At 38.1% G+C, this 72,089-nt stretch overlaps 2 protein-coding genes across 2 annotated transcripts; both read left to right on the top strand.

Annotated features, from left to right (window-relative positions):
- The first annotated feature begins 37,275 nt into the window (after positions 1–37,275).
- On the top strand, positions 37,276–38,100 carry LOC140006903 (uncharacterized). Its single transcript, XM_072049575.1, has one exon. It carries the CDS (start codon positions 37,276–37,278, stop codon positions 38,098–38,100), a length of 825 nt encoding a protein of 274 aa, XP_071905676.1.
- Positions 38,101–39,431: 1,331 nt separating this feature from the next.
- Positions 39,432–51,821, top strand: LOC140006902 (uncharacterized). The gene is made up of 6 exons (XM_072049574.1): positions 39,432–40,016; positions 48,931–49,527; positions 49,668–49,910; positions 50,186–50,611; positions 51,044–51,274; positions 51,456–51,821. Exons 1-6 carry the CDS (start codon positions 39,432–39,434, stop codon positions 51,819–51,821), a joined length of 2,448 nt encoding a protein of 815 aa, XP_071905675.1.
- The last annotated feature ends 20,268 nt before the right edge of the window (positions 51,822–72,089 follow it).

The following is a 72,089-nucleotide window of genomic DNA, read 5'->3' as shown; positions in this document are numbered from 1 at the left end:
AAGAAGGAGCATTGTTCTAAAGGCATCTCAAGATGAAGATGATTCTGCCTCCCTAGATGAAGAAGATGTGAAAGCTGATGATAGTGATCTAGCTCTCATCACAAAAAGTTTCAAGAGAATTCTTAACAAACGAAGGTTCAGAAAAAGGAGGAAACAGCAACTCATTCCCAAATGAGTTCAGCAATACAAGAAACAAAGGGAAGCAAGAGTTCAATAAAAAGCAAACTGATAAATGCTTTGAATGCGGCCAACCTGGACACTACGTGAGTGAGTGTCCAATGAAGAAAAGGAAAGGTGAAAGAAAATCAAGATTCAACAACTTTTAATTCACATGGAATGGGTGCAACTCCGATGGTGAAATTGAAGAGGAAGATGAATCTGCTCAATTGGCTTTCATGCCCATTGGAGATGATGAGGTAACAACTTGTAACTCTCAATTTGATAGTGATGATGAAACTGATGATGATCTTGAATCTTTCATTAAAAAATTGCATGATAGTTTGAAAGAATTTTATGTTAGAAACAAGGAATTGAAACACAAAATTAATTTTCTTCTTCAAGACAATACACGCCTTTTTCAAGAAAACAAGAACCTGAAAATTGAAAATGATTTCTTGAAAAAAATGAGATTGATTTACAAAATAAGCATGATAGAAAAATAAAGTCTTGTGAAATGTTCAAAGAGGAACAAGATGATCTGAAAAAAAGAATGGATAATTTAAATGAATTACTCTAATATAAGAAACAAAACTGCTTTCAAAAAAATGGAACAAAACCTCATTTTGGCACTTATGAGAAGAAGATAAATTCTGCTGCAAATGATTTTGTTGTTTATAAGAGAAAACAAGTAAGATTTATTAAACCTGTTCATATAAATAACTCTTTAATTATGTATAATTTTTGTTGTCAAAAAGATCACATGAAAAGTGATTACTATGTGAGAAAGAACATGAGAAAAGGCATGAAATGCATGTGAATAGTTAGACATGATGCTAACTCTCAAGAACCCAAAAATTAAAGGGTACCAAATATTAGTTCTTGAACTCTTGACTAGGTGAATCTCGTGAACATTACTAAGGAATCAAAGTGGGTGCTCAAGATACATGACCAATGATTCATCACATTTCATCAAGTTCAAGCCAAAGTCTAGCGGCAAAGTGATATTTAAACTAAAACAATTGGAGTAGGAGATATTGGTAAGATCGGTGAGATTCTTGTTCATAATGTTTTTTTACAATTTTCTTTTGATGTTTCTGATATTTTGAATTGAGTTTTCCTTGATATTTTTGAATATGACTGAATTTTTATGATGATAAAAAGGGGGGAGAAATGAATGATACTGATCTAATGATGATTTGTTTTGATAATTATTTTGATTGTTATTTCTCTGTTTGATACTTCTTTTGATATCAATTCACTGTGATATGTTGGTAAATGTTGGTATGTTGGTGATTGTTGAATTCTGATATTATTTCTCTGGAATACTGGATTCTCTATTATTGTTGCTGGATTATTATTGCTGATTTCTACTCTCATCTTATGATGACAAAAATGGGAGAAATGGATGCTATGTGAAAGGGGGAGTTTTCTGAGATTATAAGTTTGGCACTTAAAAACTTTTTTGATGCATTGAGTGAGGGGGAGCTTATGGCTCAATTATTTTCTCTTCCATCCATTGTTTTGTCATCATCAAAAAGAAGGAGATTGTTAATCTTAGTCCGTATCTTTTGATCTTTACAAAACATATGGATGATACTAATATCTCTTCAAGATATACTTTCAGTTATGAAGCAAATCAAATTCAAAGATCAAGTGCTATTAAAAGGGACAAAGATTGATGAAAGCTGTCAGACGCTTGTAAAGACAGGATCGGACGTCCGATAATTACTACGCAACTTTGGACGCATGAAGAACTCCACCACCGGACGTCCGAAGGAAATAAGACATTTTTCCTGGCTCACTGACCTCGATCGGACGCAAGCATCAGACGTTCGATAGGATCATTCGAATTCGACGAAACTTGTCAGACGCTCACAAAGACAATACCGGACGTCCGATAGAATTGAAGAACATTTTGCAAACTCACCGCCTGCTATCGGACGCATGCTTGGGTAGTACCGGACGTCCGATACTCCAACAGCTAGTTGACTGTTAAGCTACTTTCTATCCGTTGGAAGCATTAATAAAACACTTTCTTGGTCCCCTATAAATAGAGTATAGTCAGAATCTTCAAATAACTTTTGCACACTAAAGATACAAAAGATCTAGAAAAGTTTTAGTGAGAAAACATTCTCCAAGGAAGATTTGTAGTCTTAGTGGTATGAGATTCATTGTAAACTTTTCATTTGTGAGTGAATATTTCATGAGTGTAACTCTGTGAGGGTTGTCCTGAGGGATAGTAAAACTTCTTAACTTGACTGAGTGGAGTTCGGGGCAAGGAGGAGGTGAACCTTCCTTTGTACACAAGAGTGATTGTAATTTATCAATTTAAAGAAACTTGTTTGAATTAATCTACAAGCTCAAGAGGAGTTGGGTAGTTAATTGGTTTGCAATTCGTTCCTTTTTATTTACTTATTGTTACATTTGTGATCTTTAAATTGCTTATCTCTTCTACTTCTCTCAAGTGATTTTGTTCATTCATTAATTGATTCATCGTGTGATCACTTAAAAAAAGGGGTAAATTTCATGTTGAGCAAAAAGTGTCCATAACTTAATTAGGTTTTTAATCTACCTAATTCACCCCTCTTAGGTTGTCTTTGATCCTTACACATGCAATTAAAATATAATTAGAGGGAATACGAGCGTGCTAAGGATAGAGAGCCAAACTCATCCATACCCCTTGAATATGGGATATGGACGAGTTTGACTCTCTAGCCTTAGCACGCTCATATTCTCTCTATTAAAGGAAAAATTGAAGTCACGAACATTAGATTCCCGCAGCCGTTATGATGCATTCCTTTAGATCATGTATTCGTATATAATTATTTTTATTTTTCTTTTATTTTTACTTTTCTTTGAGTCTCATATTTTTGTACAATTCGTGGCTTCTTTGAAAGTTTACTTTTGGGCGTCGCAATTAATGCGATTCGCACCAATTGAAATTCGAAAAGACATATTGACCCTTTCGATAAACATTAGGTCTAGGATTGCATTCATGTAGTGACATCCAAATGTGATAAGTTTTTAGATTAAAAATAAGAAAATTTTTTACTAAATCACGCAACTAGCCTTGGTTAGGTTGAAAGGGTGTTTTGGATTTTATCCTTGCCTTCCCTTTCTTCAAATTTGACTCCCGAATACTTTTCTCTGATTTTCATAGATTTGGAGTCATTTAAAAAGGGTTTTCTTTACTTTTTCATTTAAAATTCATTTTAGGTGACTTGGTACACCTTAACTCGATACCAAGTGGCGATTCCGATTTTTATTCAAAACCCTTTTTAAACTATGATTTGGGCCAAAATCGTCGCACTTTTAAACCCATTATTAGGCCCATTTTATTTATTTATTCTTTACAAATTATTTAACTCACACATTTTCACTCAAAATTAAATCAAAAAAATCCCATTTTCTTAAAACTCGTTATTTTATTTTATTTTTAAAAAATGGGGCGCGACACCCATTGACTCCGTTGCGTGCTCCGGGCCCCAAAATCCCATTGGCTAGTTGGTCGAGTCGAGCCAATAAGGACTTGGTCGATGAGATCAATGAATTGTGGGTCTTGTATCTTGAACTTGAACTTGAGCTCTTGAACTTGAATCGGTATACTTGAGTATTACCTCTACTGTTTATCGTGTTTGGCATGCGAGCTAAGTAAGGGGATAAACGGTGGAAGGAGACTAGAGTGAAGTGAAGTTCTACTAGATATTGTTACTATATGTTATGGTTGACGGAGTGCAACGGATCCTAGACAATCTACTGTGGAACCTGCTCCTGAGGGCAGACTGTATCCTTATACGTGAAAGTGTGTGAGAACTCGAAAATTTCTTTAGAATTTCCTCCCATTTTTGAAAAATTAATTTATATTTCCTTCTATATTTCTTTACTTGGCTATTTAACTATTTAATAGCCCTAAATATCATGGTGATTTCATTAGTTCAGTCAAAAGTTTTACTTTTACTTGTACAGTTAGAGTAAATTAGGGTTTTGGTGCATTTTGGTAGTGTGATCGATTAGTGAGGTGTGTGCACTAAATTTGATGGATAAGAGTTAGTATTAGATAAGAGGAAGTGTGTGATTAGAAGTGCTAATACTAACTTAGTGAATCATAAGTTAAAACAAAAGTACAAGGGAATTAAGGAAAATAGGCTTGAACCGACGTGCATCGTTTGTTACCGATTGAGTACACCACTTGACCAATATTTTCTTACCTTAATCTCCTTGATTTTATTTTATCTAATCATCCCTAAATTACCCCTTAAGTCAGCCGAAATTGTTGACCGAAAAACAAGAGGAAAGAAAAAAAACAAGATGAAAAATGGTAGAGCGACAAATGTTGGCTATCAAGCCAACTTTGACCAAAGACCATTCTAGTCTTTATCTTGTAAATTCTCCTCAAAACCTATTCATTTTCTTCCTTCTTTGGCCGACCCTTAGAGAGAAAAAAGAGAGGAAAAAGCTTCACAAATCATCTTGATCTTGCCTTGATTTAGTAAGAAATCAATAAGAACCACAAATCTAATCCGAATAAAGGTGCAGCAAGGTGACACGGAAGCTTGAGGTGGAGTGATTTTGCATTGTCAACCTTAGTTTTGTATTTTTCCTTGAGGTTTGAAGGTATTAAGCTAAGAAACTCTCATTCCCTTTCTTATGTTGCATTTTATTGGATAGATGACTTGAATATGGAAGATATCATGAATTTGTGAAGTTGGTAGAATTTTCCATCTTAGGGTTTCAAAATTTCAGCTTGGGTATATTTGTTTATATATCAAGTATATGTTGAATTTGGTTAGTCTTTGCTATCTAGAATATGTATCAATTGTCTCCTATAATTTGTAAGCTTGATTTGAGGTTGTTATACTATGAGATTGTAGGTTTGAAAATGGCTGGAAATTAGGGACAATAAGGGGAATTGCTGCTGAAAATTTTTTCGCAGGAGACCTTGAGCAGTCTTGGGAAATCTGCTATATCTTGGTGTAGAAAAATCAAATTTGAGTTTTGTTTCTTGCATTGGAAACTAGACTCATAGCTCTTTTAACCAGGAAAACTTCAGAATTTTTCTCATTTCCTATGAATATCTGTGAGTTTCCAAAGTTGACCGAATTTTCATTCCTCTTTTGTCTTTCTACTAGATAAATCAGCCAATTGAGATTGCATTTTGACTGATTTGTGAATAGAATCTTACAAAAGTGTCTTTTGAGAAATTGTAATTCTTTGAATCTATTTTTCAACGGTATAAATTTTATAAATTTTGGACTTAAGAACCTTGAGATATGATTTTTCAAATTGCATCGCACAAAACTGGAAAAAATTCTATTTTCTTAAAACTGTCCTTACTTTCACTTCCAACTTCAAGTTGGAGTTGTTGAACCATTTTGAGTTTGATTTTCTTTTGGAATAATGTGACTTGGCATAGTGGATCTCATGGCACTTTATAAATATGATTTTAGGACGTGGAGGTGAGGTCGGAAGTGCACTTGAGGCGAACACTTGAACTTGTACCGTGGTGAGTGTTCCTTGCATGTTTGTGCAATAAGGGACTATGTGAATATCTGTGAGTGATTCTTTGAATGTTAAATGCTTTCCAATGACTGTTAAATGGATTTTCAATAGGCAAGTGTGTACTTTATCGCACTCGACCTAAGTGAATGTGAATTTTAAATGATCAAGTGATTGAACGTTACTTGTGCATGAATGTAATCCTTTGGCTGAACTGGGCCCTTGCCCTTCGTTGCCAGTTGACTTGAGCCAAAAGCGGACTCGATTGGGCGGCTGGTGATCCTGGGACAATGTTTGGTATACTCAAGTATTACCACGAAGTCTGGTAGAGAACTGACCAGTGAATTCAATGTAATGAAATCAATGAATGAGTGACAATGAATACTGAAGGAGTTTTCACTGTTAAATGTTTTGAAATGACGGAGGAATAAGGGAAATGGTTGGCGACGAAATGGCTGAATGAATGGCTCCAAGTGAGCACGTATCCTTCCAACGAATGATTGTTTATTTCTTGAATGACTGTTTATTATTGTGCAAAGTGTTCAAACTATTAAGTACCATACTTCTATGGTTTCTCTACCTGATTGCTTGTTTGGGAACCTCACTGGCCTTTTAGCTCATTCTTTTAGTTTTTGTTTTCCTTATAGGAATGGAAGTCTGGAGCAATTAAGTGTGACCTAGAGTGTATAACCCTCTTGTACTTGTACTCTTGGTTGATAGGATGTATTTTGACATTTGACATTGTATCAAATATTTGGCTTTTGGGTTGTAAATAAGTTTGCATTTTGGTTGAATTATAGAACTTAAATATTATTTTGGAGGCTTGAATGATTAATCTTGAGAGTTGATTGAGTGAGTCCTGGCGAGAGCTAGGCAGGTGGTCTGCCAAATCCTTGGGTATGCCCTAGGAGGAGGTGGGGTCGTCATAATGTGTTAATCGCTTATCTGACTTGTTTACCTGAAATGTGAATGGCTTGTCTTGTGAACGTCTAGTTGCTTAGAATTGAGCTTTCTTTGAGATTGTGATGTATGTAATTGCCAACTTGCTATTTTGTTTTACATGGTTTCTTGGAACGTCATTGGGTTTTTAGTTCATTCCTTTAGTTGTTTTCTTTAACAGGCGTTGGCAACGTGGAATCAGAGAAATAGATAGCTTGAGAGTTGACATCCTGCTTTAAGTAACTTGCCATCTTAGTTATACTTAGTGAATTGATAAACGACTGGGATTTGTGTTTTTATCTGTTTGGTTGTATATACAAGTATAGATATGGAATGTTGGTTAGTTTGTAATGTTTAACCATGGTATATGATGTTTACCTTGGAGTTAATGCTATTGGAGTTTGAGAATTGTAATTATTTTTCTGAGATTCGACGAGAGTTGGGTAGGTAGTCCGCCAAATCTTAGGGTATGCCCTAAGAGGAGGCACAATGATGAACAACGAAGGCATTCCAGTTTTAGTGAAATTTATTTTTTGTCATTCCAATGTTGTATGTCGTATTTTTGCTCGTGAGAACTATAGATGGTGTCTTCGATTCATGTAACCTCGAATTAGCAAACTATAGAATTTTCTACCAAACAAATAACTTATAATACTGATAAATATAGAACAAATAGGAGCCGAATATTGAAAACATTTAAGCATATATATATACATACATACCATGCTGTAGTTGAAGTTGGAAGAAAAAATTTGGTAGAAAGTATCTAATGCCATCAGATCATGCGAGAAAAATTGGTTGATTGAGGACGTGACTAAATGCAAATCTAGCTGGTTATTATCAAACCCTGCAATACAAAAATAGTACGTAAGAGCATGTATATTTTTGAAAGAGAAAGGTGAAACAGGGGACAAAATAAGTTTCCTTTGTGAAATGGATGATCTATGAGGGATCATTGGAAGGTGTAATATCCAACTTGCTCAACAAGCTTTTGATCAAACCCAAATGTAAATATGTCATATACAAAACTTCCTCTATTTCTTAAATTTATCATATCATTTTTATCAATATAGTTATCTGAGCAAAAAGTCTTCCATTCTTCTTCGAAACAATGATCCCTGATTTCTAAATTCCACTGAGCTAAGCCATGTTGAACAACAATAGTCTATCCATGCTGACAATGGTTGGAATCAAATATATCAGCAGGTATTTCCTAAAAATAAAGTGGATAGATTAGACGAAACTTAAAGTAAAAGAAAAATTGATCAATAGTTTAACAAGTTACCTATTTTTCAGCGTTTATGCAAAATAATACATAACACCATTGTTGTCCACTTGATACTCTATAGCTCTTGGTTGGTTCTATGAGCAAAATGTAAAGACTGAGAATATTGGATTAAGTAGAAGTGCAGCAATTATCTGATAATGCTATTAGGTAAAAGGAAAAAATTACCTACTTTTGTAAAAGCAAAGGAAGATATGCGCGTGACATTTTGTTACTATTGCTGAATTGATTCAATTGAATGTAAAGATGGCTCACCCATGGATTAAAGAACCATAGGATAAGCTTTAAGAAATCTCTTCTTTGAATAGTATACCATCTTCCTTGTGCTGTTTTCTGCAGCAGTGGCTGCATGAATTCTACCATGATCAAATGTGCAAAGATAAAATCGTATCTTGGTGTTTAGTTGAACTGATTCCCATTTTTGAAAGGATTTTTTTGGTCTATTCATTTTTGCCTTTAAACATTTATGAAAAAAGAGGCATGATATTAGATAAAATAACAAGCAGAAAAAGAGAAAAAGTGTTACTATAGATTGATGGCTAAAACTATTTCTACCATCGGTGACATCAGGTATGCGAACAAGCTCAGACACAGTAGCAATAGCTAGAGCAGTAGTAGCAACTATTAATACCAAATAAAAGACCAAAGGAAATACATGAGCATAAATAATCAACCACAAAATCACAAGATAACAGGAAAAAACAACACAGCTACCAAAGCTACAAACTACAATCAAAGGCAAAGAACCTAAGAGCAATTACGCCCATCCAAATAAGAACTATGAGACGAAAGGTAAGGCAAAACAATGACCATAGATGTTGCCCCAAAGAAAAATCTGAGAATCAATTTGCAAATAACAATTCTTCATAGATTCAAGAGACCAATATAAGAGATGAAACGTTAAAACAATGACATTAGATGATCAACAAAGAAAGCATGAAATTAATCACTTAAAAAATGAAAACGAGACACCAAAACCTCCTCAAGCATGAAAAAATTCTAGATGATGACCACCATAGCTCACATAAAACTCAATAAACAAAATGCTGAAACTAATGTTGTTAGATATCTAACCTTAATATAGCAAAGTACGTGTCGCGCCCCATTTTTTGAAAAATAAATAAATGGTTTAAAAAGTGAATTTTTTATTTGAAAAATGAATTTTGATTTACAAAGAAAATGAAGAAAAATATGGGTCTAAATGGGACATGAAAATGCGACGATTTGACCCAAAATATAGTTTAAAAAAGGGTTTTTGAAACAAAAATCGGAGTCGCCACTTGGTATTGAGTTAAAGTGTACCAAGTCACCTAAAAAAATGAATTTTTTAAAGAAAAATAGAAAAAACCCTTTTTAAACGACTCCAAGTCTACGTAAATCAAAGAAAAAGGTTCAGGAGTCACATTTGAAGAAAGGGAAGGCAAGGACGAGGTCCAAGGCACCCTCTCAACCTAGCCAAGGCTAGTTGCGCGATTTAGTCAAAGATTTTCTTATTTTAACCTAAAGATTTATCACATTTGGATGTACTATATGAATGCAAACCCTAGACCTAGGGGGCATCGGGGGGCAAAATTTCTCTTTAAAATTTGAATGGTGCCAATCACATTAATTGTGATGCCCAATAACGACTCTTTGGAGAGGTCACGAATAATGCTAAAAAATATGAGACTCTAAGAAAAGGAAAATGATAAAATAATTATAGAAATATACATGTCTTAAAGGAATGCATCATGTCGGGTACGGGGGACTAATGTTCGTGACTCAGTTTCCCCTTTTAATAGAGGGAATACGAGCGTGCTAAGGCTAGAAAAGCCAAGCTCGTCAGTATCCCATATTTAAGGGTTTATTCCCTAATCGAATCAAGCGAGATGCACTAATCTACCCCCTAATTTCCTAAATGAGATGCAAATCTAAATGTTATGTATACATAGGGGTAAGGGATATTTTATTAGGGGAAATATTATGTGAAAATGATAAAGATCCTAAAAAAAATGGAAAAATATGCAGGAAGTGTAATGTAATCATACAAGCATGATCTAGTGAGGGGGTCCCTAAGGGTCTAGCGTTGGACTAGCCCATGTTTATGGATTCTCACTAGCATTGGACAAGTGGGCAATCGGAACAAGAAGTCACAACTAGCATTGGACTAATGTGGATTCGAGAAAGGGGACCACAACTAGCGTTGGACTAGCGTGGTGACGTCACATGTTCATTACAGTCAAATAAATCATGTAAAGCATAACAAAGCAAATAAACACATATAGCACATAACACATAAGCATGATATCTAGATGCAAGACCCTAAGAAAACGGTAACACATAGCACGTAAGCATGCAAACCACACAAGCAAAAAGAAAGCAAATAAAACCTTAGCTATTACATTTGAGGGGGCCCTACTACAATTTAATGGGGGAAACAAAAATAAAATAAACCTAACTATTACAACTTGGCATTTAAATGCCTCCCAAATAATTACATTAGAAGAAAATGGAATTAAAGAAAAGCCAATGTAAATAACTAAATCAAATCGAGTAAAAATAAACAAAAATGAAAATAAAATAAACAAGCACGAAATAAAACATACAAAATTCACGAAAAAGCACATAGGAGCACGTTGGAAAAATAAAATCAAGGAGATAGAGGTTACCCCCCTTGAAGTTGGAGCTCTAATGAAATGAAATCACTTATTTACCCTCCAAAAACAAAGAAAGGGTCAATGCACCACTTTAATTAACAAACAATCATGAAAGACAAAGTAAATCATGAAATTGAATCAATCAAATCATGTAAACAAACCACATTCAAGAAGTCAAAAGAATAAAAACTTGCTTACGAATATTGACAAAGTTTTGGGGTCAAAATTAAAGGAAAATAAAGTTTAGGGACCCATTTGCAATCAAGTTAAGGACCCAATTGAAAGAAATTGAAAGTTTGTAGGGCCATAGTAAAATTAAAGAAAAGTATAAGGGCCATTTTGCAAATTCGCTTCTGGTCTTGACAACCCAACAGGCCACTTGGGCCATTTTGCATCTTATTTGGGCCAGAAGCCCCCTAAGCCCAACCGAAATTCAAAGCAAACGGAATGGGCCAATCTCTTATTCTGACCCAAATTTAGCCAACAAAATGATGGGCTTTTACTTCCTAAGCCCAACCCAGAAGCCCAAAAATAATAGACTCAACCCACTCCTTTAAACCCAAGCAAAATAATCTCTCAACCCAAACCACTTGTTTCACTAAAACCCAACATGATAAAATCAACTAAAATTATTAAACCACAACTATGACCTAAAATCAAGAATTAATCCACCCAAAAGACTACTTAAAAAAAAATGAAAGGATAATTAAAGTCTAAAAGGGCAAAATAAGTTCAACTTTTCCAACTCTCAAGTCCTACCAGAAATTAGGCAAAAGCCAAGGAACAAAGGTCAATATGTACAAACATGAAGAGAACTAAACCCAGGGGTCAATTTGAAATTAATTCAGGACCCAATTGAAAGAAAAATCAAATTATTCGGGCCGTTATGAAATTACTTATGGTTCAGGGGCCAATTCGCGAATTTCCAAATAGCAAACAAATGGTTCGCTGAAGCTTTCTTCTTCAGCGTGACTCAGAGGAAAGCTTCTGCAACCCCTGATGCTCCAACATTTCGGCAATTTTACCCAGCAAGATGCATCACACCATTGTAGAATGCAAAAACAGCGAAATGGATTGAAATCAATTTCAAAGGTTCATGGCTTCTCTTCCTCTCCTCGACTAGCAAACGCACGGTATTCTGGCCAGCTTTGGACTGGCCAGAGTCTCTCTCAAACTAAAAAAAAACATAAAATTTCCTCTTTTGGTTCAAGATTTCCGTTCGGGCATTTTATCAAACACTAAATGGGCGTGAAAAACTTCAGCATATTGTGTTCAATTGAGGTTATGACTAGCCCAAAATTTGTTATAAACACGAGATAAATTAGTCCAATCGACACCTAGAGCCTGTATATTCGAAAACCATAAACAATCAACAAGAAAATTGCACTAACAGAGACACAGAAAATATGCTTTGGGAGCTCAGACATTTGTGCTTGAATGGAAACTGAAGTTCAAAGAGGGAAGATGACTTACAAGGCTTTCTTGGTGAAATTCGCAGGCGGCAATGGATATCCGATGGGGTGGTGACGGCTCGGTGAGTTGAAAATCTCCGCTGCTGTTGCTGCTCAAGCCATCCACAGAAGAGGAGCAGGTGGAGAAGAAGTCGATGAGAGTCTCGACGTCGTAGCTGTTCTTGTCCTTTTTACCGAGAACAGAAAGGTTGCTGAGGATGAGTTCTTTGGGCTTGGCGCGGACAGAGACGGCGGTAAAGGGGAAGGGCTGTGGTGGAGGCGTTGGCAGAAAAAGCTTGTATTGGAAGTGGGGAAGAGCAGAATGGGAAATGAGTGGTTTTTGTGGAGGAGTCGTTTGGGGAAATTGGGGGGAAATTGAGGACGGAGGGTGGAAAGAGAGTAGTGGCAGCCGGCAGCCGGTTGAGGTGGTGGAAAATTTGGCAGTGGTGATTGGAAAAATTTTTATCGGATCATTGAAGCTGAAGCCCCCATTTCCCTTTTGCGTGTTTTTCCGTTGCTTGTTTCCTCCGTTTTTTGCTTAGCCCGCCGCCTGGTTCCTCTTTTTCTCTGCTTTTCCTTTTTATCTCTCGCTCTCTTCCTCTTTTTCTTTGTTTCCCAGTTCGCCGAAGCTTTCATGCCCAAAACCTAGCCCCTCTCTGTTTTTCTCCTTTTGTTTTTTCTCTCCATCCAAGCTTTTTTTCCCGTTCTTCCTGTACTCTGTTTTTTCCTTTTTAAACTTGCGCCTCCAAGTGTCTACCATTTAACCCTTTAGGTGCCTTGTTGTCTAATATCCAAAGTGACACTTGTCCCCATGCATGCCCCCTCCACTTGTCATTTTTTTACTTTTTCTTTTTTTCCTTTTTGTTTTTTTTTTGAAATTTAGTATGAAGACAAGAAAAATAAAATAGATAATAAAATAAAATGAACTAGAACAAAATAAAATAAAAATAAAAACTCTAGAATTGAAACCAATAAAGCAAAAATTAAATTAATTAAACCAATAAAGTTAAAAAGTAAAAAAAAAAAACTCAAAAATTTGGTGTCTACAGTACGGACAATGATAGATAGTAAAACAAAATAATAGCGAGAAAAAGCAACAACTACTTTATAGATAAAGAAAAAAAATAAACACAACATATAGAATGAAAAACACTCAAAGATATGCTAACAGGCTTAGATGAAATTGCAATAGGCTCAGACACAATAACAACACCTAGAGCAATAGTAGCAACTGATTAGCATTTATTTTACCTATTTTTAGTTAAGTTTTAAGATAAATTTTTGGTATGTTTTAAATTAAAATAAAAGAATTGAATTCCTTTATAAGTTACTTTTTATACAAGTAGTGTTTTTAAACCAAAACATGCAAAAGTGTAGGTTAATATGCAAATTTGTGTTATTTTTTGTAGGTTTTGGTATGTTATGAATTGATTCAAATCAAGAAGAATTTGACAATTTTCACACACCTTGGTATTTTGGCAATATCTAAATTGAAATAATTCTTGAGCCATTTTGAATCTAAGATACAGATCTACAATTCTTATGCAAACATTGAAATGTAGTTCATTGATTTTCCAGGTCAAAAAGCTAAAATACAGTCGGCAAAAATATCTGTCAAAAGCTGAAACAGGCATTGACTAGTTAGGGTTATTTTGATCATTCCTCAGCCTACAAAGATCCAAATGAAATGATTCTTATTACATTGAAAATTAACTCAAAGAGCTATAACTTTTATGTTTTGTGTAAGAGCTAATTCGATTTACATTATTAAGAAAATTATAGTTGAAATTGGTCTAAAAACAGAGCAAAGTTACATTTTGAGTAGAAAGTGCAAAACTTCCGTGAGACAGATCCATGAGATATACCTTGCAGATCCCTAAGTGACTACTACAAGTTGATTCTGTAACTTGTACTCATTTCACACTACTTTGTGGACCAAGTTTTCTCATAAAGTCCGACTGGATCCAGCTAAATTTGAATTGAAAAAGTGAAAAATAATTTTATGATCACATTTTGAACACATTTTTTCATCCAAAAATATCTATAAATATCCCTTATATCTCATTGTTTTGAGAATCTTGTAAGCATGAATTAGTATGAAGAAGTAGAGTAAAAGTAGAGGCAGAAGTAGTTTTAGTTCTAGTTTCATACTGAGAATTTTTTCTTAGCTTAAAAGCTTTGAGAAGAAAGTGAGAGCACTCTTGTACCAAATTTATTTGAGAGAACAACTTGTAAAGGAATTCCAGAATTCAACCTTCAAGATATTGAATAAGAATTTTTCTTCCTAAACTTTGTTTCTTGTTCTTATTTGTTATGCTTTGCTACAAGTTTGTTTCATATTTAGATGTTCTTAATATGATGTCTAACTAAACTTTTACATATTCTAGGGTGAAGATGAACTTGTTGTAGTTTTGATTTGAATTAGTTAGGGAATGATTATACTATTCCATAATTTGTTAGTTTGAGAGTTTGTACTTATGCTCCATAGTTGTTTGGCCATCAACTATGAATGATTTGATAATTATTAAGTAATGAAAGTTGTCTTCAAATAGATCTTCTTAAACATTAGCCTTTTTCTCACGAAAATAGTGGATAATGATTGGTTGAATTCATGCAATACTTCATTAAGTTTATTTAACTTGTTTCTTACATTTTCTTTATGAAAATAGGTGAAAGATGATTCAAAAAATTAATATTCATTGGCGAAAGTGATGACATATAGTTGGAAGTTATTCCTTCACAAATCATGAAAGTATAAAGCATAATCACTTTAACTAGCTTCTAATTTTACATAATAAGGGATTCTAATTCCTAGAATTCTCTTACTTAATTTTAAAAGCAATTCTAATCTAACTTATTCTTTACTTTTATTTATTTTTTTGCAACACGCTGCCTATATGGTTGGTTTTACCATCTAATGGCCGGTTTTGTATTTATTGTTTATGTCCTGTGGCCGGTTGTACCACCTACACTAACATTTTCTATGGCCAGTTTTGCCGTCTAGTTCATTTTCTTAGCTTTATTTCCTTAAACTTTTTATTGTTTAAATAATAAAGCAAGTGATGAGGGACCACCAAGACCTCAAGTTGTTGCTTCAAAGGGCTCGAGTGAGGTTCTAAGGGCACCATCTGATACGAAATATGGGCCGCTTATGGGTCATGTTTTGGGCTGCAAGAGATTGAATCTTTTAGTAATAGTTAGTAGTTTATTTTCTAGATTTCTATTTTATTTGCTAGGAATAAATTCGGTCCAAGACCTCATGTTGAGTTGGATCCAATTTATAGAGTCTAGGCTCACTATAACTTAAGTTGGTTAATTAGCTTTTATTGGGTTATGTTGGGCCAGCTTAAAGCCTTCATTGGATCGATTATAAGCTGACCATTAGATAGTGGATTTGAGTAGTGGAATCGGGCCAAAGGCCTAGCGTAGCCGAGTTAGGGTTTTCAAGTCACTTTAGGTTTTCAAGTTGTAAGGCTATATATAGCCTAGGTTTTCATTCATTAAAGAAGAATTCAGATTTTACAAAATATTCGTGAGTTTATTCACTCTCTCTTGCCTCAAGAGAATTTCCTTTGAATACTTGAGAATTAATCTCAAGCTGTTCATCGAACTTATCAATCAAGTAGTCTCCTTGATTGTGGCATTCTTCTATTTATACTTTTGGTTCACTAAATTTGCTAGTCTTGGGTTAAGGATTATCCTTAGTTCGTGGCTCGTGATTCTAGAAGGGTCAAAGTTCCGCATATCGATTCAACTTGGTGTTCGTCTAGATCCGTCGCGCATCAGTTGGTATCCAGAGCTAGTCGACGACATCAAGTATATCCCGTTGAGTTTGTTCGTAAGCTTTCTAGTCAATTTTATTTGGCAATTCTGGTCGTGTCTTCCTTTGTGTCAAGTCCGGTCATTATTACAAAAAAAAAAAAAAAAAATTTCTATCCGCCTTTGTTGTCTTGTTGAGTCACTCTTTGATTTCTTTTGCTTCGTGTCCACTTCGTGCATTACTTGTTGTGTGATTCTGTCTTGAAGCCTGCCTTCAAGTGTAGCCGTGTTTTGTTCGTTGCATATTCTGTTTAAATATCAAACAAAAAAAAAAAAATTCTGCGACGGCTAGGGTTTTCACTTGCAACGAGGGTTTTCCTTGGGCACAAGTTTCTTACCGAATCTGTCCAAACTTTAGTTTATTCCAACCTCTTCTTGAAAGTCTCGAACACCTTGCGTCTTGATCACTTGAACAACCCTTGCTTGAGGTTCTTGATTATCTTGGGCCTTAAAAACTTGCACTTGCCTTCGTATAAAAAGGTTACTTGTACGTTCTTGCATCCATACGGGGCTTCCTTGGTTTAGGAGTAAATCTCTTGGGAATTTCTTGAGCAAGCCGCTTGGGGGACTCTTGAGTGACAATACTCTCGTTGTCTTGAGAAGCCATTTCCTTGAAACAAGAAACAAAACTGCCGCGGCCTTGTCTAAGGAAGAGAGAACAGAATTGTGCGTTGCGTCTTGAAGGAGAAAGGCCGAATTGTTGGCAAGCTAAGGGCGGCTGGAGAGAGGAAATTTTAGTGAGGGATAGTCGACTTTTTGAAGGCTTCAAGAAGACAAGAAATCTGGAATTTTTTCGTGGAAGCAATTCTGATTTGATAAGGTAACAAATCTGGAAATTTTCAGCGGTTAGGAAGCTACCAAATTCTATTTTGCAGCCGACTTTGGAAGGTTTAAAAGGAGCAGAAATCTGGAAATTTTTTAGCTACCAAATTCTGTTTTGCAGCCGACTTTGGAAGGTTTAAAAGGAGCAGAAATCTGGAAATTTTTTAGCTACCAAATTCTGTTTTGCAGCCGACTTTGGGAGGTTTCAAAAGAGAAGGAAATCTGGAATTTTTTTGGGAACAATTCTGATTTGTTATAGCCGACTTTAGGAAGGCTTTTTGAGAGGGAATCTGGAAAAATTTTGGTAATAATTCTGTTTGGTTAGCCGACTTTAAGGAAATTTCCAAATAAGTCCAACACCTAACTTGTTTCCAAAAATCAATTGGGCAATTAAGTAAAGCACTTGGGAACTCCATCATCGTACTTGGACTTTCTTTTTTTCTTTGTACATCAATTCTTCCCTCTTCCATTCCTTATTCATTACTTGAGCTTTCCATTTCTACTTTTTGTTTCCTTGTTCTTTTGATACAATTGGGAGCTATTTTGATTAAAGTTTGATTGAATTTCTTTGAGAAAATTTCTGATTTCTTCAAAGGAAACAATCAAGTAGGCTTGAGGAGTGAATTGGTGAGATCATTAGAGTGTTTTAAACACTTGAACAAAACACGAGAGTGAGCGAAACACGTAAGGGAGCGAGTGAGGACTGTTCTACTAATTTTTGTTGAGTTTTGCAGGTAATAAAAGTATGAGACAAACGAATGCTCAACTGGAGCTCCACCATCTTGTGCCTAAAGGAGTAAATACTGTGGCATTGCGTGAGATAACTGAGCAATTGGAAATCATCAAAGCTCAAAAAAATGATTGGTTTTATACACGTTGCCATATCAAGGATAAAGTTTGCAGCTTAGCCATTGATAAGGGTTGTGAAGTTAATCTCGCAAGTACTGTCTTGGTTGAGAAATTGAATCTTCCAACCATTGATCATCTTCGCCCTTACAAGTTGCAAAGTGATAGTGGTGATATTTGGATTACCAAGCACACACTTGTTCCTTTTCGTATTGGTCAATACGTGGATGAGGTGTTGTGTGATGTGGTTCCCATTCAAGTGACGCATGTGCTGTTGGGACAATGGTGGATGTTTAATCGAGAAGTCAAATATGATGGATATACTAATAAGTATTCCTTCACATTTAATGGCCGTCGTACCAGGCTTGTGTCGCTTAACTCTAAGCAACTTTGTATTGATCTAGCATACATGAAGAGTGAGCATGAGCGTTATAGTATGAAGAAAAAGCTGGAGGAGAGAAATGTGACTGAAGAGGTAAAATTCGAGGGAGTTGAAAAGGAGAAAGAGGTTGAGAATAATGAGGGGAAAAAGTCAGCTACTGAGCATGAAAAAGAGATTAAAAATTCTAAGAGTAAACTGATTGTGAGAAAGGATGTGAGATCATATGTTTTTTCTAACGATCTTGACTCTACTTTGTTTAGGGTTTCTACTTTTATGCAGGTTAAGCAAGGAAAAATTGAGTTGATCTTGGCATGTTCTATGCCTAAATCCATTGGTGAATATCAAACTTTTCATGGAGTTTGCACCTTAAGTGTTGTCTCTCTTTGTCATCCACTGATGTTCAACGTCAACCATGAGCCTGATTTGCTTGTTGGGAGGAATAATGAAGTTTCAAAGGGAGTTTCTACACTTGAAACTTGTTATAAATTTCCTTCTTATTTTGTTGGTGACAATCCTTTCCTCATTGGTCCAAATTCTGATTCCTTACAACCTGGTTTTATTCTTCAATTTGAGGGTTCAAAAGCTACCTATCTCGATCTTGTTCCATTTGTGCAAGATAGGCCATACCCACAACAACTTGCAATGAATTTTATAACTTTGCACAATCATGTCCGAGACTTTTCTAACCTGATTGAGCATCACTATGAAGATCCTTATCTTGTGAATGTGAATGGTAAGCTGTCAAGTGATTTTATACCTACAAATCCTAATCATGTGATTTATTGTGTAGGTCCAAATTCCACTATTCATGACACAATGCTGATTAGAGAGCTTTGGAGTGGTTGGAGTAAAGCCTTGAGTTTCCCATGGCGGATTGTGAGCATTTTCAAGCTAACCAAGAGACATGTGCAGCGAATTACAATAATCACGACGTATGCAAGTATCATCCATTCTAAGAGAGCCAATATGTGGAGATTTGAAGTTTCATACTGCCAACTCTTGTAGTACCATTCATTTCCAAACACGATTTGAGGACAAATCTTTTTTTAAGAGAAGGGGAATGATACGAAATATGGGCCGCTTATGGGTCATGTTTTGGGCTGCAAGAGATTGAATCTTTTAGTAATAGTTAGTAGTTTATTTTCTAGATTTCTATTTTATTTGCTAGGAATAAATTCGGTCCAAGACCTCATGTTGAGTTGGATCCAATTTATAGAGTCTAGGCTCACTATAACTTAAGTTGGTTAATTAGCTTTTATTGGGTTATGTTGGGCCAGCTTAAAGCCTTCATTGGATCGATTATAAGCTGACCATTAGATAGTGGATTTGAGTAGTGGAATCGGGCCAAAGGCCTAGGCTAGCCGAGTTAAGGTTTTCAAGTCACTTTAGGTTTTCAAGTTGTAAGGCTATATATAGCCTAGGTTTTCATTCATTAAAGAAGAATTCAGATTTTACAAAATATTCGTGAGTTTATTCACTCTCTCTTGCCTCAAGAGAATTTCCTTTGAATACTTGAGAATTAATCTCAAGCTGTTCATCGAACTTATCAATCAAGTAGTCTCCTTGATTGTGGCGTTCTTCTATTTATACTGTTGGTTCACTAAATTTGCTAGTCTTGGGTTAAGGATTATCCTTAGTTCGTGGCTCGTGATTCTAGAAGGGTCAAAGTTCCGCATATCGATTCAACTTGGTGTTCGTCTAGATCCGTCGCGCATCACCATCGATGAACCTTGGACCGATGACTCGAGCAAGGGCAAGGAAGATACGAGAGACCCTCCAAACATTCCTACAAGTCATTCATACATGCGTAGGAAGGGTTCAAGAGAATCACCACACAATGGTGAACCTACTCCAAGCCCATGAGGAAGCCGCGGGTGACTAGGAGTACACGGATCGCATGCTAGCTTTCCTTGTCAAGATAAGAGGCTAGTTATAGGCATGACAATAAGGTCGAATGGCTCATGTTGAGCCTTAGCCAACCAGCTCCTTAGTTCATTAGGGGTGAATTAGTAATTTTAGAGATTATTTGTGTTAGTAAGTTGATCCTTAATAAGTTAGGTTTAGGATTATTTTGAGTTAGTATCGCTTTCCATTACAAGTTAGGATTAGGGGTACTAAAGCCTATAAATATGAGACTTGGCCGAATTGTTTTTCATCAATTTTTCAATAACAATTTCAGCATTAAGAGTGTCCTCTCTTAGCTTTGGTTATCTTTTGAATATCTTAGATTTGTTCTAAGTGTTCTTCTTGGCTTATCAGGCAAGAATCACACTTGTTTGTGGCGCCATTCTACCAACACCACAAGTTCCTTTAATCTTTTCTTGAGGGTTAAGAATCACTCTTAGTTCTCATCCAAGGGATTCTAAAGGGGTTTAGGGTTTTCGCAAGTCCAAGCCGTGGAGTAGTTTGTCTAGATCTAGTTTGTTGGAATACGAGTTCGCCAAGCACAGTTGGGTTCGTATCATCTGGTATCAGAGCTAGTTGACAACTTCCAAGTTATATCATACCTTTTTTCTTTGTGTTTGAGTCATAATATTGTTATCTCCAATTCATTCGTGTGTAAAAAGAAAATGATAACAAAAAAATTCTTGTCGTTAGTTTTCTTTCTTATTTTTGTATCCTTGCTATCCGCATTGTTTCTTGTTGCTACTGAATTGCTTTTACTTGTTTCTGTCCGAATTGTTCTTGTTTTTTCGTGTCCTTGAAGTCTTCAATTGTTGGGTAAAAAAACAACGAAAACAAAACAAACAACAAAATCTGGTCGCTAACTTTGTTGAAGCAATTAGCGTTCTTGAACAAAAGGGTTGGGAAAGTTTGTATCTTGCACTACAATAAAGCTGTTTTACCTTTGTTCTTGGGAGTCGTGGTTAAATCTTGAATTACTAAATGTTCTTGGACGAAATCTGGAAAACCGTGGGGGGTTCTTGAATTTCTTGAAATCAACTAATCTAGTTCTTGAATCTTGAAGTGGCGGCCGCTCTTGTCCAAAGTCATAACCGAATTCTGTCTTGAGTTGTGACCGAATTGGGAGAAAGAAAAAAAAACAATATGGTTGCGTTCAATACTACGGCAAAAAAAAAAAAAAGAAACGCAAGAAAAGAACAAAAAGGGAAACCGGATTCGGATCTACAACTAAAGGAAACCTATTGGAACTTGGAAACCTAGTTGACTTGGGTTTGCAAAGAAATCCTAGTTATACTTGGATTACCAAATTCTGATTGGTACCTTGTGCCACGTAGGAAACCCCTACCTTTAGCCGCAAAACCTACCCAAACTTGGGTAAGTCTATCTAGGATTCGAAAACTTCCGCCATTTTTTCTTGCTTTATTTGAGTTGGGTTGAGTCTTTTATTGAGTCTATTTGTCTATTCTCCTAGTTGATCAGTCCGCGTCAAGTCTTAGTTAAGTTTATTTGTCTTAGTCATCGGGTTCCCAAAATCAGTTTCGATTCTCTAAAACTCAATTCACATGCTAAGTGATCTTACCCGTGGTAGGCCATTGAACAACTTTTGAGCTGATCTATCCTCTTCAAAGGTAAAATCAAAGCTTTGAACACTTTGGTGAGCTTATAAACGAGAGTTGTGTGATACACGAGCGTGAGAGTAAACACTAAGGGAGCAAGTGAGGAGATTCTTTTTCAAACTAACCATTTATTGCAGGATTACCTAAGCATGTCTAACGAAGGAGGAGATAGCCCCTCAGTTTTTGACTTCAAACTTTTTGCCGAATCTCTAAGGGGTGACATCCGTTGAATCATGGACCAAAAATTAGAAATTGTCCATGAACGGCTTGAAAAAGTCGAAGCTGCCCAAAGCGGATCAAGAGAGAGTAGGAATCGAAGGAAATCAGTCCATCATTAGTCGGATAGCTCCAACTATTCTGACGATGAGCTTGGACCGCAAATGAGGAGAACCAATAAGAGTTTCAAACCAAGGGGAGAGGCGATTGAAGGTATCAAAATACAAGTTCCGCCTTTTGTAGGTAAAACAGACCCGGATGCATACCTCGAGTGGGAAAAGAAGGTTGAATTCATGTTCAACTGCAGCGATTATACAGAGGAGCAACAAATGAAACTAGCTGTCATGGCATTCTCCGAGTATGCCATCACTAGTGGGATCAAATTACCATTAGTCAAAGGCGTAGTGGGGATATTGAGATCACTACTTGGTCCAAATTGAAGGTTCTCATGTGCAAACGCTATGTTCCTAGCCATTACCATAGTGACTTGTACCACAAGTTGCAAAACTTAAGACAAGGGAACCAAAGTGTCGAAGACTACTATAAGGAGATGGAGATAGTCATGCTCCGAGCTGACATAGTCGAGGACTGTGAAGCTACTATGGCAAGGTTCCTTAGTGGTTTGAGACCGGAGATCGCAGATGTGGTCAAGATGCATCATTACGTTGAGTTGAAGGACATCCTTGAGAAAGCTTTAAAGATCGAGCGAAGGCTTAAGAGGAGGGGTCAGATTAGAACCTTCTCTACGCTATCACCATCTTATAACCATACTAGCAATCCAAGGAAGGATATCAAGCCCTTGGGGTGCTATACCACTCCAACCAAACCAAAGCCGACGCCGTTCAAGGAGGAAGGTAAAACCATTTCAAAGCTAACCAATGAGCCTCCTAGAGCAAGGAGCCACGACACCAAATGTTGAAGATGTCAAGGGCTTGGCCATATTGCTAGCCAATGCCCAAACCAAAGGGCAATGATCGTGCTTCCAAGCGGGGAAGTAATATCCGATGATGAGGAAGAATACAAGGAAATGCCACCACTGGCTGAGGAGGATGACACTGAATCGGTAGTACAACCACCATTGGAGGAGTCCATTGGATTAGGGCTAGTTGCAAGGCGTGCACTAGCAGCCCATGTTAAAGAAGAGGATATCCAAAGGGAAAACATCTTCTACACCTGATGCCATGTAAATGGTAGAGTGTGTAGCTTGGTGATAGACCTTGGGAGCTGCACCAATGTTGCTAGCTCACTGATGGTCGAAGCGTTAGAACTACCAACCCGCGAGCACCTCCGACCGTATCGCCTGCAATGGTTGAGCAACTGTGGAGACATCCGAGTGTCTCAACAGGTACTAGTCTCTTTTAAAATTGGTGCTTATGAGGATGAAGTACTTTATGACGTATACCTATGCAGGCTAGCCATATCTTACTTGGTAGACCATGGCAATTTGATAGGAGTACTAGCCATGATGGTCGTACCAATATGTATACTTTCCTGCATAAAGGAAAGAAGATCACACTTGCACCACTCACACCTAAGTAAGTGTATGAGGATCAAGTGAAAATTCAGCAAGAATGTGAGAAAGTTGATGAGCGAAAAAGAGTCAAAAAACTTGAAAGAAAAGAGAGGAAAAGATCCGTGCAAAATGAGAGGAAAAAGACAATAGATGGGACGGATCATGAGGTAAAACAAGAGGGAAGGATATTGTTGAGTGCAAAAGCCAAAGATGTGAGGAGAGGTTTTCTTGAAGGCTGAACTTTGCTCTTGTTTTATACCAAGGAAGTTTCGAACAATACTAACATGCTTGACACTTTAATGCCTAGTTCTTTTTCTACGCTTTTGTAGGAGTATGATGATGTTTTTCCAGATGATGTGCCTAGCGGATTGCCACTCATAAGAGGTATTGAGCATCAAATAGACCTCATACCTGGAGCACCCCTACCTAATCGACCCGCATATAGGAGTAACCCCGAGGAGACCAAGGAGATTCAAAGGCAAGTGGAGGAGCTTCTAGGCAAATGGTGGGCACGAGAGAGCTTAAGTCCCTGTGTTGTTCCAGTCATTCTTATGCCAAAGAAGGATAGGTCTTGGAGGATATGCACTGACTGCAAAGCTAAAATACCATCACGGTAAAGTATTGTCATCCCATTCCTCGACTTGATGACATGTTAAATGAATTACATGGGACGGTTATATTCACAAAAATTGACCTAAAATCTGGATATCATCAAATTAGAATTAAAGAAGGGGATGAGTGGAAAACTGCATTTAAAAGTAAGTACGGGTTAATGAGTATGATGGGAGAGTTAAATTTCTTCCTTGGGATCCAAGTGTTTCAAATTCAAGAGGGTACATTCATTAATCAAGCAAAATATACAAAAAGTGCTTCTCAAAATATTTGGAATGAAGGATTCGAAGCAAGTTGGAACGCCTATATGTACATCCACCAAACTTGACAAAGATAAAAAATGTACGAAAATTGATGAGAAGAAATATAGAGGTATAATTGGTAACTTACTTTATTTAAATCAAGTAGACCCGATATTATGTTTGTTGTTTGCTTGAGTGCTCGTTTCCAATCTTACCCTAAAGAATCTCATTTAAATGCTGCTAAAAGAATTTTTAGACATTTAAAGAGAATCTTGAATTATGGTCTTTGGTATCCTAAATGTCATGAATTTGCCTTATGTGATTTTTCAGATGCTGATTTTGGTGGGTGTAGAATAGATAGAAAAAGTACTAGTGGTACATGTTATTTTCTTGGTAATTGCTTGGTATCATGGTTTAACCCGAAACAAAATGCTATCTCCTTATCTACGGCAGAAGCGGAATATGTAGTCGCCGGTGCATGTTGTGCTCAATTGTTATGGATGAAACATACCTTGAATGACTTTGGACTAGTGTATGACTGTGTGCCTATGTATTGTGATAACAACAGTGCCATAAATTTGACAAATAATCCCATTCAATACTCTAGGATAAAGGACATAGACATAAAGCATCATTTCATTCGTGATCTTGTCTAAAAGTGTAAAATTTGTGTAAAATATGTTTGTTCGAAAGACCAAATTGCTGATATTTTTACAAAAGCTTTACCTTTGGATCAGTTTATATTTTTAAAGACAAAATTGGACGCTTTGGAAAAGACTATCTAAAATTTTTTTTCGGTCAAGGTTTATCGGACATTCGATAGTTGATGAACGGGTCTCCGACAGTACTCTAAGGTCATTTGCACTTCATATTAGCATGCATTATCAGTTTTTTCTTTTGTAATGTTTTTGATGTTCAGTACTGTGTCCTTTGACCTTTTTGAATGTTACCATTAATGGATTTTGGTTTATATGAATATTGGTATCATTGATGTTCATTGATATCCTTTACTATTATTTTTCTGTTGATATTAGCTGGTGATGGTTGCCATTGATTGATTTTGATGTTAGCTGATGATATTATTTTTTATGGCAATTACTTTCTAATTTTATGATGACAAAAGGGGGAGAAATTACTGAATGATTTTGAATTAGTTATGGATGCTATGTGGAAGAGGGGTTTTTGATGATATTATGTTGACTATGATGGAAATTACTTTGCTCATGACTTTACTCATATTGGTACTGAATGACTTTGAATTGGTTATGGATGCTATGTGTAAGGGGGAGTTTTTTACTCAAAAATTTTCAAAACATCATCTATTATTTTGTCATCATTAAAAAGGGGGAGAATGATGATCTTGATCCCGATTTTTTTTTATGCTTACAAAACAATTGGATAATATTTTTCAATGAGCAAGCTTTTCAGCTCTGAAGAAATTTGATTCAAAAAAGTAATTGAAAGAAGAAAAAGGAAATCAAGAGCTGTCGGACACCTACAATGGCAATACCGGACGTCCAATAGATAGGGCAGATACCAAATGATCATATCGGACAAAGAACATCATCATCAAACGTTCGAAAGAATTGAAATGACTTCTCAAACTCTCTGTCCACTTTCGGACGCAAGCATCGAAAGTATCGGGCATCTGATACTCCCAACGGTTAATTGACTCTTCAACTACCTCCTATCCGTGGAAAGGTTTAATGAAGCACTTTTTTGGTTTCCTATAAATAGAGCATCGTCAGAAACTTCAAAATTGACTTGCACACTGAGAATACAAAAGATCAAGAGTAGTTTTAGTGAGAAAATACTCTCCAAGGAACATTTGTACTTTTTGTGGTATAAGATTCCTTATAAGCTTTTCATTGGTGAGAAAATATTTCAGTAGTGTAACTTTGTGAGGGTTATCTTGAGGGATTGTAAAACTTCCTAATTTGACCGAGTGAAGTTTGGGGCAAAGAGGAAGTGAGTCTTCCTTTGTACATAAGATTGGTTGTATTTCATCAACTTGAAGAAACTTGTTTTGTGAAATGATCTTCGAACTTAAGAGGAGTTTGGTAGTCAATTAGTTTGCAATTCTTCTCTTTTTATTTATTTATCATCTTGTGATCCTTAAATTGCATATCTTTTATACTTCTGTCAAGTGATATTGCTTCTTTATTGATTGATTCATTGTTTGACCACTTAAAAAAGAGGGTAAATTTCGTATTGAGCAAAAAGTGCCCATAATGTGACGCCCCCACTTCTCCCTAAGGCGAACTCAAGGGTATCCGTGGAACGCTTGCCTAACTCTCGCCAGGACTCGATATAAATCAAATTTAAACTTAATGATACACCACCAATAATAAAAGCCAAAATAAAGAAAAGACACTTCCTTATATAAATATTCAAATTTTACATCACAAGTTCTCAAAATTACATCAATTTTTCCAAAATATGTCTACTATGAGTCGACTAGTCAATTACATCCCAAGTTTGTACTCAAAAGTAATCAAGTCGGCTTTTCCCAAAATTTTTTCCATTCCGAGCTCCTGTTAAGGAAAACAAACTAATGGGTTGAGCGAACGCTCAGTGAAGCCAAGAAGCACACATGCAAACATATAATCCAAGTAACAACAACATTTATATAGTAAGTAAAACTGTAAAGTTCGAGTAATTAACATTTCAAGTAGGAAAAGTAAGCAGAAACAATTCAAGGATACTGTAGCTCTCAGGAGCTAAATTCCACGTAGTAGGGTCAAGGTCTTGATCAAATTCCATACTGACACTCCATCAACCAAGTAAGTATCAAATCCGTAGAGACTCCACTTTTCCCAGACCCCATTACACCCCCTTACTGGGCCCGCTCGTTAAGGTTTTGATATTACTCGAGTATATCGTGGCAATACTACGCGAGTATGCCAAGCAAGATCTCTTCAATAGATCAAGTTTCGTGTTTACTCATGGTTTACTAAGCTTCTCGACCAAACCCATGCTGGCTCGATTCGCAAAGTTAGCCGATGAGTTTGGGCGTCCCCCACGAGTAGGAGTGGTCGATGAGAAATCACTCCAATCGACACCGAGCCACACATAAGTATGGTTTCAAGTATAAGCAAGTCGAGTAGCTAGTCGAGTAAATCAAGTAAGGAGAGCGAGTACGATAAAGTACACACTTATCTCGACAAGTCAAATTCATATATTCAACTAGAAGCATTTCAAGTATTAGGCAACAAGTCATGCACTTGACACTCACCAAAATCAAGAGTGTAAAGCAAGAGCAAGGCAAGATCAAACGAGCTCCTTGGGATCCACTTGATCACTTGAGACATGCACAATTACAAATTACCTAGGTATTCAGCCAAGGTCTAGTAATATTTCCCGCTACCCTTACACAAGAGATAACACGTTCAAATCGAATTCAAATATTACTTACTACTTAATCCATGAGGGTAGCATTTGAAAATATCTAAGAATACATTAATTCAAATCAGGTCAAGTTAAAGAAGCTTTTCTAGCTAAAACATTGGAATAATACTTAAAGAGAACTTGAAAGTCATTTTTTTATTCAAGTCGTGGTAAGTAAATCTCAATTCCAAAATAAAGTACAATATTCACTTTCGGCACGAAAATAGAGAAAAAGAGTAAATGGTTCTCGTTTCCCAAAACTGTAAATCTCATGTCCAAACTTTGGAAGGTAAAGAGTATTCATATTTTTCCAAACTAATGGAGTCAAATATATCAAAACTCTACTCATTTCATAGAAAAAATATCAAAACTAAAGTTCCAAGGTTTAAGTATAAAATAAGGTGTCATTAACCAAGAAAGTGGAACAACCAAGAAAATGCATTAAGAGAGGTTTAACCTTCGGAAACCAAGATTTGAAATGAAGGTTTAAAGTTCTAATGGAACCGTGTATTCCACCATGAAATTACACCTAAAACCATCCAACAATTGCAAGGGAGGATGGAAAGTTCTTAAAAGTTCATTTCCTAAGAAATCAAGAATTTCAGCTTTGTACGACAAACATGGTAAAAATCAGATCTTGAGTTTCGTATGTCCAAAAATAGAAAAATTTATACCATTGGAAACTACATTAAAATTACTAAAAGTTCCCACAAGACACTTTTCCAAGATTCCTAGTGGAAAGCATTCATATTTCAGCTCAAAGTTGCTGATCTGAGAAAGCAAGACAGAACCAGCCTTGGTTTTCAGCGATGTTTGGAAATTCAGTAACATTCATAGGAAGTGAATCAGCCTCTAAAATTTATAACACAATAAGATTCCCAAATAAAGTTTCAAACACAACAAACATAACTAAATTCAGAGTTTTGAGCAACAAGATATAATAGCTTAAAGTCGGTTGATTTTCACGACCTGATCAATAAGTTTCCATGTTTGAAAAGCAATCTTTGGGGCATCATTTGGATATCGAAATGGTATTGAAATCACACCAAATTTGGTACACTTAAACCTCCATATATGGACTACCTCTCTACCAAAATTTAGGTAAAAATTCGCACGGGAAGGTAGTTAACAAAATGATCAAAGTTCGTGAAATCTTTCAAAGTGAATCTGCCATCCTATTCCCTTTTATTTTCCAAAAGTTTTGTCCGGCGAAATCAGCCCCAATTCACTCCATTTTTGAAGCCAAGATTCTAGAACCATTTAATAAGCAATTGATGGTTAACAAACACTAAAAATTTTGAAATATAACATCCCAAAATAGATTTGACCATTCGGTCAACAAGGAAGGGAAAAGTTTCCAATTTCCAGCTTTGTCGTATTTTTGAAATCAAACCATATCTAGCTGTATACAACTCCAAATTGAGATTGGTTTATAGAGTTGGAAACTAGGTTCCAAATGTTACAATTCATCAGAAGATATCATTTTGAAAATCTTTTCACAAGTGGAACAAAATCGAGCCACAAGATGCAGCTTCCCAGTTTCATTCAAACAGCCAGTTAAAACAAAACAGCCAAATTTGCTGATTCGCTACGGTTCACTCAAAATGAACGAGTAGGAGATTTTTATACCATTGGAAAGCTATGAATGTCTAGTTTTGAATGCCTTAAATGGTACTCAATTTCAACTTTTGTACAAAGAGTTACATTCGGACAAAGAAGCACTGTCCGAGTGCACTGTTATACATTTTCCATATTCGAACCTCTACCAAAACACAAGTTTTGCACAACCATTCGATACGATTTTTGAAAGGCACTTTGTACACACAATATGCAACATATATCCATCCATTTCATAGTCAACTAAGCATCAAAATTTTGAAATAAAGACAGGACAACATGGACAGAATTTTCAGCCAACTTCCTTTCCAACTTTTCCTTCGACTTCTCTCCACTTTCTAACCGTAATCAAGCTATATATCACATAAACAACCACAACCAAACAATCAAACATCAAGTCAGCTATCTAGAGGTCTCATCAAGTCCGCTAGCCTATGATTTAAAGCAAAATAAATGGGTTCCTCAAGTCCTCTAACCTATTCTGTTGCTTAGGTTTGTAAACCCATGAAACACACCACTAATCTTTGAGTAAATGGAAAGATTAAAGGAGATGAAGGTTACCTCCTAAACCCTAGATGAAACCAGATTTTTCCACCAACAATTCTTCAAGAAAAACCACATGATTGCTCCTTGCTCCAAGATGAAGTGTTACTCCAAGTAGTTTGCGATTTGGTGGAAGCTTTGTGGGTGAAATGAAGCTAGAACAAATGGAGTTTTCTTCCTCCTTTCTCCTTGGTGTGTTCGGCCGAATGGAGAGGTAAGTGTGAGACCCCGAAATTTTACTTGTCTTTATAATCCTTATGTGAACTCACTTACCTTTGATTCTCAGTTTCTTTAATGGTTGAATTTGAGCCAAGAGAGTGAATTTTGTTAAGAAAAGTTTCATATTCTCAAGTTGTTAGAAAATCTAAAATTTTTTGCAGGAGGCTCTGCGCAGCTTTGGGAAATTGGCTATAACTTCGTATAGGAAGGTCGGAATTGAGTTCCATTTGTTGCGTTTGAAACTAGACTCATAGGGCTTCTTACGATGGAAAATTTAGAGTTTGATTCAATGTCTATAAATTCTAGGAAATTGGCAAAGTTGACTGACAATTCTGCCCTGCACAAGTAAACATAGGAATGTTGTAGTAGCTTATGGCTCAATTTGGACCAACTTATGAACTAAATCTTTTTTAGATGTCTTCAAAAGATTCTTAGTATTTGAAGTCTAGTTTTTAAAAAGCCAAGTTGTATAAATTTTTGATAGTTATAACTCAAGTTATGATTTTTCTAAAGAAAGGGCATAAGTTAGGGTTTTTGTGCATACTAGGGTATTGGTGTGTGTTTTTATATGCATTTTGGTAGTGTGATTGTGAGGACTTGTAAAATTCCTTATATTTTCTTAAAAATTCCCTTTTATTTGGAATCTATTATTTTACAATAACTTTACTACTCATTCACTTCCCCAATAGTTACAATTAATCAGAGAACCAAAGATTTTCCCTTTACTTTCATCGTTAAGGTAAATTAGGATTTTTACGTCTTTTGATAGTGTGATTAATTGGTGAGGTATGTGTACTAAATTTGGTGGATAAGAAGAAGTATTAAGTAAGAGAAAGTGTGTGATTAGAAGTGCTAATAATAAGTTAGTGAATCATAAGTTAAAACACAAGTGCAAGAGAGTTAAGAAAAATAGGCTTGAACCGACGTGCGCTGTTTGTTATCGGTGGAGTACCGCACTTGACCAATGCTTTCTTACCATAATCTCCTTGTTTTATTTTATTTTTACTTTCCCTAATTTTATCTTAAGATGAACGAAATTTTTGACCAAAAATAAGAGAGAAAAAGCACAAAAATAGAGCAACAAGTGGTGGTCATCAAGTCAACTTTGACCAAAGACCATTCTTGTCTTTATCATGTAAACTCTCCTCAAAGGCTATTCATTTTCTTCCTCCCTTGGCCGAACTAGAGAGAGAGAAAAGAGAGGAAAAACTTCATATTTCATCTTGGGTTTTGATTGATTTGGAGAGAAATCAACAAGAACCACAAATCTAAACCGATTAAACTTGCAACAAGGTGACAAGGAAGCTTTGGGTGGAGTAATTTTGCTTGGGCAGCCTTGATGTTGTGTATTTCCTTGAGATTTGAAGGTATTAAGCTAAGAAACTCTTCTTCTCTCTCTTATCTTTCATTTTATTGGATAGATGACTTGAATCTTAGAATTTTTATGGATGATAACATAGATTGGTGAAGATTGATGGAATTTCAGCCTAGGGTTTCATTTTCCAGCTTTAATGTTTAAATTTCAGCCTTGATATGCATTTTCCAGCCATGAGATGAACTTGATAGTTTTGATATGAGATGGTTTAACTTTGATGTGAACTTTTAAGCTTTGGTATATGGTTTTCCAGCTTTGGTTAAATTTCCAACTTTAGTTATAAAATTCCAACTTTAGTAGTGAAATTTCCAGCTTTGATGATGAACTGCCCTGCTTCTGACTAGCTTCATTCATCCATGTTAGAGGCTGAATTAGGCTTAAGTCAAAACATGAAAGTTGTAGAAAATGGTGTTTTATAGCTTCCTGTAAATTTTCAACTCGATCAGAGCACTGTAACATGTGAAATGACCAGAATACCCCTGACTGCCAAAAGCCTCATTTCATGGACAGTTTTGAAATTTCACAATTTTGGCCTCATTTTTCACCTTGATCCCTATCAAATCAGCCTTTGACCAAAACACAAAACTTTTAGCCCTATGTTTCAGCTTTCCAATGCATCTGAAATCGCCTCAATCGGAATTGTGTAGCCTGAGTTATTGTCATTTGAATTCAGTGCTGACAAGGACATTCTGGTTCTGAAATCTATAAATTTGACTTGGATAAACTGTGAACTGGGTTGAGTTATCTTACTAAAAGTGTCTTAGCTTCGAAACGGTATAAAGTTCAGACCAATCCGATAAACGTAGCTCTAGTTGTGACCAAAATGTTATGAGATGTCGAATCTGCCATTTAGCCTTTTGACTTCAACACTTGATTTCCGATTGTATTATTAAACTTGTGTTATAATTGGATGATTTTGGAGCCTAATGGAAGGGCTATGGTGGTAACATTGTTTGTGTGTGACTTTGGGGCTGATTTGAGAAAAATAAAGAAGCCATAAATGGCTGAAAAATAGATAAATCCAAAGGGCGTGCTACCCAAATTTTCACTTAAGGGTTAAGGTTATGTACTCGCGACTTGAGCAAAGAATTGAGATCGAATGGGACTTGGATCATCTATGGTATTCGAGTTTTTGTGGTCAAGATATATAAGTTGAAAGCTGCCGGAACTCGTACCCTTGAAAAGTGAACGTAGTGACTCTTTCAAAATGCGATTTTTCCTGGTCTTTGATAGTCAAGTGTAACTTCTAAAGTCGAAACCACTTCTTGATCATAACTAAATGAGCGAGCATGAATTTTTCGGAATTTGATAAGTATCTTGAATACCATTTAAACAAGTTGCATTTACTTATGTTTTGAACTCTAGAGAGTTTTACATTCGTAAATGATATTTTATCGCAGATTTGAACTCCACACAAGGAGTAATACCTGAACGTGAATCGAAGAAGCACTAAATCTTTGGTGAGTGCTTCCAAATACCTGATTGAACTGGACACTTGTTTTCAATACTTGACCAATGTGATTTAATGATATGCAATTTGTTGGATTGGGCAAGAGTGTACTTTGTCGTACGTGTCCTAATATGATATATACTTGTTTATTTTTTTAATTGATTTGATATACTTGTACTTGACTTGTAAGTACTGAGCGGCAGCATGTACCACACTCAATGTGAGTGGGAGGTGCCTCTCATTCCCGTCTCCGTACTTTTATTTTGATTCAGTCGATTGGAGATGTTATCTCATCGACTTCTTGGGGACCCAAACCCCACTAGCTAGTTAATCGAGTCGAATCGGCAAGGGTTTGGTCGATTAGATAACGAACCATGGATATCTAGTGTTGTCGAGTGGAGTGTTATCTCCTCGACTAATCGGTATACTCGAGTATTACCACCAGTGTAGTTGGTGTTCGGGCCCAGTAAGGGGGTTGAATGATGGACGGATTGGAGTTAAGCGAAGTACTACTGGATTGGTTACTTTGCTTGAAAGTTGATGGAGTGTCAACTAATATTTGATCAAGCTCTGGTGAAGCAATGGGAACTTGGCTCCTGAGAGCCATCCGTATCCTTATACTTTGAAATGATTATTGCTTATTGGATTATTGTTTCTTTTGAAAAATAAAAGCACTTTACACTTGCTCATTTTGAGATTTGCTATTTGAAGTGTTATTGCTCACTTTTATAAACTTTTTATGCTCATTACTTTGCTATGTTATACTTGTACTTTTAAATAATGGTCAACTTGCTATTTGGAAGCTCACTGAGCTTTTAGCTCATTCAATGCCATTTGTTTTCCTTACAGGGGGTATGAGCGAGGCGTGAGATTTGTACAGACTAGTGTAGTCTAGTTTTTGGATTTTGCAATTGTTCTGGCGCTAACACCCGACTAGAGTTGATTTTACTTGGATTGTAATTACTTTAACGTTTTGGACGTGTATAAACCTTGTAACTGGATTTGAACATCAATGTATATGTTAAGTTTGAGATTGATGTTTCATTTCTTCTCTATGGACGTGGTATCTTTCTCGATTTACGCGTGAGTGAGTCCTGGCGAGAGTTGGGCAGGTGATCCGCCAAACCTTGGGGTACGTCCTAAGGGGAGGTGGGGCCGTCACAGTAAGAGAGAGAGAGTGTATGATAGTTTTTAACTTGTCTTGGAAGCTTGGAGGAAAAAGTAAGGATTAAGTTTAGCAAAAAGCCAACTTTGAATAGTTGTCACGCGCGGGTTTCGTACCACCGTTTTCTCTCGGGTTTGATACACTCATGCACTAATTCTCCAAGGTACTTCCTTTAACACTATAATTATTCACTCTTAGTAGTCTAGTATTAATTTCTCAAATCTCCACTTAGTCGTTCTGACATGAAATACGCGAACTTTCGACTCGTGCGCGAGAAAGCGAATTTAAGGTAATTCACGCAACTAAAATTTAATTAACTAACTCACATCTAATTCCTCAATTAGCTTTTCTTAGTCAACTATTGATCATCTTTTATTCTCTAAGATTATTGCACTCTCAGATCGAATATCGCCTCGAAAAACGTGTATTCGTTATTCCTTACTAAACGAGCCTCTGAAAAATTAAATTTGCTAACGGGACGTTTTAAATTATAAGTGAGACATTGTTCCATGCAAATGGATTTAAAATGGTTGAAATAAATTATTCGGAGAAAACGGTTGAATAAATAATTAAATAAGCCCGTAAAATTGAATTAAAAGTAGGAAAAATTCAGGTTCTCACACATAATCTGATTAGTTTTTTAATCAACCTAATTCACCCCCTCTTAGGTTGTCTTCGGACCTAACACCTCTATTGCTTCACAACTGAATGGAAGTATTTCAAATTATGATCCCTATGGTGAAGCCACTTAACCCTAGCTTGTTGCCACCAAAATTGCTCCTCAACAGCCACCACATTCCTCAACTCCACTTGGACCCTTTGCAACTCAATATGAATCTCACTCGACCCATCAACCAGTAGCCGAGCCTTAGCCAAAACCATTGCCTCCTCCGCTTTCTTCACATTGAGAAAAATATCACTAAACATCTCCTTGTTCCATTGCTAAATAGCTTTAGAAGCACTCTTCAACTTTGCCCATACAACATAAAATGGGGACCCTCAGACACCTATTTGCCAAGTTGTCTTAACTATATCCAATAAACCCTCCTTAGTAGCCCACACATTAAGAAATCTAAATGACCGAGGCTTCTTGTCCAGCCTACATGCAAAGGATATGAGAAGAGGAGCATGATCTGACGGGTCACGCACCAAATGGGTAACTGACAATGATGCAAAGAACCTCAAGCAGTCCATGTTAATCATTAACCGATCCAGTCTCTTCCAAATTCTTGCATGCTCATATGTATTATTACACCAAGTAAAATTAGACTCAGAGAAATCAGCATAAAAAACACCAGCCTTACTTATGAACTGCGATAATTCCAGCCCCTCGAAAGGATAAAAAGGCCACCCCCCTTTCTTTTTAGTCGAAGTTAGAATGAGATTAAAGTCCCCCACAATATACCATGGCCCTAGACGTGGCTTATCTCGTAACAAAGCATTCCATAAATTTTTTCTCTCATCCATTGTACACTTTGCATGAATAATGGAGACTAAAAAAGAACAAGGGAGTTAAGGGTGATCTAACAAGAGTGACAAATGTTGATCCGAATTTCCTATAATCTGAGAAACAAAAAGAAATCTAAAGAAAATCCATAAATTCCCCGAAGAATTACAAACCATATGATCAAAATTTAAGCGTGGTCGAATTGAATTAGCTTCAGTCATAGATAATTTAGGTTCACAAATCCCAATAATTGACAACTTATGCATCAATATTAACCTCTTCAATCTTCGGAAATTTGGGGCCTTAGATACCCCATGAATGTTCCAAAAAATTGCATTAAATCATGGGACAAAACTTGAAAACAATTTTGAGATTTGTTTGCTACCGACCCAAGCTCTCTATCAGAAGGAAATTTTGCACGAATACCACCGCTTTTAAATGGTTGAGACCTATGCAAGTACAGTTAGTTGATCCACATTAAGTGCCTCAATCGAAGAGTGCGAGCTGCCCATCAAAGTGCTATGTCCACCCTGGCTTTGAGGAGAAAGACACCCCGCATCAGCAGGCAAAGCATTGAAGTCCCCGCTATCAAACCCAGCTGGTTCCTTATCACCATCACCACTATTATGGTCTCTTTCTGCGGCAGCATCCACCATGACATCAGTTGGGCTGGATCCTTCTTGAATCACATGGTCAGCCATGTCTTGGATGAGAACATCAGCCGTTGCATGAATCGCATCATCCACTATGGCAGTTAAATTAACAGAACTGCAGAGGCCCCGTCCTGGGCCTGTGCACGTGGCAGCCCAGGAAGGCCAAAGTTGGGCTCGGACTTCAGGCCCATGCGAACCATCTTGGGGCACGTCGCCGCTAGGGCTCCGAAGGGCTCCAAGGAACAATCCCGCAGAGGACGGGGAGGACCCCCCTTAGCGCGGGATTGGGGGCTATTCTGGGCAGGTTCCGAAACGTACGGAGGTCGGACTCCCAAGCAGGTATAAATAATAATGCACACCGACTGCATAAGGTACGCTCACTATTGGCAAACATTCCCAACTGTTTTACTCTCAGTAACCTCCCCTCACCGGAAAACTAACTTGACCGTCGGAGCGCCCTCGGGGACCACCTCGGGGCTCCCCTGTCAGTCGTCCCAAAACTCCTTGTTTGTCTTGCAGGGTTGGAACACGATCTTCCCATCAGCACGCCGAGCTCATCAGGTCAGCTCGGTCCGGGGAAGCTCAGCGCTTCTTCAGTTGGCGCCGTCTGTGGGAACGAAAGGTACGTGTAGTTGTGTTGATGGCGAGAACGCGTTCCAAGCGAACCATAGAGAACACCGATCTCGGAGCCGGCGAGGGGTTCCGGCGAATGGAAATCGAGGCGGTTCGGGGCGCCGGGGGCTCAGCCCTTTCAGGGGAATGGAGACAGCAGATCTTTCAATTCGTGACGGAGAACCTCCCCATGCTGGAGGACATAATTCGACAAACGAAAGAGGGGGGTGAAGCCGGGGGCGCACAAACCTCCAAGGCGAAGGGAAGGAGAGGGAATCACCTCCCGTTCCCTCGGAGGATGAGTCACGGGACCAACCCCCCAGGAGGAAACGGCCACGGACTCCCCATCGGCTGCGGGGATAGCGAGAGGTATTCTCGCGACCGGTCCGCTGGTGGCCGACCAAGAAATCCCTCCTCGTGGAAGTTTGTGCGGAACGAGCTTGACCGCTCCCTCGCCCGATCTGTCAAGAGCCGGCCGCACAACCTTCTCCAGTGGAAGCCTGTTCGAGACCAACTCGAGCAGATCTTGCGGCCGCAGTTGTACGAGGACAACTACACCACCTCGCCCTTTACCTGGGAGATAGAGGACTACCCACTACCCCAGAGGTTCAAGATCCTGAATATCGAACTGTACGACGTTTCGACCGACGCGGAAGACCACCTCTCGGTCTTCCTGACGCACATGCGTCTGCAAACCGCTGCGGATGAAGTCCGCTGCAAAACCTTCCCCATGTTTCTGAAGGGGAAGGCCCGGCTCTGGTTCCAGGGTCTGGCACCGGGATCCATCTAGAGTTTCCCTGAGCTGGCCAGACAGTTCGCCACCCAGTTCATCTCCTCGAAGACTTACTCGAAAAACTCGGCTCACCTGATGGCAATCAAGCAGAAGCCGGACGAGTCCCTGAGGAATTTCATGACCCGTTTCAACACGGAGAGCTTGCAGATCAGAGACAAGGATGAAAAGGTGGTCATGGCCGCCTTCATGAACGGGCTCAGGGCGGAGGAGCTCTTCTACAAGCTCGTCGAGAAGCCTCCTGGAGACCTGGAGGAGCTCTTGACCAGGGCGCACGCAGCCGCTAATGCGGAGGAGGCTGCTCGCCTGAAGAGAGAGTCAGATCGGGAGGTCGGAGATCGGAGAGGACGGGAAAATCCCCCCGAGAACAAGGACGACCCGGCCAAGAAGAATGTTTTCGATCGACTTTCGAAGGAGAAAGCCCCCGCTCAACCGCCGCTTCAGGAAAAAGGCTACAACCCCCTAACTCGGTCCAGAGCCCAGATTCTGGCCGTTTTGGAGGCGGAGGGCCTAGGGGAACGGCCGCCTAAGATGGGGACACCCCAGAACAAGAGAAACCAGGACCGATACTGTGCCTTCCACCGTGATGTTGGGCATGATACGGAGGGGTGCTGGGCCCTGCGAAAGGAGATCGAAGATCTGATCCAGCGCAGCTTCCTGGGGCGATTCGTGCGGCAAGGTCGACCAAGCCAGGAGCCAGGACGCACCTACCGCGGAGATAGGGGCGAGGGCCAGCGTCGCGACCGCCCTGAGCGGCGTGACGTGCCTCGGGGCAATTCCCCTGACCTGGACACTCAGAACCTGGCAGGGGTGATTAACACCATTGCTGGGGGCCCTACGGGGGGGACAACCATGCAGCTCAGAAGAACAGGCGGCCTCCTCCGGAGGGGGACGACTCCCTGAAGCGCCTACGCATGGACGAAGAGATCTCCTTCGGACCAAGGGACGCGGTTCCCCTGGCGTCTGGAAACCACGAGGCCATCGTGATAGACGTCGTGACCAATAACTATCGGGTGAAGAAAGTGTACGTTGACCAGGGGAGCGCAGTGGACATCCTGTTTTACCAAGTGTTCAAGGAGTTCGGCTTGGATGACAGATAGATAACCCCGGTTCGGACACCCCTGGTAGGCTTCACCGGACCGCCCATCAATCCGGAGGGGATGATCACCCTGATGGTCACGGTAGGGCAGGCGCCCAGATGCCGGACCATCCCCGTCAACTTCGTGGTGGTTAAACAACAATCCCCATACAACGTGTTCTTGGAACGGCCGGCCTTGAATGCCCTCCGAGCTATCCCCTCATCTCTCCACCTCAGCGTCACATTCCCCACCCCGGGAGGGATAGCCGAGGTGCATGGAGACCCCGAAGTGGCCACAGCTTGCTACTTGGCCGTTCTCCGGGGGCATGAGAAGGTGGTCGCCCAGACGACCAGCCTGGAGCTCTACATCTCGGGGGAGGAGGCCCGACAGCTGGGCACCCAGGACGAGATCGAGGAGTTCCCCTTGAGAGAGGATAAGCCTGACCATATCCTCCGTATCGGTGCATCATTACCTTCCGAGGAGAAGGAGGACTTGAAGGCCCTGCTAAGGGAATACTCCCGAATTTTCGCGTGGACGGTTGAGGACATGCCCGGGATTCCAATTGATCTGGCCGTCCACTACCTTAACGTAGATCCCCGCTTCAAGCCAGTGAAGCAGAAGAAGAGAAGTTTCACCCCGGAGAGGAACGAGGTGATCAAGAAGGTGGTCGGCAAGCTGCTGGAATCCAAGATCATCTTGGAGGTACATTACCCGACCTGGTTAGCCAACCCGGTCCTAGTAAAGAAGGAGGACCAGTCTTGGAGGATGTGCGTGAACTTCACAGATCTCAACAAGACCTGCCCAAAGGACTGCTTCTCCTTGCCGAGGATCGACAGGTTAGTAGACTCTACTGTGGGTTTTGGCATTTTGTGTTTCCTGGATCCCTTCAAGGGATACCACCAGATGGAGATGGCCGAGGAGGATCGGGAAAAGACCTCCTTCATCACTAAAGAAGGGACGTACTACTACCGGACAATGCCGTTTGGATTGAAAAATGCTGGAGCTACCTACTAGCGCCTGGTCAACAAACTATTTCAAAATCAGATCGGCAGAAGTATGGTGGTCTACGTGGACGATATGATCATCAAGAGTCGAACCGACGGGTAGCTCGTTCCCGACCTGAGAGAAATCCTGAACATTCTGCGAGAAAGCCGGATGCGGCTGAACCCGAAGAAATGTACCTTCGGGGTTAGGTCGGAAAAGTTTCTGGGCTTCCTGGTCTCCCGAGAGGGGATCCGGGCCAACCCGGATAAACTCCAGGCCATCATGGACATGGCCCCTCCGAGGAACGTCAAGGAAGTCCAACGGCTCATGGGGAGGATGGCTGCCCTGAATAGATTCCTCTCGTGCTCCGCGGTAAGGGGGCTACCCTTCTTTCGAATCCTGAAAGTACCTAAGGACTTTCAATGGACGGAGGAATGTCAGAAAGCCTTCACCGACCTAAAGGCGTACCTGGCCGAGCTGCCCGCTCTGGCTGCCCCGGAGCAGGGAGAAACCCTGTTCCTATACTTGTCTGCTTGCAACGAGGCCGTTAGCGAGGTTTTGGTGCGGGAGGACAGGGGGGTTCAAAGGCCAATATACTACGTCAGCCGTGCTTTACAAGGGCCGGAAACGCGGTACACGCCGGCGGAAAAATTGGTCCTTGCCTTGGTGCATGCCGCTCGGAAGCTCCGACCTTACTTCCAGGCTCACAGCATTGTTGTCATGACGGATCAACCCTTACGTCAGATGTTATTCTTGGTTTTGATGATCACAAAGTATTTTGAAATGTATCTAACCTTCTTCGATTATAAGTGTCTTTACATATCAAAGAATCAGGTATGAATAGGTCATGAAATGCATTTCAACCAAAAGAAGAAGCAAAAACAGGATACTCACGTCGGACGGCCGAAAGGAATCTGTCGGACGTCCGAAAGGATAAAGAGCATCAAGAAGGAAGCTCTGTCGGACGCTCGTGAGGAAGCATCGGACGTCCGGAAGGATCGGACGCTTGCCATCGGACGCTCATCAACCGCATCGGACGTCCGAAAAATTCCAAGCTAACTTGCCAACTCTCTGCCTACGATCGGACGCTGCGGTGTCGGACGATCAAGACGCATCGGACGTCCGAACGTCAACTTGGATGCCATCGGACGATTGGTTCGGACGATGATTTGATCGTCGGACGTCCGACAGCCCCAACGGCTAGTTGACTCTTCAGCTGCCTTCTATCCGTTGGAAGCATTGATGAAGCCCATTTCTGGTTCCCTTTAAAATCAAACTGGTCTGAACGAAGTACGGACTTTTACACACTTTGTTTACAAGATCTCAGGAGATATTTTAGCTAGAAAATAGTCTCCAAAGCTAGATTTGTTTTAAAGTGGTGTGAATTTCTGGTGAGCATTTCTTTTGTGATTGAAAGGATCTTTAGTGTAGCTTTGTTGAGGGTTTTCTGAGTGATTGTAAAACTTCTTAGCTTGACTAAGTGAGGCTTGGGGCAAGGAGGAAGTGCTCCCTCCATTGTACATCTAGTTGATCGTCTTCCATCAAAGAGAAGTTGCTCTTCCTAGTGTGTGGTCTTCAAGTTTGAGGATAGCTTGGTAGACACTTGGTTTGATTCCCCAAATTTACTTTTCTGTTTAATAAAATTCTCATTGCTTGTTTATACTTGTGTTTCTGATCAATATAGCTCTTGTCTTCTACTCTACTTGGTTGATCATTACTAGAAAAGAAGGAAATTTTCATTTAGCAAAAATTGTCTAAATCTGATTAAGATTTTGAATAACCCAATTCACCCCCCCCTCTTGGTTGTCTTTGGGACTTACAATTGGTATCAGAGCTTGGTCTCCTTGAGATTAAGCTCTAACGGCTTGGAGTAAAGATGACAACCAGTCATGCTATGTTTGTTGAGGGACAATCTGTTACTAGGCCTCCCATGTTCAGTGGCTCTAACTATGTTAGCTGGAAAGAACGGATGATTATCTTTTTACAATCTATTGATATTGAACTATGGTTTATTGTGAGTGAAGGACCGCATGAAGCTAACTTTCTTGATGCAGATACAGGGCTGCTTCGGCCAAAAATGAGAGCTGAAATGAATGCTCAAGACAGGACTAACCTCACATTGAATGCCAAGGCCATGAATGTTCTTTATAGTGCCTTAGATTCAAATGAATCAATTAGAGTGAAAGGCTGTAAATCATCCAAAGAAATGTGGGATAAGTTAAGAGAAATCCATGAGGGTGGTGACAATGTGAGAGAACAGAGGAAGGCCATCTTGGTCACAAAGTATGAATCTTTTAAGATTGAACCTCTTGAGGATATTGACAAAATGTTTTGCAGGTTCACTGACTTGATCAAAGATCTCGAGGTGTTAGGCAAAGAGTACACCTTGGGAGAAAAGAACAGAAAAATTCTCAATGCATTGGGCAAAGAATGGGAAAATAAAGTGACTGCAATAGAGGAGGCTAAGGATTTAAGTTCTGTGCCTATTGAATCTATCATTAACTCACTAACCTCTTATGAGTTAAAACTGAAATCAAAAGTGCAGGAGGAAGAGGATGCTAGAGCAAAAAGAAATATTGCTCTAAAGATTACTCAAAGTGAAGATGATCCAGCTCACTTGGATGATGAAGATTCGGATGGTGATGATAATGATCTTGCTCTCATCACAAGAGGCTTCAAAAGAATCTTGAATAAAAGGAAGTTCAGAAAGGGAGGACCTAGCAATCAATTCCAAAATTATTCATCAAATGCAAGGAACAAAGGAAAACAAGAATTCAACAAGAAGCAAGTGGACAAATGCTATGAATGTGGACAGCCTGGACACTATGCAAACGAATGCCCCATGAAGAAAATGAAAGATGGAAAAGCTGATCGAAAGCCAAGATTCAACAACTTCCAGATTACTTGGAATGAATGCAACTCTGAAGGGGAAGTTGAAGAAGAGGAAGAATCAGCTCAAATGGCCTTCATGGCTATAGGAGATAATGAGGAAAAATGCTCACACAAGTCCAAATGGTTCATTGATAGCGGTTGTTCAAGGCATATGACCGGTGATCCATCTTTGTTCATAAAGCTGAAATCAAGATCAAGTGGAAAAGTGACATTTGGTGATGATGTGAAAGCTAAAACAATTGGAATAGGTGATGTTGGTAAGGATGGTGAAACTTTTGTTCATAATGTGCTCTTAGTTGATAACTTGGGTTATAATTTGCTTAGTGTTAGTCAATTGTGTGATAAAGACTTGAATGTGTTGTTTAGAAAGCATGAATGCATTGTACTTGATTCCAAATACAATGTTGTGTTCAAAGGTAAGAGGTTCAACGACATTTATATTGTGGTTCTTGATAAAATTGATTCTTCTAGCTTAACATGTCTTAAAGCTTCAAATGAAGATCCTTGGTTGTGGCATAGAAGATTTTGTCATTTTAACATGGAGTTACTAAAGGAAATTTCGAAAAAGGAGCTAGTTAGAGGCTTGCCAAAAATCAGTTTTGAAAAGGATAAAATATGTTATGCATGTCAATTTGGAAAGCAAACAAAAGTTTCTTTTAAACCAAAGAAGTGTGTATCTACTTCCAAACCTTTAGAACTCTTGCATCTTGACTTATTTGGCCCTACTCAAATCTCTAGCTTGGGTGGTAAGAAATACTGTTTTGTGATTGTAGATGATTATTCTAGATACACTTGGGTAATATTTCTTGCTCATAAGGATGATGCATTCAAGAATTTCACTTCATTGTTTGCTAAAGTGCAAAATCTGCTTGGATTAAAAATTGTTAGAATTAGAAGTTCAAGTATTGTGGTTTTCCAGAATTTTGTGATCATAATGGCATAACTCATGAGTTTTCTATTGCAAGAACTCCACAGCAAAATGGTGTTGTAGAAAGGAAAAACAGGACTCTCCAAGAGGCTGCTAGAACTATGTTAAATGAATGTAGGTTGCCTAAATATCTTTGGGCTGAAGCGGTAAACACTGCATGTTATGTGATGAATAGAATTCTCTTGAGACCTATCTTAAAGAAAACTCCTTATGAGCTGATTTTTGATAAGAAACCTACAGTTGGTTATTTCAAAGTATTTGGTTGTAAATGTTTTATTTTGAATCTAAAGGAACATCTTGGTAAGTTTGATAAAAAATCTGATGAAGGAATATTTTTGGGGTATTGTGAAAATAAAAGAGGATACAGAGTTTTTAATAGAAGGACTCTTGTGATTGAAGAAGCTATACATATAACATTTGATGAAACCAATGATGATAATTCCAAAAGTCCGTGTGAGGATGATGATGTAGGTGTTCGAGCAGGAATGGAAAAGCTGTCAATTGGAAATGAAGGAAGTTCTAAACCAGCAGCAACTGAAATGGAAAATGAAGTTCATAATGATCAAGAAGAGGAAGATGAAGACAAAAATGATGATTCACTCAAAGATCTTCCCAAGGCTTGGAAATTCAGCCAAAATCATCCAAAAGAGCTTATAATTGGTGATCCATCCGAGAAGGTAAACACTCGTTCCTCATCTAGAAAATTGATTGACAATTTTGCTTTAGTGTCTCTTTTTGAACCCAAAAATGTCAATGATGCTTTAAAGGATGAAAACTGGATTTTGGCAATGCAAGAGGAACTTAATCAATTTGAAAGAAATGAAGTTTGGACACTTGTTGATAGACCTCAAAATCAGCCTATCATTGGCACAAAGTGGATTTTTAGAAATAAGTTAGATGATAAAGGTATTGTTGTAAGAAATAAAGCCAGATTAGTTGCTAAAGGATATGCACAAGAAGAAGGAATTGATTTTGATGAAACATTTGCTCCCGTAGCAAGATTAGAATCTATTAGAATGCTTCTTGCTTTTGCATGTTTTAAAGGCTTCAAATTGTTTCAAATGGATGTTAAAAGTGCCTTTTTAAATGGTTTTATTGATCAAGAAGTATATGTGGATCAACCCCCCGGTTTTGAAAATACAAAATTTCCAAGTCATGTGTTTAAACTATCTAAAGCTTTATATGGTCTAAAACAAGCTCCAAGAGCTTGGTATGAAAGACTAAGTGGTTTTTTAATTGAAAATGGTTTCAAAAGGGGTGTTGTGGACACCACACTTTTTACTAAGCAAGTGTTGAATGACCTTCTTATTGTGCAAATATATGTTGATGATATTATTTTCGGTGCTACTAATGAGTATCTATGCAAGGATTTTTCCACCACTATGCAAAGTGAATTTGAAATGAGTATGATGGGAGAATTAAATTTCTTCCTTGGACTTCAAATACATCAAGCTCTTGAGGGAATTTTTATAAATCAAGCAAAATATACCAAGGAGTTGCTGAAAAGGTTTGGCATGGAGGACTCAAAGCAAGTTGGAACTCCAATGTGCACTTCTACAAAGCTTGACAAAGATGAAGAAGGTAATCATGTGGATGAAAAGCAATATAGAGGTATGATCGGAAGTCTACTCTATTTAACCGCAAGTAGACCTGATATTATGTTTGCTGTTTGCTTGTGTGCTAGATTTCAATCTTGTCCAAAAGACTCACATTTAAATGCTGTAAAAAGAATTTTTAGGTATTTGAAAGGTACATTAGACTATGGTCTTTGGTATGCTAGATCTAATGAGTTTGCACTATATGGTTATTCGGATGCTGATTTTGGAGGTTGTCGTGTGGATAGAAAGAGTACTAGTGGAACTTGTCATTTTCTTGGAAATTGCTTAGTCTCTTGGTTTAGCAAAAAGCAAAATGCAATATCTTTGTCTACAACCGAAGCGGAATATATTGCCGCTAGTGCATGTTGTGCTCAACTTTTATGGATGAAGCACACTTTGAATGATTTTGGATTGTTGTATGACTGCATGCCTGTATTTTGTGATAATACTAGTGCTATAAATTTGACCAAAAATCCTATTCATCATTCTAGGACAAAGCACATAGATATAAAGCATCACTTTATTCGTGATCTTGTTCAAAAAGGTGACATATGTGTAAATTATGTTTGTTCTAAAGATCAATTTGCTGATATTTTTACCAAAGCTCTGCCATTAGATCAGTTCATTCATCTAAGATCAAAATTAGGAATAATCGAAAAATCATCCTAAAATTTCTCAAAGTCTTCGGACGTCCGAAAGAATATGAACGGACGTCCGATAATGTTCTTCAGCCATTTTCCAGAATTGCGCCTGTTCGGACGCAACTGTCGGACGCAAAACTTCGTTCGGCCGTCCGACAGTGCAACGGATCACTTTTTAAATCAACTTTCTCCCTCATTTGCTTCAATTTTTTTTCTATTTCCTCTCGGACGAAAACCCTCTCATTTCTCACTCTCAAATTCATACCATTCTGAAGCTCTCATTCCCAAATTGATTCAAACAAAACTTTTCCTGATTGATTGCGATTCATTTCTCCTAATTATTTCATCGAAACGCAAAACATTTCGTAAATTCCCAAATTTCCCTCAAAACCCTACTTTCTCATAACTGCTCTGTCAAATCTTGTTCAAGGACTTTGTGTCCCAAAATTTCTGTACGATTCACTTCCCTACTGCTGTGTGCATCATTTGCATCCCTCATTCCACACATTTCGCACAATGGTGAATCTAAGGGGAGGAAAAGTTACTGCCGGACGCAAGCATCCACTCAGGGATGAGGATGAGAGTCTTCCCACTGTCAAACGGACATCCAAACGCTTCAAAAGAGGAGCTATCAAGGGTCAAATGTCACGGCCTACACCACAACCCTCCTCTCAGCCTGAATCTGGACAGGGGACATCTTCTCAACCGCCTCCAAAATCAGCCCCTCCTCCTACATTCTTTGATGATGCTGCGAAAGACAAATACTCCTGGATATCCCAGAAGGGTGTCATCCCTCAAAGAACTGTAAACCCCTCTGAATTTCGCTCCATAGGTTTAGAATCCATTCTGAGTCTATTTGCTTTCCAGAAATGGTCACATCTTATTTCTATGCCAAATGTCTACTATCCTGATATGTTGCATCAATTTTTTGCCAATCTAAGGAAAGGTTCTGACCCAACTGAAATATTTTCCAGGGTTAATGGGGTAGACTTAATCATTGACTCTGAAATTGTGAACTCCATTTTAAATACTACCATTGAACGTTTATGCAAAGATAAGATTGCTAATTTCTTTTCTTATGAAGAGCTTCCTACTGCTGCAAATCATTTTGATGGGACAAAAATGTTAACCTATTTCAAAAGAAGTTTTTCCTCACCTGCTGATGCTAAATTGAATGATCTGGCTCCTGTGAATTTAATTGCTTTTTCTATCATTTCAAACCTGCTTGTGCCCACTGATGGGCACAGAACTGATGCAAACAAAATGGAGTTGTACCTCTTTTATTGTTTTCAAGAAAAAATTCGTATTGATTTTGGTTTTGTCATGTGCAAGTTCTTACTTCGCTATGCCACTGATTCTCGCAGAAAATTGTCTTATGGAAAGTTTCTTCAAAAGATTTTTGAGTTTAACAAAGTCCCTATTCTAGGTGTTTGTCCTAAAGAAGCATCTTCTTATGCCTTTACAAAAGGGTATTTTGAAAGAAAAAATCTTGTTTTCAAAGATAATCTGTGGGCTTATAAGGGTGCATCTTCTAGTGAACTTAGGTCTAAGACTGCACATGATCCTTCACCCATTTCACTCACTCCCATTCACCCTAGGAAGTCTGCCACTAAAGCATCTTCCTCTTCCAGTGATGAAGTAATTGAGCTCCTTCGTGAACTCAAACAGCATGTTCTTCTTCTAGAACATGGTCTAATGCTCACTATGTCCTCTGAGCAACAAACTGCCTTCCTAGACAAAAAGAACCTCCTGTTTCCCCCCCCTGTTGTTGAGGAAGTTTCCCATGACAAAGAGTCACACCCCACTGATCCAAGTTCATCAATTCCGGATCCTGGTTCTTCAACCCCTGTGACTCCTCATGGCACCTCTACATCAGATAAAGGCAAGGCACCAGTTGAAGAGGCTGCTGAAGATGATGAAGAAACTGAAGAGGAGGATCTTGATCAATATCAGCTCTCTCGGAGGACACCTGGATCCACTTAGTTCATCATTTAGGACATTTGCATGTTGTTTGTCTCTTTTATGTTTTTGTAGTATTCAACAATGAATGTGTAATGTAATGGATATTTTAAGTTTCATTTTGGATGTCTAAGTACTGTTTTGATGGATGTCTGAATATTTTGATGAATGATTGTCTATTCTGCTTATGTGAATGTAATGAATTTGTGGATTGTCTATTCTGATTGATGGTCTAAGTTTTGATGTGTGAATTTGTCTAAATTTGTGAATTTGTGGATGTGGTGATGTGATTGGTTGCCCGTTTGTGATGACAAAAAGGGGGAGATGGTTATGATTGATGATTGGTAATGTTAGGATATGTTGGATTGATTGTTTAAATTTGGATTGGCTGATATGCTTAATTGATTAACTCGGATGGGCAGCCTTGTGAGGGGGAGTTTTCCAAAATTTTCAAATTTTGTGATTCACTAAGACAGGGGGAGTTCTTGTCTACTTTGAAAGAGGAAGTTTTCATTGCAATCATAAAATTTCATTTCAAACCTTTGTTTTGTCATCATCAAAAAGGGGGAGAATGTTATTCTTGGTTTTGATGATCACAAAGTATTTTGAAATGTATCTAACCTTCTTCGATTATAAGTGTCTTTACATATCAAAGAATCAGGTATGAATAGGTCATGAAATGCATTTCAACCAAAAGAAGAAGCAAAAACAGGATACTCACGTCGGACGGCCGAAAGGAACCTGTCGGACGTCCGAAAGGATAAAGAGCATCAAGAAGGAAGCTCTGTCGGACGCTCGTGAGGAAGCATCGGACGTCCGGAAGGATCGGACGCTTGCCATCGGACGCTCATCAACCGCATCGGACGTCCGAAAAATTCCAAGCTAACTTGCCAACTCTCTACCTACGATCGGACGCTGCGGTGTCGGACGATCAAGACGCATCGGACGTCCGAACGTCAACTTGGATGCCATCGGACGATTGGTTCGGACGATGATTTGATCGTCGGACGTCCGACAGCCCCAACGGCTAGTTGACTCTTCAGCTGCCTTCTATCCGTTGGAAGCATTGATGAAGCCCATTTCTGGTTCCCTTTAAAATCAAACTGGTCTGAACGAAGTACGGACTTTTGCACACTTTGTTTACAAGATCTCAGGAGATATTTTAGCTAGAAAATAGTCTCCAAAGCTAGATTTGTTTTAAAGTGGTGTGAATTTCTGGTGAGCATTTCTTTTGTGATTGAAAGGATCTTTAGTGTAGCTTTGTTGAGGGTTTTCTGAGTGATTGTAAAACTTCTTAGCTTGACTAAGTGAGGCTTGGGGCAAGGAGGAAGTGCTCCCTCCATTGTACATCTAGTTGATCGTCTTCCATCAAAGAGAAGTTGCTCTTCCTAGTGTGTGGTCTTCAAGTTTGAGGATAGCTTGGTAGACACTTGGTTTGATTCCCCAAATTTACTTTTCTGTTTAATAAAATTCTCATTGCTTGTTTATACTTGTGTTTCTGATCAATATAGCTCTTGTCTTCTACTCTACTTGGTTGATCATTACTAGAAAAGAAGGAAATTTTCATTTAGCAAAAATTGTCTAAATCTGATTAAGATTTTGAATAACCCAATTTACCCCCCCCTCTTGGTTGTCTTTGGGACTTACATCAGATACTTAGAAAACTTGAGGTCTCGGACAGAATGACCAAATGGGCCGTTGAACTGGCCGAGCACGACATCAGCTATCAGCCTCGCACCACTATCAAAGCTCAGGCCCTAGCAGACTTCCTCGTCGAGGGAGCCAATTTGTCAGTGACTGAGCCGAGCACTTTGTCCAAGGAGGCCCGACCGGAAGAGCGGTGGGTACTATTTGTAGACGGGGCCTCAAGTAAGGAAGGGAGCGGAGCCGGCCTGCTGCTCATCTCGCCCACCGGGGAGGAACTAACCTACGCGCTTAGATTTGACTTCTCGGCATCCAACAACGAGGCAGAATACGAGGCTCTGCTGACCGGATTGCGGATAGCCCATCAGATGGGTGTAACCGCGATTAGAGCCCGGAGTGACTCCCAGCTCGTAGTCCACCAGGTTCGCGGAGAGTACGAGGCCAAGGAGGACATCATGAAAAAATACCTGGCCAAGGTACGGGAGGCGATCAGCCTGTTTGATACCTTCGAAATCGAGCGGGAGCCGAGATCACAGAACAAGCGTGCGGATGCCCTGTCAAAACTAGCGTCCTCCTCGTTTGCGCATCTGAACAAGGAAGTCTTGGTAGAGTTGGTCAAGCAAAAAGCATTGACCAGGTCCAGGTCCTGGCCATAAACAGCCCGGCCACTTGGATGACTCCTCTCGTGGACTTCCTCAGTTCGGGTGTCCTCACTGTAAACAAAACCGAGGCTCGCTGACTCCAGATCAGAGCCGCTAAGTACGCCTATGCTGAGGGGACCCTCTACAGGAGGTCGTATTTGTCTCCCTGGCTAAAGTGCGTAACTCCCGAAGAGGGTGACTATGTCCTCCGAGAAGTTCATGAGGGCCTATGCGTGGCACATGTGGGATCTCGGGTGTTGGCCAAAAAGTGTCTGTTCCTGGGCTACTATTGGCCCTCGGTGTTTCGAGATGCCGCGGCACTAGTCCAAAAATGCCGAGCTTGCCAGGTGCACGCCCCGCAGCACCACCAACCAACTCGGGAAATGGTCCCCATCCATAGTTCTTGGCCTTTGCCCAGTGGGGAGTAGAACTCCTGGGTCCCTTTCCCCGAGCTCCCGGAAGGTACGAACATCTCGTGGTGGCCGTCGACTATTTCACAAAGTGGATGGAGACCGAGCCCCTAGCCACTACCTCTGGAAGGGCAATTTAGAAGTTCTTCTGGAAGAACATAGTCTGCCACTTCGGGATCCTGCATGTCTTGATATCTGACAATGGACGGCAGTTCGCTGAGAACCCCTTCTGGAGCTGGTGCGCGGAGCTCGGGATCAGCCAACACATCATCTCGGTCGGTCATCCCCAGGCCAACGGCCAAGTAGAGAATGCTAATCGGACCATTCTGCAAGGGTTGAAGACTAGGCTGGAACTGGCCCAGTCTAACTGGCTAGATGAACTCTCTAGCGTCCTCTGGGCTTACCGCACTACGCCGAGGATAGCCACTAATGAGACCCCGTTCTCCCTGACTTATGGGGCGGAGGCGGTGGTGCCAACGGAGGTCGGCCTCCCCTCGTCTCGGACACAGAATTTCGTTGCGTCAGCCAATGAAGAAGAACTGAGGTGCAACTTGGACATGTTGGAGGCCAAGCGTGAGGAAGCGGCGATACGGATGGCTAAGTATAAAAGTCAACTCGCCCGCTATCATAACGCGAAGGTGAGGAATATGTAGTACCAGCCAGGAGATCTCGTCCTAAGAAAGAACTTACTGATAAATGGAATGGGAAATGATGAAGAAACTGCCGGAATCTGGACACTTTAGACCGGAAATGTTGCCGTTGGAACTTTCAGAGAGAAAGGAAATACGCGAGGAAGGGAAAATGGCAAATAGAGTTTGAGAAAATCTGGTAACCCCTATTTATAGGGAGCAAAATGGGGGTAAACGGCTGCTTGAATTTGAACCGTCCCCATGTGAACGCATTTAAGAATGGTACGGAAACCGAAGAGACGTGACAACTGAAAGGACGCGGGCGCAGCTTTTCGGTGACAACACTGTACCAGAGGTGACCGTGGCCGAACAAGGCAACGCCGGACTCCCACGTGGCAGGGGGCATAGATTAGGTCTGTCTGGAAGCCTTACCTAATCTAGGGGGCTAATGCAGAGGCCCCGTCCTGGGCCTGTGCACGTGGCAGTCCAGCAAGGCCAGAGTTGGGCTCGGATTTCAGGCCCATGCGAACCATCTTGGGGCACGTCGCCGCTAGGGCTCCGAAGGGCTCCAAGGAACAATCTCGCAGAGGACGGGGAGGATCCCCCTCAGCGCGGGATTGGGGGCTATTCTGGGCAGGTTTCGAAACGTACGGAGGTCGGACTCCCAAGCAGGTATAAATAATAATGCACACCGACTGCATAAAGTACGCTCACTATTGGCAAACATTCCCAACTGTTTTACTCTCGGTAACCTCCCCTCACCGGAAAACTAACTTGACCGTCGGAGCGCCCTCGGGGACCACCTCGGGGCTCCCCTGTCAGTCGCCCCAAAAACTCCTTGTTTGTCTTGCAGGGTTGGAACACGATCTTCCCATCAGCACGCCGAGCTCATCAGGTCAGCTCAGTCCGGGGAAGCTCAGCGCTTCTTCAAGAATCATGCTTATCAAATTTCGGGAGAGCCTGTGAACTGGGGAGCTTTAACAACGACGAATTTGCAGATGACGAAGATGGCAGTAACTCTGATTTAGAAAGTCGCTCAACAAGGGTAACAGTAGCATCAGTCGAGATAGCTTTCTCTGAACTCGAGGTTACCTGCAATCCTTGCGTCGAAACAGGGATTGTAGGGGAAGAAGGTGTCACAGACAACTCGTTCACCCTTGAGCAAGACAGGATCAAGTCATCTAGCAGCAGCCCGGATGACTCGACAATCGGAGCCTAAACAGTAGGAGCTGCGATCTTGGAACCATCTTGAACACCACCCCTCTTAGGTCGAAATTCCAGAGCTGACTTCACCTCAGCTCTTGGTACAAAATTAGGACGAAGTTCAGGGTTTTTAACATGACACTCTTCTTCTACATGGCCTTGACGATAGCAAAAACAGTAGTACTTAGGCAAATTCTCAGGATTCAAAGGTTGCCAACATTCATGTCCCTTTCCAAGCTGAACCCATATACGTGACGGCAACTCCTTCAATAAATCAACGTCTACACATACCCTAGCAACACTAGGACGTGTGAGGGCAGTAGTTGGGGAATCAACGAACAGAGGTCATCCCAAGCAGGAGACAATTTGATACAAACATTGTTTGTCAAAAAGATATACGGGTAGCTTTGGAAGATTAAACCAAACAGGGACCAGAGATGATTCTTTGTCCACGTGAAAATTTGTGGACCACTTGAACACTCGCATAGGGCAACCGAACACATACCAGACATTCCTTGCCTAGACGCGCATGAAGTCTGCCTCATTATGAGGTCTAATCAAGACATGGCATGCATCAAGAAGACCAATGAAAAAAGAATCCTTTAAATCAAGTGACTGGAAAAACTTCCTCACATGCTCCATGAGTGGTTTGTGTTTTGAAAATTTTCCAACCAGAGAAAACCAGAAAGAGAGAGCAATGGATTCCAGATTAGAATTAGCGAAAGATATAGATGGATTCCAGATTAGCATTAGCGAAAGATATAGCAGGCTCCCCTCGATGTGTCATAAATGCCGCCTTGACTTGAAGCTTGGGTTGAGGAGCTTCCGTTGATGAAAATAACTCAGAGAATGTTTTGGTATGAAACACCGGTGACAGACACGGTTGCCCAGTATCCAAAGATGGTTGGGTAGCCGAAGCTGCCAAAAGAAGAACAACTGGGGTTTCACTTTTTCATGGCAGAGACCTAGGGTTTCACGTCTTGCGACTGAAAACAAAAGAAAGAAAAGAATTAAACATTAGTTCATCAAGCCATCAGGTTAATAGATTCTTGAGGGATTCTGTGACTTCCTTTGCCAAATTGAAATCCTATCTATCAACGTCAGAAACCAGAGAGCAAATTAGGCCAAAGAACGGAGAATTGGAGGCCCTTTGAGTTGTTTGTTAAAATTTTGGTTCTTGTGATATGTGATAGGGATTTTGGTAATTTTGAACTGTTAGTTTTTCATAACTCATAGATTATTGTGCAAATCATTTTAATTTGAATTTTTGAAACTTTATAAAAATATGAATTTTTGTGAAATTTTGTGAAGGGATTAGTAAATCCAGTTTGTGAACCCAAAATGTTTTGAATAAATTTCATGAATGTGGATGTCCATTAAAATGGATACACGTATTTTCTCTAGATACATTTGGTACATTAATTAAATCTTGTAATTACTAAATACATGCTCTTGAAGTTGTAGATCCTTGAATTATTATTAAAGAAAGTTCATGTATGATCATTAATTAAAGTTCATGTATTACCTATCTTGATCTCTCTATAAATAAGGGATGATCCCTCTTTCATTTGTAACCTTGAAGTCTTGGAACAACTAGTGAATGAAAGCAAACAATTCTCTCTACTTGTCTATTTTCTTCCTCTCAATTTCTTCACATACTTTGTTACTTCATTAATATATATTTCAACTTACAACAACTACAAACCACCACCAACTCAAGATATATTAGCATTAGTTTTATAATATGTTATCAGCACGATTCTCTACCTAGTGCAAAAGAGAAGCACGAGACTCTACTTCTAAGCCAAGGTGAAGTACAAGATTCAACTACTAGAGCGATCAATTGCAAGTCCAAACTTTGGGTCGACTTTTGGCACGTGTTGATATTCTTGGCTAAATTTTTGAGGTAACAATTTTCCTCTTTAATCTATTCTATCTTCATGGCCAATCTTATGAAATAAGAATTTGTATCTCTTGATATTTCTGGAAAGAATTATTTGTCATGGGCACTAGATGTGAAAATTCACCTTAAGTCAATGAGTCTTGGAAATACTATTGTTGAAAATAATGAATTTTCAAACCAAAACCGTGCCAAAACCATGATATTCCTTCATCATCATCTAGATGAAGGATTAAAGGTAGAATATCTTACCATCAGTGACCCACTTGAACTTTGGAATAATCTGAAAGAAAGATTCGACTACCTGAAGATTGTCATGATTAGAATATAACTTAGCCCTGTTTAGAATTACTTATCAATTAAAGTTATGTGGTGAAAATGTGACTAACGAAGATATGTTAGAAAAAACATTTTCTCATGTCTTGAATATGCTCCTATAGCAGCAATATCGAGAAAAGGGATTTAAGAAGTATTATGAACTTATTGCATATCTTCTTTTGGTTGAACAAAATAAGGAATTGTTACTAAAAAATCATGAGTCCCATGCTAGTCCCTTCCCTGAAGCGAATGTGACACAATCTCGAAGTTCTAGTCGTAGACGTGGCCGTGGAAGAAATCAAGGCCATGGCTATGGTCGTGGATACGGTCATCGTAAATATGCACTTTATAATGATCATAACCTTAGCAGGAAACAAAATATCCCCCGGAAGTGGGCTAACAATGACAATAAAAGTGGATAAAAGAAAATTTATGAAGAAAAATGCTATTGGTGTGGCATGGAATGTCATTGATCCCATAGTTGTCATATGGCTGATCATCTTGTTGACCTCTATCATGTATCATTGAAAAAGAATGACAAAAATGTCAAGACAAATTTCATTGACCAAAAGAATAATTATGATGATGATGCTGCTGGAATAACACTTTGATGTAGCTGATTTCTTTGAGCACCCTGAAGATGACAAATGATTATGTAACAAATACCCTATGTCTGTTTAGATAGTTATTGTTATGTTATTTTGTATCTTTTATGAAATTTTTTTTCTAGTCAATATTTATTTTCACATCTTTTATTAATGTTTACTTGTGTCATTTCTTCCTGAAGAAATAGATGCCAAACACTTGAGATTTATTAATGGTGATGTAGTAACAGTGCTCCATCACACATTCTATACATATTATTCAGAAATTCTGAGAACTCAAACTTCTTTGTGCCTGTAAAGATTCTTGATAAGTCACGCAATTGTTTCATCATAGTTCATTTATAATTGAACCATGTTTGACTTGATTCCCAATGCGGGATACGTAGGTAGTTTGACACTAGTTCGGTCATATCTTTTGTAATCTTATTGCATTGTTTATCAAGTGATTTCTTTGAACCAGGTGCTTGTTTGTTTATTTTAGTTCAAGTGTAGCTAAATGAGACAGGTAAGCAATTTTGTGTCCATGTGTTTCGTCTTGATTTTTTTTCAAAATTCCAAACAAAAAGGAGCAAACTTTAAACACAAAAAATTTGCTATTTTTCAATATTTTCTTGATATTTTTATCTATTTATAGGTCATTAATTTTCATGCATTTGAGTGTGTATTTTTCTTATTTTTGTAGGTTTGTCTAAAAATAATAGGAACAAAAAAATCCAAACAAAATTTTTATCAACTCACACACCCTAATCATTTTCTCCCCAACTAATACACTATTTACTCAACCCAACACTCTACCTCCCATACATCTTTGTTGATTTTTCTTGACAAAAAAAACTGTAACTTGCATACCCAATCCCAAGTCCCTCAACTCAATCGGCTTTCTCCATTTTTTTCATTGACACACATATTTCACTCTTGCCCTCTGCTCTCATCTGCATTCCACCTACCAAAAAAGAAAAAGGGAGGACAAAGCACAGCCTGAGCTCACTGATTTCTTTGCCAAGATTTTCTACTTGAGTTGAGAAGGTACCAAATTTAGTTAAGTTCTTTTCTATTATTTCCTCTTGGTAAATGCTGCATTATCTTTCTTGGCATGAATTTGAGTGATGATGTTTTTCCCTTTGTAACTATGACTTGAGCTTCCTATTTGTGAACAAACAATTGATGGTATAACTTTTTGCTAGAAAATGATGTTGAATATTGGAAGGGCTGTGCTCAAACTAGTCCTTGAATCGTTATGATGATTATCAGCTTTATGAAGATGTTTGGAATAAAAATGTGTAGGTTTCATGCATAAAAAATGAAAAATTGGTTTCTTCAATTGGGGCCACTTTTGCTTTAATTTGTCATTGTATTTGTTGTTTCTTGTAAAACTAATGCCAAAGTTGTATTGCAGAATCCAAGAGGGTTGTATTGCTATAATTTTATGAATTTTAGAGTTGATTTGAGTGGGTTATGAAAAATGGAGTTCCATATGTAAATTTGATTTTTACCCTTTTGTGCATTTTTGTAAAAAAATAAGTTCGGAAATGGATTCTACGCGAAAAATCGAGTGGAGAACTGAATTTTGATAAATTTTGGTGACTGGTAGTTTGATGGCAGTGATAGCGCCAGAGCAGCAATGGCCACTGTGGCTGCTCTGGCAAGAAGCGTCAATTGGTTAGAGAAGAAAGAGAGAAAGGAGAAGAAAGACAAAAGAAAAAGAAAAAGAAAAGGGAAAGAAAATGGGCTTATTCATTATTTTGGTTGGGTTTTAATAGTAAAAATTAGATACATTTGTTATTTTTAGTCTATTTGAACTTTTAGTTAAGCCCATTTAGTTTATATAAAATAATTGCATTTTTTTCTTTCGATCAAGGTGGTGCGGTCCAAATACTAAAAATGACCCAAAAGTGTTTTCTTTGTATTTCCCTTAAATTAGAAATTAGATTTACAATTTGGCCCCTAAACTTTTGATTGATTTTGCTATTGCCCAAAAATTTTAAATTTCTTTCATTTAGGTCCTTATTTTAATTGCATTTTGGCCCTTAAACTTTTTCATTATTTAATTTTTCCCTCAACCTATTTGATAATTATGTTTTGACCCCAAAAACTTTGTTATTTTTGTAATTTAGTACCTATTAGCTTCTTGATCTCTCAATCACAATTGTTTCCTTTCTTTCACTACTCATTATGCTTCTCTTAAAGTTTATTTGTAATTTTGGGGTGATATTGTGAATTTAGTATACGTTTATGTTCTTTTTTAAAGCATTTCCAATTAAATTTGTGTTTTGATCCTTTTTGTTGATTTTTGACCATAAATAGGTCAATCTTCCCCCACTATAGCCCACTACTTTAAAAGGGAGGTATCTGTATCCCCCTTTAAATTCCAATTATATGTTCCTATGCACTCCTATGTATTTATATGTTTTATGCATTTTCTTTTATTCATTTACTTTCACTTCATATCCATTTTTTGTTTATTTAGTTTAAGTTTTATAATTATTTGGGATACTTAAATACCCAAGATGTAATAAATAAGTTATATTTTTTTTCTTTGTGCAAAATTTGTGATTAGATAGATAAATGCAATACATAGGTTAGATAGGTTTGTTTTCTTATATTTTCCTCATTTTAGATTGTGGTTAGGTCCCTAAATGTAATATATAGATTAAATGTGTTTATTTTTACATATCTCCCTTTTTTAGATTGTAGTTAGGTCTTCGAATATAATAGATAAGTTTTGCATATCTATATGGCTTATGTGCTCATGTGATTAACTTAGTTTCCTTAGGATCTTGCACTAGATATTATGTTTATGTATTTTGTGTTTTATGTGCTCTTATGTGTTTACTTATTTTGATTCATGCTTTATTTGTTTCATTATAAATTGTGAATGGATGATGTCATCACACTAGTTCAATGCTAGTTATTATCCTTGTCGTTTCATTGCTAGTTCAATACTAGTGAAGACGTGTAGAAGTGGGCTAGTCCACTGTTAGACTCCTAGGCCCTTTCGCACATTAGATCCATGTTTTGCATGTTATCCATTCTATTTCATACATATTTTCTCACTTGCACGATATTTTCTCTTATATTATTATTATTCCCTTATTGTTAAATAAGATAGTTCATTTGCTTGTTTACGTTAGAAGAGTTCCTCTTTGATTATGACAAATGGGCAAGTGTGGCTTTCCTAGCCTTAACACCCTATTACTCTCCCATTATAAGGAAAATTATATCAGGATTTCTAATCCCCATACACATTATGTTGCATTGCCCTATCTTTGTACATGTATACTTATAAATATACATCATAATTCCTATTTCTTTGAGTCTCATTTTTTGCATACTCATGACTACTTCAAAGAATTTTTCTTGGAGTTTGTAATTAATACGATTGATATCAACTAAACTTTGAAAGAACATTTTGTCCCTCCCAATATGAGTTTATTGCCAAAATAACTCTTGTTCCAAAACATATACCCAAAGTAACTTAATTTTAAAATTTGTTACCTTTATAATCTTTTTTTGCCACATAGGCTGCATATGCGCTAGAATGGAAATAGGGGCATGCTCTATTCCTCTTTCCTATCTAATAAATTTCTCAGTTTTCTCTCTGAACCTTCGCGTGATTTTTTCTATTCGTTTTTTTCCCTTGTCAAACGTAATTCTGAGAATCCAATATTTATATTAACAGCATCTAAAACTTTAGTATCATCCTTGATATTGTTTGAGTGGATGAAAAATATCAACAGCATACATGATTTCTCACACCATGTGTTTGATAAAATGTCTAGGAGGAACCACTCTATAACAACATACATTCGTGCGTAGGATGCCATTTGCCTTTTATGCTTGTTAATTACATATATAATAATCCAGCAGTTTTCAGTTTGCAATTGAAAATTTGAAATTTTCAACTTGATTACTTTTGTAAAAGTTCTTTTCAAGAAATAGGAAGGATAACATAAACAAATATGATAGCCTTGAAAGTTTTGTAGCTTTTCTTGTCATTGCTTATAATTTTCGTTGCAATTTTTATATTTTTTCAAATTTATTTTTTGAAAAATATATGTAATAGGTTTGATACATTTCAAAAAAAATGCAGAGCTTAGTAATAGCAAGGTCAATAATGGTAGAATTTATTCTAAATAATTACAAGGAAATTATCAAATTTATGCAATCTTCTTGTACCTCTATAACAAAAAAATTTAAAATTTAGTTTTTTTTGGAAACTATAGACTAAATTAAAATTTTCCTTTCTTGTTATCCTACATGACAATTAGGATAATTAGGTGGTAACACTAATATCATTATGGGAATAAAATTTGAAAGTAAATCATATTGGGAATATTCCTTAGAAAGAGTGTTATTTTGGCCAAAAAATCCTCCCAATACACCTTTAAGTTTAGATTTGCATTCATGTAGAAACATTCAAATGTAATAAGTTTGAAGGTTAGATTAGGAAAATTTCAGTTAAACCTTGCAACTGGATTAGGCTAGTTGATAGCATGCCTTAGATTTGAGTCAATCGAATCTTTGTCTTCTCTTTTTTTAACTATGACTCCTAAACCTTTTACTCGTATTTTCAAAGATCTGGAATCGTCTAAAAATGATTTCATTTTACTTTATTTTCTGTTAAAAATATTTTGGGTAACTTAGTACATCTAAACTCAATACCACAGTGGCGATCTCTTTTTCTTAAAATTCCTTTTTTAGACTATTTTTTGGGCCCAAACTATTGCATTTTTCAAAGTCCCATTAAGCCCTTTTCATTTATTCTTAAATCAAAAATCAATTTTTTATTCAATATTTTTTGTTTCAAAAAATGGGGTGCAAGTTTATTAAAACAGAATTATGTTTAGATTTACCAAATATGTGTGGGAAAGAAAACTGAATATAACAAATTTACCATATGAAAAAGAATTTTTGAAAAGAAATATTCCAACAAACGTAAGACCTATTCAAATGAACCACAAATTATTAGAATTCTTAAAAAGGAAATTCAAGATTTATTAGAGAAAAAATTAATTAGACATTCAAAATCTCCCTAAAGCTATGCTGCTTTCTATGTCATGAATCAAGCCGAGAAAGAAAGAGGAGTTCCAATATTGGTAATAAATTACAACTTAATAAAGTATTACAATGGATAAGATATCCCATACCAAAAAAAAAGAGATCTTCTTAATTAACTTTACAATGCTAAAAGATTTTCAAATTTTGATATGAAATTTGGATTTTGGCAAATAGTAATAGCAGAAGAAAATAGATACAAAATAGCATTTACAACACCTTTTGGGCATTGTGAATGGAATGTGATGTTTTTTGGATTAAAAAATACTTTCGCAGAATTCCAACATATTATGAATGATATTTTCAATGCTTATAGTATGATCATAATTTTCTATATTGATGATGTATCAATATTTTCAAACTCTTTAGATCAACACTTTAAGCATTTGAATATTTTCTTTAATATTGTGATATTGTATGTTGAATCTAATTTGAATAATTGTTTTGTTAGTAAAATTTTTAATATCTTGTCAATTAACTGTGTTTGAAATTGAATCCTCTTCTTTCCCCTTTTTGAAAAGAGATCCTACAAGTTGTTCAGTAGTGGTGATTTTTATAGTTTGAAGTGAAGAATGAACCAAACTTATTGTTTGATCATTTTAAAGAGTCCCAATTTTTTATAAAATTTGTTTGAATATTTATCTGAGATAATGAATAGGGATCAGGGTTTCCTACTTTTGAAGTACAAAATAATAGCCGAGTAAAGAAGAAAAGTTGAAAGCTCGTTTTTCCATTTCTTTTAGCCATTCTTGTTTTAATCCTTTTCTGCATAAGGTTTCTGATTTTGAAAATCAAATCCCTTTTTCTTGATTTTCATGATCATTAAAATCTTTTTGTAAATATTTATAATCTATTTTGAAATTTGCTATGGTAAAACATTAATTTCTCCTTGCATTTATGAATGAGTTGGTGAAAATTCTAAAGGGTTTTGAACTGATTTAGGAATTGGTGTTTTGTATCTAAGAGTAGAAGTGGTTACTATATTGAAGGATTCTTGTTTTAATCCTTTTCTGCATAAGGTTTCTGATTTTGAAAATCAAATCCCTTTTTCTTGATTTTCATGATCATTAAAATCTTTTTGTAAATATTTATAATCTATTTTGAAATTTGCTATGGTAAAACATTAATTTCTCCTTGCATTTATGAATGAGTTGGTGAAAATTCTAAAGGGTTTTGAACTGATTTAGGAATTGGTGTTTTGTATCTAAGAGTAGAAGTGGTTACTATATTGAAGGATCTTGAATATTCAGTGTACGATTGCCTAGAAGGTGTTATAGTTTGAAAAGAAGATAAAGATCATTCTTTGAATGAATAAAATCTAAGGAGTATAGATTCATCCAATTATTCTATTATTTGATCAACTTCTCTTCTATCTATATTTCTAAGAGCTTGTGGATTTTGAATCAAAAAATATTATGGAATTATAATTTTATTTTATTTCAGTCACTTTGGAGTAAAGATAGTCAGCATGTCTACTTCTACATCTAATAAATCAGTTTCATCTTTTAAGATTGGAATCATATTGAATCTTGGGTTTAATTGAGAAGATAGTAGTCGAAAGTATATACGATATATAACAGCAAAATTTTTACAAAATCTTTCAAATTCTTCTCCTTGTAAATGAATATCCAATATTAATGAATCATTTATTAATGGATCTATAAGATCAATAGAGAAATTTGAAGCACAAATGAAAAGATATGTCTGTTGCGAATGTTTGTTTGAATCATTGCTACTAAAGAAGTTTTATACCTTTTGAGTCTTTTGTCTCTTAATACTAAATAGATAGGAGTATTTACTCCCGTATGAGCTAATGGTTTTACCACTACTTGAATTAATCCAAAATGAATATATCTATATCCTTTCTTTATGTATTTTTGTAAAGATATTTGACTTAATAGAGGGATGGATTGAAATTCTTCTTGTATAGAAATTGTTTCTTTATGAGTTTCAATAGAAAAAGTTGTTTTGAAATCTAATGGTCCTATATTTTATATTTTCTCTATTTTCATTATTAATGGGCATATGAATTTCACTACTTTGAACTACATCTGAATTCTTAGAATTAGATCCTTGAAACATTCTCTTAATCTTTGTAGCCATGTTTAATGACTCATTATAACAAACTCGATAAACACTAGAATACTTTACATGGAACAACAAAACACTATGGTTGGAACACCCTATCTCCTACAGGCTTATCAACGGTCTTACAAGCTTACCAACATCTTAGCAATACTAGAATAAAGAAGTAATATGCAAAGTTTACTATTATGCATACATAAAATGAGTTCAAAAATCATTAATAAATGCAATTAGAAATGGATCTGATACCAAACTGATCCTAGGACTGAGACAAATACAGAATAATTTTAAATTAAAAATTTGAAATAGGTGGCAACATTCCAAATTTATGGAGTACTTATTTTAGCATGGATTCTCTCGTACCAATATTGATATTGAACATAAGACTGCATTTTCTCTTGTGGATTACAGGAGGATATTCTTTTTGTTATTGATTGGACAATATTCCTCAGCATTTGGTTAATATTCACAAGGTTTTGAAGCCAAACTAGTTGAAGACAGAGGACATTATATTCAATTACCAATCGCGCTTATCGAGGTCTAGTGGCTATTCTGTGAGGACTCATGTTTTTATTCTTAATTTAGTTATTTTTATAATTATTTATCCTAGTGTTATTTAATTATACTATTATTGCGTGAATTTCCCTTAAATTTCACTTTATCGCGCTCGCGTCAAAAGTTTCTCGTAAGTCGCGCCGGTACGACTAATTGGAGATTTGAGGAATTAGTATTAGACTAGTAAGTATGAGTAATTACAGAGTTAGAGGAATTACCTTGGAGGATTAGTGTATAAGTGTAGCAAACAAGAGAAAAAAATGGTAGTACGATAAACTATTGAGCACTATTAGAAGTTGACTTTTTGCACAACTTTAAGTTAGCTTGTCCAACACTTTTCTTCCACAAAATTCAAAACCAAAAACACTCCCTCACCTCTCTCATTCGGCTGAACCCAAGGAAAGAAAAGGGGAAGAGAAAAAAATTTCCATCTTTGCTCCAAGCTTGCTTGTTCTTCATCCTCCAACTCACAAATCTCTTGGAAGTTCACTCTAGCTAGAAGAAAGGAGCAACCTTGTGGAGTTTTTTGGTGAAATTTTGGTGGAAACTCTTGCCTACAACTAGAGTTAGGTACTTGGAAAGGTAACCCTCCATCCCTCTTTAACCTTTCAATTTATACAAAGTTTAGTGGATGGATTACATGGGTTTGAAACCCTAATCAAGATTCTAGGCTAGTGGACTTGAGGAAACTTTTATCTTGCTTTATATTCTAAGCTAGTGGCCATGAGGTGACCTATGAGGTAGCTGACTTGAGGTTATTGCTTGATTATTGCTTGATATTGGTTTGATAGTGGAGAGAAATTGGAGGAAAACCGTGAGAGGGAGCTGGCTGAAATTTGCTGTTCTTGTTGTCCTACTTTGAATTTGAATTTTGTTGCTTATTTGGCTGTTAAACTGATTGATATATGTTGTATTAAGTGTGTAGAAGTTGTCTTTCAAAAATCATTTCGATTGGTTACATAAAACTTGAGTTTTAGTGAAAGGAAGAAATCTGGAAAACGGTCACCAGGATAGTGGACAGGGGTACTTTGTCCGAACATAACTCTTTGTACAAAAGTCAAAATTGAGTACCGTTTGTGGCATTTGAAACTAGACATTTAGCTCTTTCCAATGGTATAAAATTCCCCTGCTAATTTGTTTTGAAGAACCGTAGTAAATCGGCAAAGTGCAAGAAACTGACCTGCATCTTGTGGCTCGAATTTGTCCCTTTTGTGAAAGGAGTTTGGAAACACTTGCTTTTGATGAATTGTATCATTTTGAACCTAGTTTCTAATGCCATAAACCATTCTTAATTTGGACTTGTGTAGAGTTAGATATGATCTGATTTCAAAACTGTGGCGAAACTTGGTGACTGGAAATCTTTTGAACAGGTTGCGAAAATCAGCCAATTTCAAACCATTGTATCTTGCTGCTCAAAACTCCAAATTTTGTTTTACTTGTTGTGTTTAAAATTGACTTGAAGCTCTTGTTGTGTTATAAATTTCAGAGGCTGGTTCACTTCCTGTGAATTTTACCGAATTTCCAAATATTGCTGAAAAACCAAGACTGGTTCTGTCCTATCTTCATGAAACTATAACTTTGAGCTGAAATTCGAATGGTTTCTGCTTGGAATGTTGGAAAAGTGTCTTCGGGGAAGTTTTAGTACTTTAAATCTCGTGTCCAACGGTATAAAGTTTTCCATTTTTGGACCTTCTAAACTCAAGATACGATTTCTCAAGTGTCATCGAGTAAAGCTGGAAAAATTTCTGATTTCCTAAGAAGTGAACTTTAATGAACTTCTAACTTCCTTTTGAGATTGATGGTTCATTTTAAACTCAATTTCATGAATGATACGAGTGCACTTGAGACTTTAAATTCATTGTTTTAAGTTTTAACACAATGAATCTCGATTTTCGAGGGATTAAAGCTCTTTTAAGCCACTGTGTTAAGTTTTAAGCGAGTGCACTTTCTTCCTTAAATGTTAAGTGGTCGTGAGTATGTGTGAGTGATGGTTGATCACTATTTTTCGGTGCTCAAGAGGGTTTCGAAAGGAATCTCAGTGTGGACAACTGAAGGGATTTGTTTACTCACTTACTTTTGAATTGGTGAGTGTCAAGTGCATGAATTGTTGCTAAATACTTGAATTGTTTCTTGCTCATTACGTGATTTGGAATTGTCGAGACGAGTGTGTACTTTACCGCACTCATTCTCTTTCACTTAAATTGATAATCGAATTGTGTGAAGTGAATTGATAATCGAATTGTGTGAAGTGTAATTGTACATCTGGGGACGCCCAAAACTCATTGGCTAACCTTGCGACTCGAGCCAGCATGGGCTTGGTTGAGAAGCCTGGTGAACCATGAGAAAATCATAAGGTTGATCTTTTGAGATCTTGCTTGGCATACTCGAGTAGTATTTCTCTCCCAGTAAGTGTTTGGTTATAGATCTAAGAGGGTGAAATGAAGGATGGGGGAAGTAAGTGGAGTTCTATGGACTTAATAACTACCCGGTTGACGGAGTGTCATCACGTGGAGGTATTGGATCGAGTCTCGGCAAAGCAAGTGGAATCTAGCTCCTGAGAGCTGTTGTATCCTTATTGAGTGTGCTTTATTATTAGTTGTAAATTACTTGAACTTTCTAGCTATATTTCTTGTACAAGTGTTATTGTTACTTGAACTATGTGTCTGCATGCTTTTCTTGGTCTCGCTGAGCGTTAGCTCACCCGCTGTAGTTTTGTTTTCCTTAACAGGGTTTTCGGAAAGGGAAAGATTTTGGAGAAACTGACTTGATAGTATTTTGATTCGATTTGGATGTAAATGATTAGTCGACTTTTGGTGGTTGTATTTTTTGGGGAAAGTTGATGTACCTTTTGGTAACTTGTGATGTAAAATTTGAATGTTTATTTAAGGAAGCGACCTTTCTTTGTATCTATTTTTATTATTGGTTATTTACCCTTAAGATTAAATTTGACTTGTATTGAGCCCTGGCGAGAGCTAGGCAGACGGCCCGTTGATACCCTATGTGATGACCCCACCTCTCCCTAGGGCGTATCCCAAGGTTTGGTGGACCGTCTGCCCATCTCTCGCCAAGACTCATTCATTCTCTTCAAATAAAATAAGGTATAACCTCGAGAATAAGTGAAATAACAGTTCCCAAACTTGGGATGTATACTTATATTCATTTCTGTCTCAAACATTTATACAATCCCAAATATGACAAAAGTGTTGAATTCCAGATACATTCAACCCTAGTTGAGCATTAGCGCGAGTACAATTACAAAATTTCTAAAAACTAGACTACGCTAGCCTGTATCAGTCTCACGCCTCGCTCGTATCCCCTGTAAGGAAAACAAAACTAAAGAAATGAATTAAAAGCCCAGTGAGGTTCCATACACATAATCGAGCAATTAAATCCAGGACAATAATCATTTAATAGCAAATAATCCAAAAAACATTTAACATATAAAAACAATAATAACCCGCTCATTAAAAGGATACATGCTCATGTGGAGCCATTCGTTCATTCGTTCGCCAACCATTTTCCTTATTCCTCCAACATTAGAAAACATTTGCAAATGAAAACTCCTCCAATGTTTTTGACATTCATTCATTCATTTCATTTCCCGGCACTAGCCAATTCACTGGCCAGTCTCCACCAATCTTTGTGGTCATACTCGAGTATACCAAAACACTATCTCAGGATCACCAGCCGCCCGACCGACTCCGCTTCTGGCTCGAGTAGACTGACAACGAAGGGCAAGGGTTCAGTTCAGCCAAAAGGCTTACATTCATGCACAAATAGCATTTAGTCGTTTAATCATTGAAAATTTATCGTTCATCTATGTCGAGTGCGATAAAGTACACACCCACCTAGTAAAAATTCATTTTAGCAATCATTGAAAATATTTAATATTTAATCAAACATTCACAACAATCCACCTAGTCATTTGAAGCATAACCTACAAAGAACACTCACCAATTTAAGCAAAATAACGTTGTCGCGCCCCACTTTTTGATGGTGTGAAAGTAGTGTGTGGAATATGTATGTGAATGTATGTGAAAATGAAAATAAAAGGCCGTGGGACTTGAAAATGCGACGATTTGGCCAAACAAAGTTCAAAAAGGGTTTTTTGCATGGAAAATGGAGTCGCCACTTGGTATAGAGTTAGGGTGTACCAAGTCACCCAAAAATGAATTTTTTGAAAAGCAAAGTAAACAAACCCCTTTTTAAGAACTTTTAGCTCTACGTAATCAAAGAAAGGGATCGGGGGTCACATTTGATAAGGGAGAAGGCAAAGGCAAAGCCTAAGGCACTCCCTTATCCTAGCCAAAGCTAGTTGCGCGATTTAGCCCCACGTTTCCTAATTCTTCTACCCAAAATATGCGTTGCATGTTGGATATGACTAATGGATATGAAAAATAAATGCAATCCTAAATCTAAAATGTCTCTTACGAGGCTTTTTTGGTCCCAACCACATGAGTTGTGGTGGCCAATAAGGAAAGTCCTCATAGAGGTCGCGAATGATGCAAATGAAGACTCAAATATGAGTGCAAGTGTGAAAATGTAAGAAAACGTGCATGTGTGCGAATGTAAGACAAGTGCATGTGTGCAAATTGGGAAAATAAAGGTGTTTGTGTGCAAATGGATGAAAATATGATAGTAGATACATATAAGTGCAATTGGGTGCAATTTGTGAGGTAGAAAAACAAGTGATAAGAAGAAAAATGTGTGAACATGGCATTTGTATTGAGAAGGATATAAGTAGTGAGAAAATGTGGATAAAAGAGTGAGAAAGTGATATGACAAGAATGAGAGTGCATGAACCTAGAGGTATGCATCAAGTCGGGTACGGGAATGACTCCTAATTTCACGACTTTAATTTTCCCTTTGATTAGAAGGAAGAACTAGCGTGCTAAAGCTATTTTGTAGCCACACTCGCTCGTTTCCCTTATTGAAAGGGGACCCTCAAGCAAATGTACCCTATAACTAGCATGAAGATGCAAAAACCTAAAATGAAGGGGAAAGGGTTGGAGGGGCATACCAAATGCTAGAAAACTAAGAAAAATGCATGAAATGTAGTGAAACATGCAAGTATGAACTAGCGAGGGAAATCTCTAAGGGTCTAGCGTTGGACTAGCCCATATCTATGCATTCTTACTAGCGTTGGACTAGTGGAAAACGGGACAATGAGCCACAACTAGCGTTGGACTAGTGTGGTGACGTGCATTCATCCATCACATTCATCTATGACTATAGAAAGCAAGTAGGCATGCCAATCACCTATAAACACGTAGCACATAACACTTAGCATGCTTGACTAAATGCAAGAGCCTAATAAAGCAAATTAACACGTAGCAACAAAAGCAAGCAATCAATCTAATGAACCTATTACATTTGCTAACTAAAACAAAAGGGAAGGGGAAAAATGGACAAAAATGCTCGCCAGGCCCTATCTATTACAAGCCAAGAGGTGTACACATACTTCATAAAGAATAACTTAATAAAAACAAAAGCAAATGAATAAATGAAAGGAATTAAGGAAAGGCAAGGAAAGCAAAGTAGACATGCAATTCTCACTTAGCACGTTGGATCACATAGGAGAGACAAAAAAAAGATAAAAGAAGTTATACCTCCCTTGAAATGGTGTCCAAATGAAGAAAAAAAAATGGCTTCAAAAAAATAAAAGGTCAAGGTACCACTTTAATTGAGAAAAATTAAAAGAAATGAAAACACAAGCTCGCTTGGTCAGAAAGCCCTTAAAATTATGAATTAAAAGCAATTTAAACAAAACGAGGTGGCTAATTGAAGCAAACAAGCAATGAAGTTGCAAAAATTGGAGTTGCCAAGGACCAAATTGAGGAAATTGATCAATTGGTTGGGTCATAGTGAAATGAAGGGAGACTTGAGGGGTTAAAGTGTAATTTTTAGAAGTTATTTTCATGCAAAAACCATGCAATCACGTAGAAGGCCTTCTGCAATTCTGGTTTCCTTTCCTGTATGATATGCTGTGTTTCATTATTAACCAAATGCATCACCAAAAAAAAAACTTTGAACCGAAATAAACCTCAAGATGCAATTCCAATCATTACCAAATTCAATACCACACTTTTATTGTAAGATTAAGGCAGAAAATCTGAGTTGATGACTGCCAAAAATGAAAGAAATAACGGCAAAAGAAACAAACAACTCTTATTGAACCAGCATAAGAAAATTGCAAGTGAGCGAAATGAAAACAAAACAGCGGCTTTTCTTGATACACTCGGAAAACTGGAATCAGATAGGATGAAACAATCATAAATCAAGTGATAAACATCAATGCCAACAAAGGCAACCGAATAAAGCCTTCTGCTACAACAACAAATTTGGCAGCTAAGGAGGTTTCCTGCAATGTTTTTCAGATGCAGGCTTATGGCTTATCAAAACACCATCAAAATGACTTAAACCTCTGCCGTGACTTCCAACCAAATTCCCCAGATAAAAAATCTAAAATCCCTACCATAAACTTGCAATAAAAAACAAACAAAAGACTCAACACACATAGAAAACATCTCTCTAAACTCTCGGATGGAATTAAACTGATCTCTTTTATCCAAGCGATAGAAATGGACGGACAGTGGCAAAACCATAAGTTTACTAAACTAAAACAAACCTGATGGGAGTCAAATCATTTACATGTAAAACCATGAGCCAAGTGTTAAATTCTTTGGGAAAAATCCCATACAAAGCCGCGGGGAAACTTTATTTTTTTTGAACAACAAATGCCTTCTGCAAGCTTCGATGCAGCAGCAATTATGCAAAGCTCCAAACAAATCTAGTGAACCCATCCCCTCAAAAACTCCTTAACACTGAATACTTCAAATGAAACCAAAGTTATTGATTATGGACACAAATTTCAGCAGACCAGAACTAGTGGCCAAATAGAGACAAACAACGTAACACTGAACGCACAACGAGAGAGAAAAAACTGAGCAGAAGAGGAATTCGTTAGACCTTAGATTCACTCTTTAGATTCACAACTAACGACTTCCCTAAATGCAGTTTTAAAACAGATATTGTCATGGCATCATAGTCATGCAGCAAATAAAAACAAGCATGTCAAGCCAGCCGCAACTTCGACCACCCAAGGAAAGGAGACCTTTTGCAACAAACCGAGAGTTTGGAGCTTGTTGCAACAGCCTTGCGCCTTGGTTATCATAATGGCTCTAGGGACAAAGGCAAGAGGCCATACTCACAAGAAAACATCAAAGGCAGCCCCAACCAGTAAATACACAAACCAATGATGATTACAACAAAGGAAAAGCATGAATGAACATACGAAAAAAAGATTTCTGTTTCTGATGCAACCCAGTGATGGTATCATCAAAAACCAGAGAAAGCTTCTAACTTCACCATCAAACATCCCAAGTAAGCAAAAGAAACAAAGAAAGGAAGCATCTTTACAAGTAAAAATGAAAGGAAAGATGCGATTTGACCTTGATGTGTAGTATGCTCCAATAGATGAACGGGATGTATAGCTTCGCTTGAGTAGACCCAGGGAGCAATGAAAAACCTCGATCTCCCTTCTTTCCTGCCTTATAGTTCTTCTCTTTTCCAGATTTCTCTCGCAGGTTCCTTCCTTGCTGCTTTGTTTTGGCCCCTCACCCTCGGTTTCTCTTTTAATTTTTCTTCCTTCCGCCGACCTATGCTTCCCTCATTCTTGAAGCTCTTTCTTTTCCGCTCTTTCCCTCATGCTCTCTCTTACTTTCCTTGTTTTCTTTTCTAATTTCCCTCCCTCAATCAGCCGTCAATGAGCCTCTCCTTTCTCTCCACCCTCTCTCGATTTTTCTCAAAACCGTACTGACGCTCAAAACTCAAGCCGTCCTCCCTATCTCTGTTTCTTTCTTTTGCCGTTAAAAACCCTCTCAACCGTTGCTATCTCCACCTCTCCTCTAGACTCCCTCTCAAACCTAGCCGTCACTTCTCCCTCTCTCCCCTCGGTTGCGACTCTTCTTTCCTTTCTCTCTAACCCTCCAACGCTACTCCAGTCCTCTCTTCAATCTCAGCCTTTTGTGTTTTTCCTCCAGCCGTCCCAAAACCTCTCTATCTCTCCCCTTTGGCTGCGCTTCTTTTTCTTTTTATATCAAGTGGAACTCCCCTAAACCCTCACCTCAAAGGTGAGGATGGGGGGGTTGATTTCTACCCCAGAATTCCAGCCATCCGATCTACCAAAAGAAACCCATGAAAAAGACAATAATTTCCTACGCTGCTGCATGTGCGAGCCTCCTTTTTTTTTTTTTTTGAAAAGTAATTTAACAAAATTAATAATAAAGATAAGTAATAAAAAAAACAACAATTTAAGTAATATCACATCAAAATATACAAACTAAAAACAACAAAGTTGCCAATTTTCAATCTTTTTTCTTCATTTTTCACTTTCATCTTTTTTTCTTTTCTTTTTTCTCTTTTTTTTAATCAAATTAGTAGATAAAATAAATGCTCGTAAAATAATTAAAATACAATAAGAGGCACGAAATAGGAAACAACCAAAATAAATCTAAAATTAAACTAATTAAAAAAAATAAAATTCGAAACCAAAAATTTGGTGTCTACAGTTTACCCCTCTTTGTCTGAGTTTTGGAAAAACTTGAGACAAAGAAGTAGACACCAAATACTTACCTGCGTTATTTGGCTGTGAACGACTCGAACGATGGGGACTGACCCCTTTTTGATGAGATTAATTGGGACGAGAAATTTATAATGGACTATCTGAACAAGAAATTTAAAACGGGACTGACCCGAACAAGAATTTAAAACGGGACTGGCCCGAACAGGAATTTAAAAAATCATGGGACTGACCCGTGTTTAGCAGCAATGAAAATGAAATGCTCACTGGTGGGACTGACCCATGTTCAATGGCAATAAAAAATGCACACTAGTGGGACTGACCCAACGGCTAGTGGCAGTGCAAATGAAAGGCACGCTAGTGGGACTGACCCAACGGCTAGCGACAGTGTAAATGAAAGGCACGCTAGTGGGACTGACCCAACGGCTAGCGGCAAAAGAAATGCGCACTAGTGGGACTGACCCAACGGCTAGCGGCGGAGTAAAATAAAGTGCTCACTAGTGGGACTGACCCAACGGCTAGCGGCGGTGTAAAATGAAATGCTCACTAGTGGGACTGACCCAACGGCTAGTTGCAGAATAGAAGAAATGCGCACTAGTGAGACTGACCCAACGGCTAGTGGCAGAATAGAGGAAATGCGCACTAGTGGGACCGACCCAACGGCTAGTGGCAGAATAGAGGAAATGCGCACTAGTGGGACTGACCCAACGGCTAGTGGCGGTGCAAAATGAAATGCTCACGAGTGGGACTGACCCAACGGCTAGTGGCAGAATAAAAGAAATGCGCACTAGTGGGACTGACCCAACGGCTAGTGGCAGAATAGAGGAAATGCGCACTAGTGGGACTGACTCAACGGCTAGTGGCGGTGCAAAATGAAATGCTCACTAGTGGGACTGACCCAACGGCTAGTGGCAGAATAAAAGAAATGCGCACTAGTGGGACTGACCCAACGACTAGTGGCGGTGCAAAATGAAATGCTTACTAGTGGGACTGACCCAACGGCTAGTGGCGGCGCAAAATGAAATGCTTACTGGTGGGACTGACCCACGGCTAGTGGCAGAGTAAAAGAAATGCTGGTATGTATGAAGAGACTGTGTAAGACTTGCTCAAAAATTTATCCAAAAATTTGCCCCAGTGTGATGAATTGGTCAGTGGGATTAAACCCGAGCCTGCTTTAGTTGGTGG

This window comes from Coffea arabica, chromosome 5e (genome assembly GCF_036785885.1).
Source record: "Coffea arabica cultivar ET-39 chromosome 5e, Coffea Arabica ET-39 HiFi, whole genome shotgun sequence".
Taxonomy (NCBI): Eukaryota; Viridiplantae; Streptophyta; class Magnoliopsida; order Gentianales; family Rubiaceae; genus Coffea; species Coffea arabica.
Note: the sequence above shows the minus strand (reverse complement) of the source record. Positions and strands in the feature narration are given on the sequence as shown.

What these genes read in the sequence shown, in the direction of transcription:
- LOC140006903 (XM_072049575.1), top strand. Translation starts at nt 37,276, where the DNA reads ATGGCAATCAAGCAGAAGCCGGACGAGTCCCTGAGGAATTTCATGACC.
- LOC140006902 (XM_072049574.1), top strand. Translation starts at nt 39,432, where the DNA reads ATGCGGCTGAACCCGAAGAAATGTACCTTCGGGGTTAGGTCGGAAAAG. An exon ending in TACGTCAGATGTTATTCTTG is followed by an intron (nt 40,017 to 48,930) that starts GTTTTGATGATC and finishes GACTTACATCAG; the next exon opens with ATACTTAGAAAACTTGAGGT. An exon ending in CCCGCTATCATAACGCGAAG is followed by an intron (nt 50,612 to 51,043) that starts GTGAGGAATATG and finishes TACCTAATCTAG; the next exon opens with GGGGCTAATGCAGAGGCCCC.